Below are 61,478 nucleotides of genomic sequence, written 5' to 3'. Positions count from 1 at the left end.
TCACCTGCACTCACCCACGACTCCTCAGGGCCTCCTCCCGCTTGTCAGTACCCTACCCCGTGAGGGCAGCCCAGGACACAGTGCTGGAGGCAAACCAGGACAGGTGAGCACAGATGTGGCCCCCTGCCCAGAAGCAGGCTGTGGAGGCCTCAGAGGAACCAGGACTCAGAAGCCATCAGGATGTGGGTGATAAGAACACAGCTATCAGCAGCTCCAGCACCACAACCCGCTCGGCTCCTGCCCAGCATCATCTCAGAGACACCTTCCCTGGTACCCTCCCTCCACCCCAATTTAAAGTAGCAAGCCAGGCCAGGGGCAGTGGCTCACACCTGTAATCCCAGCACTCTGGGAGGCCAAGGTGGGAAGATCACTTGAGGCCAAGAGTTTGAGACCAGCCAGGGCAACATAGCGAGACCCCATCTCTACAAAAAATAAAATGGTAAATCCCCTTTCTGACTTTATTTTTCAATCTGACGTGGAAGACATTTACCCTTCCTTTATGTACTCCCCAAATGTCGGCCCCCCAAGGACACGGATTTCATCTGTCTTGTGCACGGCTACATCCTCAGCACTTAGAACAGCACCTGGCAAACAATAGGTGCTCATTCAATGTTTGTCCAATAAATGAATGAGTGATTTACTGAGCATTTACTCTGTGCCAGTCGTGGCAAGTACCATACTTCACACGTGTATCTACTTAATCCTTACAACAGCCCTGTGATATGAGTACTATTGTTTTCCCCATTTTACAAATAAGGAAACTGAGGCCTGGCAGATTCCATAAATTGCCCAGGGTCCTGGAGGTAGGAAACAGTGGAACTATGTCCAGAGCCTATACTTTTTTTTGATGGAGTTTCACTCTTTTGCCCAGAGTTCAAGCGATTCTCCTGCCTCAGCCTCCCAAGTAGCTGGGATTACAGGTGCTCACCACCACACCCAGCTAATTTTTATATTTTTAGTAGAGACAGGGTTTCACCATGTTGGCCAGGCTGGTCTCGAACTCACGCCCAGCCAGAGCCTATACTTTTAATAACAGTTACACCAATCAGATCCACGTCCACCAGGTCCTGGCTTAAATCCCTGACTTGTAGCATCTCACTAACTGCTGTCAACAACCCTGAAGTAACGTCCATATCATCTCTATTTTTTTGTTTGCTTTTGAAATGGAATCTTGCTCTGTCGACCAGTCTGGAGGGCAGTGGTACGATCTTGGCTCACGGCAACCTCTGCCTCCTGGATTCAAGTGATTCTCCTACCTTAGCCTCCCTAGTAGCTGGGATTACAGGCATGTGCCACCAAGACCAGTTAACTTTTATTTTTTTGTTTTTGTTTTTGTTTTTTGAGATGGAGTCTCACTCTGTTGCCTAGGCTGGAGTGCAGTGGCGAGATCTCAGCTCACTGCAACCTCTGCCTCCCAGGTTCAAGAGATTCTCCTGTCTCAGCCTCCCGAGTAGCTGGGACTACAGGCGCATACCACCACGCCCAGCTAATTTTTTATATTTTTAGTAGAGACAAGGTTTCACCATATTGGCCAGGCTGATCTCAAACTTCCAACCTCGTGATCCTCCTGCCTCTGCCACCCAAAGTGCTGGGATTATAGGCATGGGCCACCACACCCTGCTAACTTTTGTATTTTTAATAGATACGGGGTTTCGCCATGTTGGTCAGGCTGGTTGCGAACTCCTCACCTCAGGTGATCTGCCCGTCTCGGCCTCGCAAAGTGCTGGGACTACAGGCACCTGCCACCACACCTTGCTATTTTTTTTTTTTTTTTGAGACGGAGTCTCGCTCTGTCGCCCAGGCTGGAGTGCGGTGGCCGGATCTCAGCTCACTGCAAGCTCCGCCTCCCGGGTTTACGCCATTCTCCTGCCTCAGCCTCCCGAGTAGCTGGGACTACAGGCGCCCGCCACCTCGCCCGGCTAGTTTTTTGTATTTTTAGTAGAGACGGGGTTTCACCATGTTAGCCAAGATGGTCTCGATCTCCTGACCTTGTGATCCGCCCGTCTCGGCATCCCAAAGTGCTGGGATTACAGGCTTGAGCCACCGCGCCCGGCCGCTATTTTTATTATTATTATTTTTAGTAGAGACAGGGTTTCGCCATGTTGGCCAGGCTGGTCTCGAACTCCTGACCTCAAATGATCCGCCCGCCTCAGCCTCCCAAAGTGCTGGGATGACAGGCGTGAGCCACCACACCCGGCCATCATCTCTATTTTTCAGAATAATAAATGGAGTCTCAACAAGGGACTGTCCCCAGCCCCACTTTGGGTAAGTGCAGAGCCGGTGTCAAAACTCAGCTCTCCGTGGCCCCAAAGCCTCCGAATATGCCCATTTGACAGAGAGGGGAAAACAAGGCCTCCGAAGAGGGAGACAGAGAATGTGAATTTCTGAGCACTTTGCAGGAAGCCAAGGAGAGCCCCAAAGAAAACATGTAGCCATACAGCCTCCTGCCCTTCTATCTGGGTTTGCACACAGAACAGGGCTCAAATCCCCTCTCCCTGCGGGAACCTGGACAAGTGGGAGTCCCCACTTGGCACATCTCAGTCTGCAAAGGGGGAGTCCGAAAAGTGCCCACTTTACAGGGTTGCTTCGCCATCCACTGATATAACACCTATAGGTCCCCTGCACCAAGTGGGGCTGGGAAAGGTGCAGTGACTTTTTACTGATTTTATTCCTTGGTGACTCCCAAGCTCTCTGAGGAGGCCATGGGCCTGGGTGGTCGGTAAGCACTACCCGAAAATCTTCCCCTACTTTTCCTTTCTTCTCGGCGACCTGGTTCCTCTCCCAGTACCAAATCCGGGCCCTCGGCACAAAGAGGGTTAGGCGGCTGCCCCAGGAGGCCTGCCCAGGTCACGGCCTCTGGCCGGTGCCCGCCACACCCACCCTGGTACCCAAACTGGGCCCCAGATCCTTGGTGACTCGATCCCTCCAAATTCAGGTGATCTCCCCTGGCTCCAAATCACCAAACCCTCCCAGGTCCTGCGGCAGACGGAGCCGAGCCCCAACCAGGAAGGGGAGTCCGAGCACTGGGACTTCAACGCCACCATCTCCAAGACTCGGTTTGGGGTGAAAGATGGCGCTGACTGGGTACAGCTGGCTGCTCCTCAGTGGTGAGCGGGAATGGCACCCCCCAGCACCTCAGTCCCTTGAGGACCCCAGGGAGGGGAGGGGACCCCCCGTCTGAAAGAGGGAAGGTGTGAGCAGAAGTCCAGCGTGATAGGGAGGGAGGGCAGCCCTGCTTCACACCAGCACAGTTCACCCCTCCAAGAGGCACCTGCACTGGGCAGGCTGGGGACAGCCACCCAGAGAGGTTTTCAGGATGGGCTTTGGAGATTTCTAAGCCCAGGGCATGAGCCAGGACAAGGGAGCCGCTGTTGCTCCTTCATTCCTGCGGGTTTCTGTTTTATCAGCTATGGAAGCCTTGACGAGGCTAAACTCTTCCTAGAAGCTGTTTCTCCTGGAAGATGCAGCTTGGGGCAGTGGCCTTTCCCTTCTCAGCCTCTGTGTGCCTGTGAAATAGGCCTCACTGACAGAGTCATGTAAAGACCATTATAAGCAGCACAATATCTGCTGTGTGCCCGGAGCTGTTCTGAGAGCTTCTCATGTGTTTAAAAGCACCTATGAGGGGCCGGGCACGGTGGCTCACGCCAGTAATCTCAGCACTTTGGGAGGCCGAGGCGGGTGGATCACCTGAGGTCAGGAGTTCAAGACCAGCCTGGGTAACATAGTAAAACCCCATCTCTCCTAAAATACAAAAAATTAGCCAGGTGTGGTGGCACATGCCTGTAGTCCCAGCTGCTCGGGAAGCTGAGGCAGGAGAATTACTTGAACCCGGGAGGTGGAGATTGCAGTCAGCCAAGATTGCACCACCGCACTCCAGCCTGGGCAACAGAACAAGACTCCATTTCTAAAAAATACCCCAAACCATCTATGAGGGAGGCCCACACATGAACCCCCACTTCATAGGGAGAAAACGAGGCTCAGAAAGGTGAAATCATTGGCTGCTGTCACACAGCCAAAAAGTGGCAGGACTGAGGGCTAGCCCCTCACTCCTAGCCACACTCTAACAGCCTGGAAAGTACCAGAAAACTGGCCAGGCATGTAAGTCCTTTTTACGTGAGCACTGTCACAGCCGCCCGTTCCAGGCAACCACACGTCATTCAAACCCAAGCAGCCCCAACCATCTCATCAGGCTTGAGGCTGATCTGCTTGGTTGAGAAGGAAAGGGATGGAGTGTGTTCATCTTACCCCTGCTTTCCACTGTAGGCGAGCTTGGAGAGGCAGAGGAAGAGCCCCCGACTGGGAGTCAGGACCCAGGGGGCAGGCCCTGACGTCCTACGTGGGGCCATACAATTAGCTGGGCTGGATACGCAGCCGAATCTCGTGAGACTTGGTTTGGTGACTGTCACGATGGGAAAACCCTTTGGGTCCTGCTTAAATCCACAGGTCCTGTGGGCTGAGCACTTGCTTTGCACTTGCTGTATGCAAGATGTGATGCTAGATCCTCGACACAGTCCGTCAAACCCAATCCTCACAACACATCCCTCCCTCCCTGGGACTGAGTCCCTCCCTGGGACTGAGCTCCTGCATCTGACTAACATGTATTGGGCATTTACTGTATACCAGGCATTCTAAATGTGTTATGTGTACAGGATCCTTACAACCTTAAAGGCAGGTAGACCTGTCATCCCTACGTGACAGTTGGAAGAACAGAAACACAGAGAGAGTGTACTCAAAGCCACTCTATAGATAAACTCCCAGAAAGATTAGGTGGCTGAGATGTTGAGAGTCAGAGAGTCGCAGGTTCAAATCCTGGTTTTGCCTGTCCTCGTTTATACAGAAGGACATTGGGCTGGGGACGTGCCCCGAGCCTGAGTCTCTTCTTCTGTCAAATGGGGCAATTGATCAAACCTGCCTCATCCAACCCCTCTGACTCCTCTTCCTCAGCCACGTTCCTGAATGTGGGGGCTGAGATCTCTATCACCCTGGAGCCTGCCCAGCCAACCGAAGGGGACAACATCACGCTGGTCGTCCACGGGCTTTCGGGGGAACTGCTCGCCTACAACTGGTACGCGGGGCCCACGCTCAGCGTATCGTACCTGGTGGCCAGCTACATTGTGAGCACAGGCGATGAGACTCCTGGCCCGGCCCACACGGGGCGGGAGGCTGTGCGCCCCGATGGCAGCCTGGACATCCAGGGCGTCCTGCCCCGGCACTCAGGCACCTACATCCTGCAGACGTACAACAGGCAGTTTCAGACTGAGGTGGGCTACGGACACATGCAGGTCTATGGTGAGACACCCCCCAACACCCGCCTCTGCCCCAGCCGGGCCTTCCAACCTCCTTCTCAATCCTTCTTAAAAAAAAAAAAAAAAAAAAAAAAAAATCCAACAATGTTTAAACCATCAGGGAAAAAGTTTCTAAAATAACCTCAAAATGCTCATCTCCTTCAGGATGGCCTCCAGGATTAGACCTGCCTCCTAAACCCATTCTTTGTCCCTCCGGCTGAGGGTGTAGGGGCACAGCCACAATCCGGCCATGCCCCTTGTCTGGGGAAGGGAAGACCCTCGGAGCAGGCGGTGCCTGGCCCCCTCCCCCTCTGTCTCTTGCCTCCACAGAGATCCTGGCCCAGCCCACAGTCTTGGCCAACAGCACGGCACTGGTGGAGCGTCGAGACACCCTACGCCTTATGTGCGGCAGCCCCAGCACCACAGCTGAGGTCCGCTGGTTCTTCAACGGTGGGGCCCTGCCCGTCGCTCTCCGCCTGGGCCTGTCCCCTGACGGCCGGGTGCTGGCCAGGCATGGCATCCGCCGGGAGGAGGCCGGTGCCTATCAATGTGAGGTGTGGAACCCGGTCAGTGTCAGCCGCAGTGAGCCCATCAACCTGACCGTGTACTGTGAGTCCTCCTGGCCCTACCAGAGATACCCAGTGTCCAAACCTCATGGATGGGGAAACCGAGGCCAGGAGAGGGGGCCCAAGGGCACACAGCGAGTCAGCAGGCAAGCTGGGGTTGGGGAACAGGGGCCCCTCTTAAAGTGCACTTGCCCTGGCCAGGCACAGTGGCTCATGCCTATAATCCCAGCACTCTGGGAGGCCTAGGTAGGAGGATCACTTGAACCCAGAAGTTTGAGACCACCCTGGGCAATATAGCAAGACCCCGTCTCTACCAAAAACATAAAAATTAGCCAGGCATGGTGGCACATGCCTGTAGTCCTAGCCACTCAGGAGGCTTGAGCCCCAGAGGCCAAAGTTGCAGGTGCAGTGAGCTATGATTACACCACTGCACTCCAGCCTGGGCGACAGAGCAAGATGCTGTCTCAAAAAAAAAAAAAAAAAAAAAAAGAAAGAAAGAAAGAAAAAAACATACACTTGCCCCATATCCTAAAGGACTTCTACAGACCACCTTTACTATTGAATAATCCTTCAGTTAGGAGCAATATCTGCAGAGAAAGCAAACAGGGCCAGTTGCTTTGAAAAGGGAGTGGAGGAGGAAATAGTGTAATGGGAGGGGACACAAAATTTAACAACATAACCAAAGCACACAGTCATTCCCAGGGGCAGCAGATGTGCAGTGTGGAATCCTGGGAAAATAAATCACCGAGGTACATGAGAACCCGTGATGTAGAAAAACTTAGTGCCTAGAATCCTAGAATCCTACAACCAGAGAATTCTGGACTTCAGAAGCACTGAATTCCAGACTTGAGAATCTTAGAACCTCTAGATGCAGAGTTTCTTAGAATCTTAGAATCTAATCCTGAAATCTTAGAGTCTAGAATCTTGGAAACAGATTTCTAGAACCTTAGAACCTTACAACCTAGAAGCACCAACTCTTAAAGCCCTAGAATTCTACACTCTTAGAATGGCTTTGTCAGAAAAAAACAAAAAATCATTTAGGCTTTTTTTATTTGTCAATGGAGCCATAGATTTCAAAAATACCTTGAAATGTTATCTGGCCCAACACATTCTTTTTACAGAACAGAAAGCTGAGATCCTCTGAGAGGGAGTGATTCTCAAGATCCCAGAACAAGTTAGAGTTAAGGCCAGAACTTTTTCTTCCCCTCCACGAGGCCAAGATATTCCCAGGGACCTAGCCTGGTGGAGAGAAAACCAGGGGTTCCCACTTCCACTCCTCCTTCCCTATACTGCCCCATCTCTCCCTCCTGCCCTCACAGTTGGCCCAGAACGTGTGGCCATCCTCCAGGATTCCACCACCCGCACAGGCTGCACCATCAAAGTTGACTTCAACACGTCCCTCACCCTGTGGTGCGTGTCCAGGTCCTGCCCAGAGCCCGAGTATGTGTGGGCCTTCAATGGGCAGGCCCTAAAGAACGGTCAAGACCACGTCAACATCAGCAGCATGACAGCTGCCCAGGAGGGGACGTACACATGTATTGCGAAGAACACCAAGACCCTGCTATCTGGATCTGCCTCAGTCGTGGTCAAGCTCTCTGGTGAGTCACCCCCAGCCTGACCACCCCCAATCCCCATGGAGGCCTCATCAGGCTGTGAGGGTTAAGCCACCATTTGCCCAAAAGAGAATCGGAACATGGTAGATTCACAGTTCATTGATGAGCTGTGACAAAGTGGCATATCAAGTGGATCCCTTTGCATCTGGGTCTAAAGGGAGACAGCCCATGTCCTGTGCACCTGGAGAACAAATGGCAAACCATTGTGAGTTGACAGAGTGGAAAATCACTCAGATGTCACTTCAGGTGGGTGCCACTGTTCTAAATTCAGTCACCAGCTGCTTAGGGGCTTGACCTACCCCCCCACCACACAGACAGCTGAAATTCTGTGCAGCCAACTAGACTACCCAGTTATCTGACCCAGATGACAGGCATACACACACACACACACACACATACACACACACACACACACACAATTGGAGAATCACAGCCAATTGCTGGCAAATGGAGAAACAGCTGGGGAGGCATTGTCATCTTGCTTCTATCCTAAAATGACCTGAGGGCTGGGGCAGTGCAGGTGGTTGTCATTTCAGAGCCATTGCGATCCTCAGGCAACATTTTCTCATCTTCCGGGGATGGCGGCTTTGAATATTAAGGCCTCATTAATTCCACCTTGGTTCCTTCCCAAGTGGCCATCATCCCCGGGGAACAGTGGGAAATGGTCCTTCCCTCCCTCCCACTAACAGGCTGGGTCTCATCCAAGGGGTGGATTTTCACCCAAAGCTGAAATGGCATCCCCAGAGGTAAGTGTGCCTCCCGCTCCACTCACCTGGGGCTTTGGCAGCTGGTCTTGATGGGGGACAGGGGGATGCACCAGAAGACCTCAGGCACTACCCCAAGCCCTGCCTGTGCAGGCCAAGATGGGGGGTGTCCAAGGTATGCAGGTATGCTTAGGGAGTGGATACACTGCTCCCAAGGGCTTCTAGTACTGTCAGCAACTCTGTGGCAGGTGCTGGGAGAGAGACAGAAGAAAAGGAGACTAATCCGATGGAGGAGACATGACCTCTGTCCTTGGAGAGACGGTCCTGGGACAGGGAAACATGGCTCCCTTATTCAAGGAATTGCTGCTCAAAGAGAACAGGCAATGCCTCATCCTCCATGAGCTTCCAACCAGTAATGAGGGAGATATGACAACTCACCCTCAGTGGGCTCCTAGTCAGATGGAGGAGACACAGTCTGCACTTGGGGAGAATTTTCCTTCTGATGGGGAGACGTGGTCTCCAGGAGACATGGCCCTGTTTTTTTAGCGTTCCTAGTCTGATGGGGTATCCACCTTTGGGGTACTCCTAATCTGATGGAGGAGTACAGGTCCCCACTTTCTAGGAATTTCCAGTCTGATAGAATAGATATTTTCCTCTAATTTCTAAGGTCCCCAACTTGATTGGAAAAACCCAGCAACAATTTAGAATTTCTCAATCTGATGGAGGAAACAGGGCTGCCACCTTGTAGGAATTTTCAATCTGATGGAGGAGACATGGCCTCCCACCCTCTAGAATCTTTCAATCTGATGGAGGAGCTATGGTTTACACATTCTGGGGTCTCTCGGTCTGACAGACGCAAGTCCCAACCATCTCATGGGGAAGACATGGTCCCCATTTTCTGGGATTTCCACTCTGATAGGGGAGACATGGCCCCTATATTTTGGGAATTTCCATTCTGATGGAGGAGACATGACCTAACCTTCCAGGGTCTTCCAGTTTGATGGGAGAGACACCTCTCAAAGGCTGGGAATTTGTAGTCTGATAGGGGAGACACAGCCCCCTAGCAGACACTATTGGGACCCAGAATCCACCTCCGCCACGACACAAGTCACCTCCTTCCTCAGTCTCCTTCCCAGCACCCTACAAGGGGAGTGCCAGCCAGCTGGGGGGAGGCCAGCAGGGGATGGGAGGGGGACACGATGCCAGATGCAGGCCAAGCTGACCCAGCCCCTTCGCTCTCTCCCCAGCTGCAGCAGTTGCCATGATGATCGTGCCCGTGCCCACCAAGCCAATGGAGGGCCAGGACGTGACGCTGACCGTGCAGGGCTACCCCAAGGACCTGCTGGTCTACGCCTGGTACCGCGGGCCTGCCTCCGAGCCCAACCGGCTGCTCAGCCAGCTGCCGTCAGGAACCTGGATTGCAGGCCCCGCACACACAGGCCGGGAGGTGGGCTTCCCCAACTGCTCACTGTTGGTGCAAAAGCTGAACCTCACAGACACTGGCCGCTACACACTCAAGACCGTCACACTGCAGGGCAAGACCGAGACACTGGAAGTGGAGCTGCAGGTGGCCCGTGAGTGTGTGGGAAAGGGCAAGGCATGCCCCTTTTTAGACAAGGGCTCCCAAAAGGAGCCTTTGCTTCCTCCATCAGGCTGGGGGACATAGACCAAAGATGGATATCCCTCCCCCATCAGACTGAAGGAAGAGACCTTGTCTCCTCCGTCTAACTTGGGAGTCCCCAAATAGGGCTCCGCCTCTTCTATCAAACTAATGACCTACACTGTGGGTAGACTGGCCTCCTCCATCAGACTGAGGGTTGATAAAGGGGACCCCCATGGCTTCTCTCTCAAATAAGAGGTACAGCAGACTGAAGGTTTTAAAAGAGTCTGACGGTGGAGCATCCTTTTTCCCGCAGACAGGTGGACCCTAAAACATAGGGTCCATATTGGGGAAATGGGTTAATGATGGGAGTTTACCTCTCCTATTAGACTGCAGGCATAGAGTAAGGATGAATCAGACTGGGAGATCCTATGCAATGGGGATCATGTCTCCTCCTTTCTATTATCGTGAAGGCAAAGTTTCTATCATCAGATGGTGGAGTTTCTCTTTCAAACTGAAATAAGGATGATCGACTCCATTAGGATGGAGGCTTCTACGTGTGGAAGTTGCGTCTCCTCCATCAGAACGGAAGTTCCCAGATGTTGGGCACCATGTCTCCCCATTGAACTGGGAGCTCTTAGAAGTCAGGAGCAATATCTCCTCCATCAGACTGGGAGCTCTTAGAAGTCAGGAGCAATGTCTCCTCCATCAGACTGGGAGCTCTTAGAAGTCAGGAACAATGTTTCCTCCACTGGATTGGGAATTCCCAAATGTTGAAGACCATGTCACCTCCCTCAGACTGGGAGCTCTCAGATGTTGGGAACCGTGTCTCCCCATCAACTGGGAGCTTCTAAAGTCAGAAACTATGTCTCCTCCATCAGACTAGGAGCTCCCAGAGTCAAGATCCATGTCTCCTCCATCAGACTGGGAGCTCCCAGAGTCAGGATCTATGTCTCCTCCATCAGACTGGGAGCTCCCGGAGTGACGATCCATGTCTCCTCCATCAGACCGGGAGCTCCCAGAGTCAGGGACCATGTCTCCTCCATCAGACTGGGAGCTCCCAGAGCCAGGGACCATGTCTCCTCCATCAGACTGGGAGCTCCCAGAGGCAGGGACCATGTCTCCTCCATCAGACTGGGAGCGCCCAGAGTCAGGGACCATGTCTCCTCCATGAGACTGGGAGCAGGAGCTCTCAGAGTCAGGGACCATGTCTTCTTCATCAGACTGGGAGCTTTCAGAGTCAGGGACCATATCTCCTCCATCAGACTGGGAGCTCCCAGAGGCACAGTCCATGTCTCCTCCATCAGACTGGGAGCTCCCGGAGGCAAGAACTATGTCTCCTCCATCAGACTGGGAGCTCCCAGAGTCAGGGACCATGTCTCCTCCATCAGACTGGGAGCTCCCAGAGTCAGGGATCTATGTCTCCTCCATCAGACTGGGAGCTCCTAGAGGCAAGAACTATGTCTCCTCCATCAGACTGGGAGCATCCCCAGAGGTCTATGGGACCATGTCTCCTCCATCAGACTGGGAGCTCCCAGAGTTTCCAGGGACCATGTCTCCTCCATCAGACACTGGGGATGAGATCATTCCCCAGAGTCAGGGACCATGTCTCCTCCATCAGACCGGGAGCACTCCCAGAGCCAGGGACCATGTCTCCTCCAGTTCAGGACCGGTGAGCTCCCAGAGCCACGGGACCATGTCTCCTCCATCAGACCGGGAGCTCAACCAGAGGCAGGGACCCACTGTCTCCTCCATTCACTGATCAAACCCTGGTTTTCTGGGTCAGTGTTAGGGGAGAATGCTGTTCAGTGGCAGCAGGCCACCCCAACAAAGCCTCGGGATTCCTTTTCACCCATTCTCTCTTCTCACAGTCAACCTCCCTCCCTCGCACAAGGACCAACGCTACCTTCCTGAACCTGAACCTGGCACAGGCTGAGCGTGGGGTGGATTGGGTCACTGGGTGGCCCGGGGTGGGCAGGGGAGCAGAAGGGGTGGGGGCACTGGGGACCTGGTCCTCCATCTCTCTGACAGCCTCCTTCGTCCCCTCGCCCCATCTGCCCCCACAGCCCTGGGGTAGCAGCGTGACCCTGGAGACGTCCAGAGAGAAGAGCTCTTCGCACCATCCTCTGGTCCTCGCCCTCTGAGTGGGAACCGCTCCCCCCACAGCAAGGATGCCAGGCTGTGGTCCTGCTGTTCTCCTGCCTCCACCCTAGAGCTAGAGCCACAGGGCCCCACTCCCTCGCTGAGCTGTTGGGGAGCCACCGAAGCCATAAAAGTCCTGGTTAATGCACATGTGTGTCAGCCTCTCCTTCCACCACCGCTAGCCCCGCCATTTCCTGGCGGCCACACTCATTTCCTTTCCCGCCCAAGACTTTTCTCAGTCTGGGTGTGCACATGCAGGAGGATGGGCCCAGATCACTGTGCTCCACACCCCACTGCTGGATGCCAGGGCCTTGTGCCCCTCCCGCAGTGCCCCAGGTTATATGTGAGAGTCCTGCTCCCCAGCTGGCCAAGGACTGCCCCTCTTGAGGCACCAGCATTCTGTGGGACATGGCTCTCCCCTACACTGCACCTCACTTTGTCACCTGGGCCCCAAAACAGGGCTGCTTGTGCTTAGGAAATGACCATATTTCACAAGAAGACTTCCATCACCTTCTGGTAGTCCTCACCCATTTAATCAAAGACACAACTTTGTCCTGGGATTCCCCACACGTCTCTCAAACATTACCTGCACAACCCTGAAAATATCTCCATCCTTCTCTAGCCACAGAAAAGGCCCTTTGGGTGGATGAATGCAAGCAGGGAAGAGGTAGAGGCCAGGAGTGGAGAGCTGGGAAGTGGGGGCCGGAATGAGTGTGTTTTCTAACTCTTCTCATTAATGGGAGCCACAGGCCCCACCCAACCGCAATGCCCCACTGGAAAGAGGCTCTTGGCATTGGTCAGAGTGGTGATGGCCGAGTCCAGGCTTAGAATAGAAAGACAGGTTTGGGCAGGGACGAGAAAGGCCCTTTTGGGGATGATTGTGTTGAGTTGGGGTGATGGGTGGTGAAAGACCTCCAGAATGTGGGTTACAAAATCTGGATCATAATCCTGAATTTGCCACGGATTCACTGGAGCCTCAGTTTGCCCATCAGTAAAAAGGTGTGGACTTGAGGTAGACCAGACTTTTCCAAACCATTTTTAAAAGACTCAGAGCCCTTTCTTCAAATGCAAGTTTACACAGCAGGTCAATTTATTATTAATATTTAAAATAGCAATGCAACAAATATAGCCGCAGCACAGTGGCCCATGCCTGTAATCCTAACACTTTAGGAGACTAAGGTGAGAGAATCGCTTGAGCCCGGAAAGTTGAGACCAGCCTGGGCAATATGGCAAAATCCCATCTCTATTTTTAAAAATAAATAAATAAATGAAACCACCTATAGATACCAATTCAATAGCTACACTCGTCTCCTCCAAAGTTTCTACAGAGTTGAAAAAGAATTCCTTAAATTTAAATAACATTGGGATTAGCCAGACATGGTGGTGCGTGCCTATAGATCACTGGAGCACAGGAATCCAAGGCTGCAGTGAGCCATGACCGCACCACTGCACTCCAGCCTGAGCAACAGAGTGAGACTACATCTCATAAAAAATGTTACATTTTACGAATAAAAGATAACACTTGGGGCCAGGCACAGTGGCTCAACCCTGTAATCCCAGCACTTTGGGAGGCCGAGGCGGGTAGATCACGAGGTCAGGAGTACAAGACCAGCCTGACCAACATGGTGAAACCCCGTTTCTACTAAAAAGACAAAAATAATCCAGGCATGGTGGTGTGCACCTGTAATCCCAGCTACTCAGGAGGCTGAGGCAGAATTGCTTGAATCTGGGAGGCGGAGGTCGTAGTGAGCTGAGATCACACCACTGCACTCCAGCCTGGGCGACAGAAAAAAACTCTATCTCAAAAAAAAAAAAAAAAAAGTGACACTTGGACTACAGAAGCAACTAAAATACAAAATATCAACCAGAATCAAATGACAGTAAAAGCATCATATACATCAAACCTGTGGGATATGGCCACAGCCATCCTTGAAGAGAAAAATGATAGCTTATCAGCACTGAGAGTACTAAAGGAAAAAGACTTGAAAATGAACAAAACAAGCTTTCTACTCAAGACACTAGAAAAAGTCCACAAAATGAGCCAAAGAAAAAAGCTAAGGAATGAAGAAAGGTAAAAGCAGAAATAGATGAAATATAAAACAAAACATGACCAATAAAACCTAAAGCTGATTCTTTGAAAATGTAAATGAAATAGACAGACTTTTTGCAGGTGTGATCAAGAAAAAAAAAAAAAAGAGAAGTATAAATAAGGAACACAAATAATAAAGAGCTAAGGAGATTAATATGTAAGATAAAAGGCCCTGGGGTGGGTGCTGTGCTCACACCTGTAATCCCAGCACTTTGGGAGGCTGAGCCAGGAGGATCACTTGAGCCCAGGAGTTCCAGACCAGCCTGAGCAATGTAGCAAGACCTCATGTCTACAAAAATTTTTCAAAAATTATCCAGGAATAGTGGTGCATGCCTGTAGTCCCAGATACATGGGAGGCTAAGACAGGAGGATTGCTTGAACTCAGGAGGCCAAGGCTGCAGTGAGCTATACTCACCCTACTGCACTCCATCCTGGGCAACAGAGCAAGACTTTGTCTCTAAAATGAGAGAGAGAGAGAGAGAGACAAAAGAGAAACTGATCTGGTTGAAGCAAAGGTTGCTCAATAAATATACATTGACTGAAGAGGGATCTGTTGGCTGCTCCCCATACCACTGCCCACCCTGCTTCCATGACACAGACACTGCCTCCCTCTCTAGAAGCTGAAAACGTCAGGTACTCACTTTCCCAAACTGCCTTGCAGCTACAAGCAGCCATGTGACCAATTCAAGCCAATGAGGAAGCAGAGAGTCTAAAGTTCCACCCACTGACTCCACCTCACCTGAGGGGACCCTGAGGGAGCTCTATGGAGTTTTAAAGCTATTATCTAAATTAGTGGTCTCCATTGTGGGGCTTCTAGCTGGGACATGAGGATGGACTTGAGCCCATGCTGCTAACCCCAACACTATCCAGCCCAGAAAGAAGAAGTAGCATCCATATTCCCACCCTCACCCCACCCCTATCCACCCAAGTTCACATAAAAACTTGACATAGATGGGGCTAGAGTCTAGATATAACAGAAATTCTTGGCCAGGCACGGTGGCTCACGCCTGTAATCCCAGCACTTTGGGAGACCGAGGCATGCAGATCACGAAGTCAGGAGATCGAGACCATCCTGGCTAACACGATGAAACCCCGTCTCTACTAAAAATACAAAAAATTAGCCGGGCGTGGTGGCAGGCACCTATAGTCCCAGCTACTCGGGAGGCTGAGGCAGGAGAATGGCGTGAACTCAGGAGGCAGAACTTGCAGTGAGCCAAGATCACACCACTGCACTCCAGCCTGGGCGACACAGAAAGACTCCGTCTCAAAAAAAAAAAATTATCTTCAGTGGCTAGGCTGGGCGCTGTGGCTCATACCTATAATCCCAGCACTTTGGGAGGTTGAAGTGGGCTGATCATCTGAGGTCAGGAGTTCGAGACCAGCCTGGCCAGTATGGTGAAGCCCCATCTCTACTAAAAATACAAAGAAATTAGCCAGGCGTGGTGTGATCAAGAAAAACAAAAACAAAAACAAAACAGAAGTATAAATAAGGAACACAAATAATAAAGAGCCAAGGAGATTAATATATAAGATAAAGGGTGGCCTGTAATCCCAGCTACTTGGGAGGCTGAGGCAGGAGAATTGCTTGAACCCAGGGGGCAGTGAGCCGAGATCACACCATTGCACTCCAGCCTGGTAACAAGAGTGAAACTCCATCTCAAAAAGAAAAGAAAAAAGAAAAGAAAAGAAAGGAAAAGAAATTATCTTCAGTGGCTAGTAAGAGATATTGGAACTAACATAAACAAATAGATGAAATAGATATACAGGGATTCATTTATATGGCTAGAAGATTATTTTTCTCACACGTAAAAAATCTCCAGAAGCAGATTGTTCAGAGCTGGAATGGAGGCCCTGTAGTGTCATCAGGGACACAGCTCTATTTTTCTGTTCCATTTTCCTTTCCTTGGGGCTTCCCTCCTCTCCATCACCTCATGGCCCAAGATGGCTGCTGGAGTCACAGCTGCCTCATCCATATTCCAGGCAAGAAGCAGAAAGAAGGGGACAAAGGGAAACAACAACAAAAAAATTCCTCCTAGCCAGTTTATGAACTGTGCTCCTTTTAAGGGAACTTTACCTAAGGCCCATCCAACAACCCCTGCTTAGATCTGTTTGGCCAGCTCATAGTACCATGGCCACCCTAGCTGCAAGGGAGGCAAGGAATTTCAGTCATTGCCTTGGGTATGTTGCTGCCCCAATTAACATCAAGGTTCTTGTATTAAGAAAGACTGAAAGAATGTCCCAGGTGGGCAGCTGGCAGGCTTGGCCACTCCAAGCCTTGGAACTTCTACCTCCTCAGCTAGGCAAAATGGCCTTCCTCACCTGAGCCCAAGGAGTAAGAGTCACAGCCCCAGTAGCAGGGGTTTGGGAAAGATGGGAGCTGCTGCTCTGAGCTGTAATTGTGTGCAGTTGATGCAGAATGAGGCCAGCAGGAGGGGTAGAGGGAGGGAAAGAGAAGCAGCTCAGGTTTCTAGGTCAAGTCAGATCCCATAGCCTCAGGGTGTGGTGGAGGCTCAGATGTCCCCAAGACCAGGTCCTCCGTCCCTCTGGGCATCTCTGTGCTCTTTTACTGAATTATCCCAAGTAGTACAATCCCCTTCATTAAGAGTCTAGGAAAGAATAATAACAATAACCACAAAATAATAATCACTTCTATATCTCGAGCATCAGTGTATTACTCCATTCTCACATTGCTATAAAGACATACCTGAGACTGGGTAATTTATAAAGAAAATAGGTTTAATCAACTCATGATTCTGTGGGTTATACAGGCTTCTGCTTCTGGGGAGACCTCAGGAAACTTACAATCATGGCAGAGGATGAAAGGGAAGCAAGCACATCTTCACATGGCCAGCAGGAGAAGAAGGTGGGGTGCTACACACTTTTAAACAAGCAGCACGAGGGGAATGGTGCTAAAACATTAGAAACTATCCCCATGGTCCAATCACTTCCCATGAGGTCCCTCCTCCTACACTGAGGATCATAACTGGACCTGAGATTTGGGTGGGAACGAAGAGCTAAACCATATCAACTGGTTTTGTCCTTTTTCATGCAAGATCTCAATTCCTACAGCAGCTCTTAAGAGAAGTTACTATCATTCCCCCAACTTACAGGTGAGGAAACTAAGGCACAGAGACTTGAAAACTTTGCTCCAAGTCTCACAGTTCCCATGGGTCCTAGGTGGTGGTGCTGGTGGGGGAGTCCTCTCCATTGTTCAGCAGAGCAGAGGGTTTCAGGGCACAGCTCTGAGGTCAGACAGAACTCTTTTTAGCTGTGGGATCTTGGGTACATTGCTTGCTTTTCCTCCTTGTAAAATGGAGATGATAATACTGCCCCTGCCTCCTAGGATTGTTGAAAAGATTACATTAGTTAATACAAGTAAAGAGCCTGGAACATGGATGCTCAATAAGTGCGTATGACCCAGACTAAGGTGTTAGCTTTTTTTTTTTTTTTTTTTTTTTTTTGAGACAGAGTCTTGCTCTGTAGCCCAGGCTGGAGTGCAGTGGCCGGATTCCCAGCTCACTGCAAGCCCGGCCCCGGATTCACGCATTCTCCTGCCTCAGCCTCCCAGAAGGCTGGGACTACAGGCGCCCGCCACCGCCTCGCTAGTTTTTGTATTTTTAGTAGAGACGGGGTTTCATTGTGTTAGCCAGATGGTCTCGACCTCCTGACCTCGCGTGATCCACCCATCTCGCCTCCCAGTGCTGGGATTACAGGCTTGAGCCACCGCTACCGCCAGGTGTGTTAGCTTTAACAACAGGCAGATGGAAAAAGCAGAAGATAACATTTTTCTTTTTCTTTTTTTTTTTTTTTTTTTAGATGGAGTTTCACTCTTGTTGCCCAGGCTGGAGTATTGCGCACAATCCGGCTCACCGCAACCTCTGTTCCGGGTTCAAGCAATTCTCCTGCCCTCCCGGTAGCTGGGACTACAGACATACCACCACCAGCCACATTTTAGTAGAGACGGGTTTCTCCATTTTGGTCAGGCTGGTCTAGAACCCTGATCCTCAGGTGATCCTCCTGCCTTGGCCTCCCAGTGTTGATTACCAATGCATGCCTACCTCTTTCAGACAGGGTCTCAGTATTATCCAGACTGGAGTGATGGATCATGGCTCACTGCAGCCTCTCAAGCAGCTGGGACTACAGGCATGAGCCACCATGCCTGGCAATTTTTGTATTTTTTGTGGAGTCAGGGTCTTGCTATGTTGTCCAGTCTGGTCTCAAACTCCTGGGCTCAAGCAATCCTTTCACCTCAGCCTCCTAAAGTGCTGGGATTACAGGTGTGAGCCACCACACCCCGCCTCAAAGATAACATTTGTCCTGGCAAATTTAATCCTACTAAGCAGGTTTGCCTCGATTTATGTAATATATGATGTTCTTTACATTGTAATCACTGAGATTTGCTTACAAAAAGTAATAATAGGCCGGAAGCGGTGCCTCATACCTGTAATCCCAGCTACTTGGGAGGATGAGGCATGAAAATCACTTGAACCCAGGAGACAGAATTTGCTGTGAGTGGAGATCGCACCGCTGCACTCCAGCCTGGACAACAAAGTGAGACTCCATCTCAAAAAAAAAAAAAAGTAGGTGGATCACGAGGTCAAGAGATTGAGACAATCCTGGCCAACATGGTGAAACCCCATCTCTACTAAAAAATACAAAAATTAGTTGGCTGTGGTGGCGCACACCTGTAGTCCCAGCTACTTGGGAGGCTGAGGCAGGAGAATTCACTCGAACCCAGGAGGCAGAGGTTGCAGTGAGCCAAGATTGTGCCACTGCACTCCAGCCAACTTGGAGACAGAGTGAGACTCTGTCTCAAAAAAAAAAAAAAAAAGTAATAAAAGTAATAATAATAAATGCATATGAAGTTTTAGAAACACAATGCTCATCATCACAGGTTCCAGGGTTAGGTGCTGTCAGCACAAATTCTCTGACTTGCTCCTCAAAGCTTCCCTTTGAAATGGAACTATCAATACATTTCCCAAATCTCCTAGATGTTTATTAACATAAACGTCCTTACGAGGAACACTGGCTAACGCCTATTATCCCAGCACTTTGGGAAGCTGAGGCAGAAGGATCACTTGAGGCCAGGAGTTCAAGAACAGCCTGGGAAACATTGCAAGATCCTGTCTCTACAAAAACAAAAAACAAACAACAGAATGAGCTGGGCATGGCAGCACTTGTCTGTTGTCCCAGCTACCTGGGAGGCTGAGATGGGAGCATTGCTTTCACCTAGGATTTTGAGGCTGTAGTGAGCTGCGATGGTGCCATTGCACTCCAGCCTATTAGACAGAACAAGACCCGGTCTCAAAAAATACAATACAATACAATACAATAAAAAATTATATATCCATGGGCCTAGAAAACCTGTCTCTCCAGGGCGGGGACTTAAAAGCAGAATTTGTTTTGTTTTATTTTGTTTTGTTTTGAGACGGAGTCTTGCTCTGTCGCCCAGGCTGGATGGAGTGCAGTGGCGCAGTCTCAGCTCACTTCAACTTCTGCCATCCGGGTTCAAGCTATTCTTGTGCCTTAGCCTCCCGAGTAGCTGAGATTACAGGTGCTGGCCACCACGCCCAGAAAGCAGAATTTTTAACAAAGGGTCTAGGGAATTTTTGTCAGCTGGAAAGTTGGGGGACTCAGATGCAGAGACTGTTTGACAGAAAAAAAAAAAAAAAGGAAAGTGAGACACCACAAAGAAGAGGAGGTGACTTGCCCATAGTTACGCAACCAGAAAGGAGCGGGGGCCAGGATTTCGCCCAGAGAGGAGCAGGAACTAGTCCAGGGTCACACAGCAGGTTTCAGACAAGGGCTGAGACTGGCGCCCTTTGCTGTCCTGAGCAGGTCCACAGTGGCTCCTCGCCTCCATAAAGCCACGAAGCTCTGATGGCACCAGGGACCCTCAGATTCCACCAGCCATGGGCGGGGAGGCAGACACACCCCTCTCAGCCCCAATCCCTTCCCCCTTACCCAAGCTGCCTTTTCTCAAATAACCGCACTGGGGAGGGCAGGGAGTCGGGGTGACCTTGAGGCCAGAATACACAATGGCCCAGTCCCTCTCTGGAGCCCTGCCAGGGAGAGGAAGGAAGCCTGCCCTGTTTTTTTCCACGGACTGGAATGTTGATTCAGGATGGAGAGCAGGGAGGAGGGAAGGGGGAGGAGGGAGAGAGAGAAAAAAAAGAGGAAAGAGAAGGGAGTAGGAAGAGGGTGGAGGAGGGAAAAAAGGGGAACAGGGAAAAAGGGAGAAGAAGGAGGTGGAGGAGGTGGAGGAGGAGGAGGGATGGGGGAAGAAGAGGAGAAGAAAGAGGAAGGAGACAGACGAGGAGGACAGAGGAGGGGGTGCCAAGGCAGGCCAGACTTTGGGAACCAAGGAGTGAACCCCATCAGCTTCAGCCCATCCTGACACACAGTGTGGAGAATGCCGAGTCCAGAGAGGGCACCCCAAATCTGCAAGGTTGCACAGGACCAGTGCAGCCAAAGGGCCTCACCTGTGCGTCTGTCTCCTGCCCGTGGAGGCAGGAGCTCCCTGAGTCCCCACTCGACCTTCAGACGCAGGTGTCATGTTGCACGTTTCTCAGAAGAGAAGACTGAGGCGCCGAGAGGTAGAGTCACATTTCCTGGAGCATCTCCCCTTTGGATCGGACTCCAGGGCCCTTACAACGGTCTGCAGGCCTGCCCTCCCCTCATTCCCTTCATCCTCTCCTCTCCTTCACTCACTACAGCCACCCTGGCCTCCTGGCTACTGTTTGAACAAATCAAGCAACTCCTTCCTCAGGGCCTTTGCACTGGCTGTTCCCGCTGCCAGGAATGTCCTTCCCTCAGACACCTGCATCACCCCAGTCAGGTCTCTGCTCAAATGTCACCTCCTCAGAGGGGTCCCCTGTACACCCAAAGTTGTCTGGCTTTATTCTTCACAGCGTTTATCGCTTACACAACTAACCCAACTTTACATTTTATATTTCTTCTTTTTTTTCTTTTTTGAGACAGAGTCTTGCTCTGTTGCCCAGGCTGGAGTACCACGGCACAATCACAGCTCACTGCAGCCTGGAACTCCTGGGCTCAAGTAATCCTCCTGCCTCAGTCTCCTAAGTAGCTGGGACTACAAGTGCTCACCACCATGACCATGATCTGCTAATTATGTGTGTGTGTGTGTGTGTGTATATATGCGTGTGTGTGTGTGTATGTATGCATGTGTGTGTGCGTGTGTGTGTGCGTGTGTGTGTGTGTGTGTGTGTGTGTATATATATATATAATTTTTTTTTTTCCTTCCTGAGATGGAGTCTCACACTCTCGTCCAGGCTACTAGAGTGCAGTGGTGCAATCTTGGCTCACTGCAACCTCCACCTCCCAGGTCCAAGCGATTCTCCAGCCTCACCCTCCTGAGTAACCGGGATTACAGGCGCCTGTCACCACGCCCAACTAATGTTTGTATTTGTGTAGAGACGGGTTTCACCATGTTGGCCAAGCTGGTCTTGAACTCTATCTAGAATACACAATATATCAAACATTTCAACAGAAAAAAAAAATCTGACTTTTTTTTGGGTGGGTTGTGGGGAGATGGAATCTCAATCCGTCACCCAGGCTAGAGTGCAGTGGCATGATCTCAGGTCACTCCAACCTCTGCCTTCCAGGTTCAAGTGATTCTTCTGCCTCAGCCTCCTGAGAAGTTGGAACTACAGGCTTGCACTGCCTTGCCTAGCTAATTTTTGTATTTTTAGTGGAGTCGGGGTTTCACCGTGTTGGCCAGGCTGGTTTCGATTCCTGACCTCAAGTGATCAGCCCGCATCGGTCTCCCAAAGTGCTGGGATTATAGGATTGAGCCATCACGACTGGCCATTTTTTTGTCTTTTTGATGACAGCATCTTGCTCTGTCATCCAGGCTGGAGTGCAGTGGCACAACTACAGCTCACTGCAGCCTCCAATTCCCGGGTTCAAGCAATCCTCCCACATCAGCCTCCCAAGTGAGTAGCTGGGACCACCCTGTGCACCATCACACCTGGCTATTTTTAAATTTTTGTGCAGACAAGGTCTCACTGTGTTGCTCAGGCTGGTCTCGAACTCCCAGCTTCAAGCCGCCCTCCTACCTCTGCCTCCTAAAGTGCTAGGATTATAGGCGTAAGCCGCCATGGCTGGTCAACAATATAATTTTTTAAACGGGCAAATTATCTTAACAGACATTTCTCAAAAGAAGACATACAATGGCCAACAAATACATGAAAACATACTTAACATCATGAACTCATCAGTGAAACGCAAATCAAAACCACAATGAGGTATTATTTCACCTGAGTTAGGATGGCTGTCATCAAAAAGACAAAAAATGGCCTGTTGTGATGGCTCACGCCTGTAATCCCAGCACTTCAGGAAGCCGCTGTGGGCGGATCACTTGAGGTCAGGAATTCGAAACCAGCCTGGCCAATATGGTGAAACCGCGACTCTATTTTTGTAAAAATACAAAAATTAGCCAGGTGTAGTGTTGCAAACCTGTAATCCCAGCTACTTGGGAGCCTGAGGCAGGAGAACCACTTGAACCCAGGAGGCAGAGGATGCAGTGAGCTGAGATGGCGCCATTGCACTCCAGCCTGGGCAACAGAGAGAGGTTGGTTCCCTCTCAAAAAAAAAAGGAACAAGGATTCAACAGCTTTGAGGGCCATGGTGAGGATTTTGGCCATCATCCCGAGTGAGGTAGGAGCCACAGAGGCTGGATGGGTTCAGATTCAGATTCTTTGGATTCAGGTTCTTTTTTTTTTTTTTTTAAGATGGAGCCTTGCTCTGTCACCCAGGCTGCAGTGCAGTGGCTCACTACAACGCCCTGCCTCCGGGGTTTAAGTGATTCTCCTGCCTCAGCCTCCCCAGTAGCTGGGATTATAGGCATGTGCCAACACACCCAGCTAATTTTGTTGTTGTTTTGTTTTGTTTTTTGAGACAGAGTTTCACTCTTGTCTCCCAGACTGGAGTGCAATGGCACCATCTTAGCTCGCTGCAACCTCTGCCTCCTGGGTTCAAGTGATTCTCCTGCCTCAGGCTCCTGAGTAGCTGGGATTATAGGTGCACACTATCACGCCAAGCTAATTTTTGTATTTTTAGTAGAGACGGGGTTTTGCCATGTTGGCCAGGCTGGTCTCGAACTCCTGACCTCAGGTGATCTACCCGCCTCGGCCTCCCAAAGTGCTAGGATTACAGGTGTGAGCCATCATACCTGGCCCTGATTCAGATTCTAACAGGATCCCTCTGGCCATCAGGTAGAAAGAGACTGTTGGGGGCAGAATTGTGCTGCAAGGGATGAGAAGAGTTAGGGGTCTCCAAGCTTTGAGCCTGAGCCACTGCAAAGATGAAGCTGCCATTTCTGAGGCCAGAGCCTGCAGGTGGAGCTGGGTTGGAGGTCGGAATGAAGATATGCCTTGTTTAAGGCCAATGAGCAGGGAGCCTCACCCGAGGCACACAGGCTCCAGGCGGGAAGTTGGCGACGAGTTGCGGACTGTGGTTTTCACCCGCCTCGTGGGGCCCCCCATCCTCTCCCCGAACTTCCCCTCACGACCTGGTGGAGCCAGCTTTGTTTGTTTCCCTCCCATCATCCGTTTCATGATGGGGAAGGCTGGTTTTCCCCTAACCCAGCAGACACCTCTTCCCTCAGCCTGTCCCTGACCCTCCCACCTCGGGAAGCCCCAGGCGGGCCTCCCAGAATGTCCCGGCAGGATGGGGCTACTGCTACCATTCATCCAGCCAGATGAACCCCAAAAGGGGAAGTGGGTCACCCATAGTCACCCGGCCCATGGTCAGCTGGGGACTTCAGGATCTCATCTCTTCACTGCCCCACCGCAGCGCTGGGAGGCTTTCCATGTACGCTTCTCATCCTCCCCACATTTCACACGAGAAAGCAGGGGCTCCAAGAGAAGCCCACACTCACCTAAGGATCTCCAAAGATGGGGGTGTCTGGATTTGAACTTAGGTCCTGGCAGATGTTGTAAGCTCAGAGGAGAAGGCAGAGAGGGTGAACAGAACCCAGCCCTGCCCTCCCAGATCCAGTGGGAAGGCAGACTTGTCCCTAGGTAATAATGACTCAGTAGAATTCACGGCCTGGGATGGAGGAGTCCAGGAGGCTGCAGGAGCTCAGAGCGGGTGCCTGACCCACACTGGGGTCAAGGAGGGCTTCCTGGAGGAAGGGACAGCTCATCTGATACCTAGAGGATGAATGGGGGTTACTAGGTATAAATAGTGCAGGGAGAGGGAAGAGTATGTGCAAAAGCCCAGGGTTGAGAGGGAACCTAGGGGCTTCCAGCAAGGTGCAGCGGCTCACGCCTATAATCCCAGCACTCTGGGAGGCTGAGGTGGGCGAATCATCTGAGGTCAAGAGTTCAAGACCAGCCTGGCCAACATGGTGAAACCCTGTCTCTACTAAAATACAAAAATTAGCCAGGCGTGGTGGCCTGCACCCACAATCCCAGCTACTCGGGAGGCTGAGGCACAAGAATTGCCTGAACTTGGGAGGTGGAGGTTGCAGTGACCTGAGATCACACCACTGCACTCCAGCCTGGGCAACGAAGTGAGATGCCATCTTTCTCTCAAAAAAAAAAAAAAAAAGTGGGAACCCAGGGGCTTCTAAATCCAACCATGTCCTGGCCCTGATTAAAATCTCCTACGACTGCCCTGGCAAACTCTTTAGTTTGGCATTCATTCAATAAACGTTCCCTGGAGTGCATTGTCAGCGTCAGGCCCCAGGGGAACACAGCAGTGACCACGACAGCCCCACCAGACCGTGACCCTGACCAGGGAGCTCACGAGTGCAGAGACATCTACTCCAAGACCTGAAGGAGGAGTAGGAGAGATGCTGGGGAAGAGGCAGGGAAGGGTGTTCCTGGCAGAGGGAACAGCCTGTGCGAAGGCCTGAAGGTAAGTTTTGCATATGACACCTTTGAGAAACCACTCATTGTTCAACTGAAGCAGAGGCTTGTTCAGAAGAAGTCAGCCTTGTGGCCGGGTGTAGACTTCCTCCTAGGGCACCAGGGAGCCACCGTGGAGTTGTGAGCAAGGGAGAGACAGGGGTAGGCTTGTACTTCCCAGAGACTCCCCCAGCTGCCATGTGCAGGGTGAATGGAGTGACGCATAGAACCCAGTTTCAGGGGGTAGTTTGGGACTTGGACCCAGGTCCCAGGGAGAGAGTCCATAGAGCCCTTCTCTGGTCTTCCAAGGCGCCACTCTCCCCAAGTTCCAGATGGAAGGCGTGCCCATGGCAACCGCTAGGTGGTGCCCGTACACCACCAACCAGGTCTTTGTTTGCCAAAAGTAGATCAGGCCCAGAGCTGGACAGAACTGCCCCGGGGTCAGGAGAGCAAATCCTCTCTGTCTTTAGGTCCTGGCTCCCTGGCCAGGCATCCTGGGCCCATTTGACTCCCGGGCTCAGGAAGGAGCTGGCTGAGCTGCAGCGAGTATGTTCTTTGTCTCTTTCCATACCTTGGAATCTCAGACTGAAGCCACGTCTCTTTCCTCACTTTGGAATCTCAGACTGGAGCACCCTGGCTCCCACTTCAGACAGGGGGATTCTTACCTCCCTCATCAGACTAGCAGGCTCCTTGTCTCCCCACCAGTTTGAGGAGTTCCCCATTTCTATCATTCATTTGGAAGCTCATCAGCTCTCCCATCAGACTAGGACTACCCGTCTCCCCCATCAGATTAGAAATGCATTGTCTCACACATCATAATGTTGCTCCTTACCTTCCCTGACAGACTGGAAATACAGACTGGACACTCGTTCTTGCTGCAGGGGGCTGGAGCTTCTTATCTGCTTCACTGGGTTTGGACAATCCTGTCTCCCTCATGGGATTTGGTGAGAGCTCCTTAGTTTCCTTATTTTTCTCACTGTGCTGGGCCACCTTGTCCCCCACCATCAGATTGGGGAACACCTTGTCTCCCAGTCAGACCAGAGGGTTGGACTCCTCCGCCCTTGCAAAGGTTCCTGAGTCCTTCTTACATCCATAGAAGGAACCATGCCTATTTTACCAAGAGGGAAACTGAGGCACAGAGAAGCAAATACCACTTCTCTGTCGAGCTGCAGATGCCTCCCCCTCCTCCTCCGCCGGCTGCTCTGCCCCCACCCTCTCCCGCCCCCGCCCCTGCCCTGGGTAACTCCCCTGGCACCAGGAGTAGGGGAATTTTGCCCTGCTGGCCTCTGCACCAACCACCTCCCCTTATCGGCAGCGTCACCAGCCACCGGTGGCAGCCCAGGGTTAAAGTCCGGAGACAGCTCGGGCGCAAAGCGGATAGGGAGGGAGGAGTGGCGCCCAACCCAGAACGGGGACTCCCCGGAGGTCGAGCTCCCACGCTGCTGGGAGCAGAGGGGATGGGCAGGGCCGTGTCCCATGGTAAGGTGTGGGTTCAATTCTTCTTTTCTAGTGTGGTCTTGAACCTGGAACTTCACCCCCACTGGGAGCCTCAGCTTCTCCAGCTTTAAGGAGTCAGGTGTGTGAAAACGCCCCAGCTCTGGAGTCAGACTCCAGGCGTTTGAATGCTGGCTCCTATAACCTGCTGTGTGAGATCTGGGGCCATCGAGCGCATCTCTCTCAGCCTCAGTTTCCCCAGTTGTGCAATGAGGATCCCTACTGGGTGGTGGTGAAGGCTCCATGAGTTCACGCACAAGAAAACCTTGGGAGAGTGGCTGATAGTGGCGTCAGCAAGCCAGCATGCACCCCACCCTTTCCTTCCAAGAAAATTGCCTCCTAAATCTATGGTTGGTAACCTTCACCCCTCCCTCTTTGACCCACCTCCTAACCCAGGCCACCTGGTGTCTTGCTACACAGCTGGTCTCCCTGCCCGCACCACAGTCAGAGGCGTCTTTGGAAACCCAATCCTGACCCCTGCTCAGAATCTGCCATGGCTCTCCAGTGCCCCCAGGAGAAAACCAAGTGCTGTACCACAGCCACAGCCTGACCACTCGCTGCCTGTATTTTCTTTCTCTTTCTTGCTTTCTCTTTTTTTTTTTTTTTTTTAAAGACAGGGTCTTGCTCTGGCCCCAGGCTGGGGTGCAGTGGCGCCGTCATAGCTCACTGCAGCCTCAACCTCCTGGGTAGCTGAGACTACGGGCACATGCCACCACACCTGGGTAAATTTTTTAATTTTTTTTTTAGAGATAGGGTCTCACTCATTGCCCAGGCTGGTCTTAAACTCCTGGGCTCAAGCCATCCTCTCACCTCAGCTTCCCAAAATGCTGGGACTACAGGTATGCACCACCGCGCCCAGCCTCCTTTCTGGTTTCCTAATAAAGCCTTTTGTTCACCTCCTTCAAACACTTCCCCACACTCTTCAGGTCTCAGCTCAAACAGGGCAGGCCCGGTCCCCTTGGTCCTCTCTGTCCTCCCTCTCCTGGTTCCCTGTACCTCTCCAAAAGCCCCCATCACCGAAAGAAGTAAAGATGTGGGGCCGGGCGTGGTGGCCCACACCTGTAATTCCCAGCACTCTGGTCACAAGAATTGATTGAACCCCAGAGGCAGACGTTGCAGTAAGCTGAGATTGCGCCACTGTACTCCAGCCTGGGCGACGGACAGACTCCATCTCAAAAAAAAAAAAAAAATTGGCCGGGCAAGGTGGCTTATGCCTGTAATCCCAGCACTCTGGGAGGCCAAGGCAGGCAGATCACTTGAGCCCAGGAGTTCGACACAGCCTGGGCAACATGGTGAAAACCCCATCTCTGCAAAAAATACAAAAATTAGCTGGGCATGGTGGTGTCTCTACTAAAGAATACAAAAATTAGCTGGGTGTGGTGGAATGCACCTGTAATCCCAGCTACTCAGGAGGCTAGGGCATGAGAATCACTTGAATCCAGGAGGTGGAGACTGCAGTGAGTCAAGATCATGCAACTGCACTCCAGCCTGTGTGACAATGCAAGATTCTCTCTTAAAAAAAAAAAAAAGTCCCCACTCTGGTCCAGCCACCATCACGGATGGCCTGGACCATGCAGTCACCTCCTCACGGGTCCCCCTGCCTGGGTCCTTGCCGCGTGCCCGAAGGGACCTGTCTTTCCCCTACATGCAGCCACAGGGATCCTGTTAACACCTAAGTCATCAGGAGGCTGAGGTGGGAGGATTGCTTGAGTCCAGGCGGTCGAGGCTGCAGTAAGCCAAGATGGCACCACTATACTCCAGGCTGGGCAACAGAGTAAGACCCTGTCTCTAAACAATAATAATAACAACAAATTAAATTAAATTGAAACCTGGCCTGGGCGTGGTGGCTCATGCCTGTAATTCCAGCACTTTGGGAGGCCGACGCAGGTAGATCACCTGAGGTCAGGAGTTGGCCAACATGGTGAAACCCTGTCTCTACTTTAAAAATATAAAAATTAGCTGGGCGTGGTGGAGCATGCCTGTAATTCCAGCTACTCAGGAGGCTGAGGCAGGAGAATCGCTTGAACCTGGGAGGCGGAGGTTGCAGTGAGCCGAGATGGCGTCACTGCACTCCAGTCTGGGCAACAGAGTGAGACTCCATCTTAAAAAAAAAAAAAAGTCAGATTATCCCTCCCCTGCCCAGAACCCTCCATGGCTCCCATCTCCCTCTGAGTAAAAGCCTACGTCCCTACAGTGGCTCATAAGATCCTGATCCATCTCCTTGCCACCATCCCCCCCGCCATCCTCCCTTCCACTCTCCCCCAGCTCATTCTGCTCCAGCTACACTGGCCTCAAAGAGCCGTTCCGATCCACCTCTGGGCCTTGGCACTTGCTGTTCCCTCTGCCTAGAACACGCTTCCCCCAGATGTCCACATGGTTCATTCCCTCCCCTCCCTCAAGTCTTAGCCCCAAACGTCATTCCTTGGAGGGCCTCCCTTGGCCGCTGGATTTAAATAACAGCTTCGACTTCCTACCCTCCATCTCCCTCATTCCCTCACCAGCTTTATTTTTCTCCATAGCAGATACCTGCCATTGGCTGTATTTTCCTTGTCTTGTTGACTGTCTCCTGGATGGATGGAAGAGTCTGTGACTCCCCAAGGGCAGGAATCTTATTTTGTCAACACCGGGGCATGGCCTGAAAAACCTGTTAGCAGAGTGAATGAATCGGATGTGTTTGTTTTGAAAAGGTAAGGCGTTCACAAGTTCCAAAATTCAAAAAGGACCAAATGGCAGTGAGCAGTCGCTTCCCTGCCATGACTCTGCCAGTCCCCTCCCCAGTCCCGTTCTCACCTCCCAGTTTCCATTCTTTTTCTTGTTCTTTTTTTTTTTTTTTTTTTGAGACAGGGTCTCACTCTGTCACCCAGGCTGGAGTGCAGTGGTGCCAGCATAGCTCACTGCAGCCTCAACCTTCTGGACTCAAATGACCCTCCCACCTCAGCGGCCCTAGTAGCTGGGACCACAAGCACGCACCACCATGCCCAACTAATTTTTGTATTTTTGGTAGAGACGGGGTTTCACCATGTTGCCCTGGCTGATCTCGAACTCCTGGGCTCAAGGGATCCATCCATCTTGCCCTCGCAAAGTGCTGGGATTACAGGTGGGAGCCACTTCGCCTGTAATCCATGTGTCCTTCCCTCTTTATGCAAATTGTGCACGGTTTTGCTGTAGCCTGCATCTTCCCCTAGCAATACAGCAATACATCTAGAAGATTACACCGCATCAGCACCAGAAAAGCTTCCTCCTTCTTTTTTTTTTAATAGTTGCACGCACAGTGTCGACTGGTGGACAGAAGAGAGCTCTTGCCGCAATTGTTATTATATTTCAGGACGGGTGTGGCTTGATGCCGAGGAGCTTAGCATCATCTCTCAGACCCGGACTCACGTCGTAGCTCTACAGCCAGAACTCCCACAGGCTGCTGGTGGCATGCAAGCCCCGAGCAGCCACTTTGGAAAATGGTTTGCCAACTTCCCGCAAGATTAAATATACACTTCCCATAGGACCCAACAATTTTATTCCTTGGTATTGACCCGAGATAAATGAAAACTTATTTTCACACACACAAAAAAACTGTATGCACACACTCACAGCAGCTCTGTTCATAATTGCCAACAACTGTAAACAACCCAAATGTCCTTCAGCTTGTACGTGCGTAAGTGAGCTGTGGTCCATCCACAGAGTGGAATATCACTCGGCAATGAAGAGGAACTGCTATCGATATACACAACATGGATGAACCTCAACTGCATTATGCTGAGTAAAAGAAGCTAGGCTCGGCCGGGCGCGGTGGCTCAAGCCTGTAATCCCAGCACTTTGGGAGGCCGAGACGGGCGGATCACGAGGTCAGGAGATCAAGACCATCCGGGCTAACACCGTGAAACCCCGTCTCTACTAAAAATACAAAAAATTAGCCGGGCGTGGTGGCGGGCGCCTGTAGTCCCAGCTACTCGGGAGGCTGAGGCAGGAGAATGGCGTAAACCCGGGAGGCGGAGCTTGCAGTGAGCTGAGATCCGGCCACTGTACTCCAGCCTGGGTGACAGAGCGAGACTCCGTCTCAAAAAAAAAAAAAAAAAAAGCTAGGCTCAAAAATTACAGTATTCAGCCGGCTGCGGTGGCTCACACCTGTAATCCCAGCACTTTGGGAGGCCGAGGTGGGAGAATTGCTTGAGCCCAGGAGTTTGAGACCAGCCTGGGCAACATGGTGAGACCCCATCTTTATAAAAATAATGATGATGATGATGATGACAATGATTATAATGATAATAACTACATTACTCCATTTACAAGACATTCTGGAAAAGGCAAAACTATAGGGACAGAAAACAGACCTGTGGTTGCCAGGGGTGGGGTGGGGGATGGGCATGACCCCAAAAGGGCAGATGAGGGGTTTTAGGAGTGGTTGGACATATCCATATTTTGATTCTGTTGGTGACTACACAACCACATGAGCCTGTCAAAGCTTAAAGAACTGCATGCCCCACAGGCACTTCGGGAGGCCAAAGCAAGAGGCCAGGAGTTGAAGACCAGCCTGGGCAACATAGTGAGACCCCATCTCCACCAAAAATACAAAAATTAGCTGGGCGTGGTGGCATGCACTTGTAGTTCCTCTAATGAGGAAACTGAGGCAGGAGAATCGCTAGAGCCTGAGAGGTTGAGGCTGCAGTGAGTGGTGATAGCACCACTGCACTCCAGCCTGGGTGACAGAGTGAGACCCTTCTTCAAAAAAAAAAAGAAAAAAATGCACACTGAAAAGAGCGAATTTTACTGTAGCTAAATTTGTTAATGATGATTTATTTTTAAAGGACTACGTATTCTGTAATCCCATTTACATGTCATCCTGGAAAAGCAAAGTTATAAGGATAAAAAGCAGCCAGGTGTGGCGGCTCATGCCTGTAATCCCAGTACTTTGGGAGGCTAAGGCAGGTGGATCACTTGAGGTCAGGAGTTCGAGACCAGCCTGGTCAACATGGTGAAACCCCATCTCTACTAAAAATACAAAAATTAGCCGGGTGTGGTGGCCGGCACCTGTAATACCAACTACTCAGGAGGCCGAGGCAGGAGAATCGCTGGAACCCAGGAGGTGGAGGTTGCAGTAAGCCGAGATCATGCCATTGCACTCCAGCCTGGGTGACAGAGCAAGACTCCATCTCAAAAAAAAAAAAAAAAAAAAAAAAAGGCAGATGTAGCTGGGCATGGTGGCTCATGCCTATAATCCCAGAACTTTGGGAGGCTCAGGCAGGTAGATCACTTAAGGTCAGGAATTCGAGACCAGCCTGGCCAACATGGTGAAACCCCGTCTCTACTAAAAATACAAAAATTAACCAGACATGGTGGCGTCCGGCTGTAATCCCAGCTACTAGGGAGGCTGAGGCAGGAAAATCACTTGAACCTGGGAGGCAGAGGCTGCAGCAAGCCAAGATTGCGCCCCTGCACTCCAGCCTGGGTGACAGAGCAAAACTCTGTCTCAAAAAAAAAAAAAAAAAGAAAAAGAAAAAGAAAAAAGAAAAGAGGCCGGGCGCAGTGGCTCATGCCTGTAATCCCAGCACTTTGGGAGGCCGAGGCGGGCAGATCACGAGGTCAAGAGATTGAGACCATTCTGGCTAACACGGTGAAACCCCATCTCTACAAAAAATTCAAAAATTAGCCAGGCATGGTGGCAGGCACCTGTAGTCCCAGCTACTTGGGAGGCTGAGGCAGGAGAATTGCTTGAACCCAGGAGGCAGAGGTTGCAGTGAGCAGAGATCACCCCACTGCCCTCCAGCCTGGCAACAGAGGGAGACTCCATCTCAAAAAAAAAGGGGGGGGGGGAAAGAAAAGAAAAGAAAAGAAAAAGTAGATTGGTGGCTGCCAGGGTCTGAGGACAACGGGAGGAGATGACTGCAGGGACAGCACAGGGGACCTTTTCTGGGTGCTAGAAATGTTCTACATCTTGATCAGCATATGATTAAATGATTGTACATGTTTATCAGAACTCATCTAACATACTTCTTCTTTAATTTAATTTTAATTAATTTAATTGATTTATTTTTGAGAGAGTCTCACTCTGTCACCCAAGCTGGAGTACAGTGGCAAGATCACAGCTCACTACGATCTTCACCTCCTGGGTTCAAGTGATTCTTGTGCCTCAGCCTCCCAAGTAGCTGGGATTATAGGCATGCGCCACTACGCCCAGCTAATTTTTTTATTTTTTGTAGAGATGGGGTCTCGCCATGTTGCCCAGGCTGGTCTCAAACTCCTGGGCTCAAGTGATCTGCCTGCCTTGGCCTCCAAAGTGCTGGGATTACAGGCATGAGCCACCACGCCCGGCCAAACACACACAGTTGAAACAGGTGTATTTTATTGTATGTTAATTATACCTCAATACAGTTGATTTTCAAAATCTAAATTACTGGCCTGGTGCGGTGGCTCAGGACCGTAATCCCAGCACTTTGGGAGGCTGAGGCAGGAGGATCGCTGGAGCCCAGGAGTTCAAGACCAGTCTGGGCTGCCTGGCAAGACCCTGTCTCTACAAAAAAAAAAAAAAAAAAAGCAAAAACTAGCAGGGCATGGTGGCACATGCCTGTAGTCCCAGCTACTCAGGAGGCTGAGGTGGAAGGATCACCTGATCCCCAGGAGGTGGAGGCTGCAGTGAGTCCTGATTGCACCACTGCACTCCAGCCTGGGTGACAGAGTGAGACCCCGTCTCAAAAAACAAACAAACGCCGGACGCGGTGGCTCATGCCTGCAATCCCAGCACTTTGGGAGGCCGAGGTGCGTGGATCACGAGGTCAGGAGATCGAGACCATCCTGGTTAACATGGTGAAACCCCGTCTCTACTAAAAATATAAAAAATTAGCCGGGCGTGGTGGCAGGCGCCTGTAGTCCCAGCTACTAGGGAGGCTGAGGCAGGAGAATGGCCTGAACCCAGGAGGCAGAGCTTGCAGTGAGCCGAGATCGTGCCACTGCACTCCAGCCTGGGGGACAGAGCCAGACTCTGTCTCAAAAAACACACACACACACTTAGCTCCTCTTCCCCTTATTGGCTGTGTGACCTTAGACAAAGCTCCTAACTTCTCTGTGCCTGGGTAAAGGATGAGGGAGTTGGGGAGGAGGGAATGATCACTGAGGGCAGGTGCTGAGGTCTCAGGTCTCACTGTGGATTCACAATGCAAGAAACGTTTGCAGTTGAAATAGAGGGGCTTTATGAGCTTTTAGAGTGGAACTAGAGACAAAGACCTGAGCAGCTGACAATGGCTTCTGTGTCTCAGGAGGGCGGACGGTGGGCTGAGCACTGTCAGGACCTCACCTGCATCCCTTTGAACCATCGGGCACTCCTTTGCTGATCTGGAAAAGTGAGTAGAGCCATCCTGGGGTCCCAGAGGAATGGCATTGAGGGCACACAATTAACAGTAGCCTTGTGAACAGTCAGACGGGCTTCACAGCCCGTGCCCAGAGGCCTCTGCTGTTTGGGGCAGTGCTGGATACACACAGCAGTGACAGCCCCAGGCCTGCCCTCAGAGACTCACACATGGGGAAGACTGGTCCATCCCTCCACAGACAGTCGTATCCCAGAATGTTGGGGCTGGCAGGGTCAGGGGGCTCCTGACTCAGACTGGAAAGAAAAGTCAGGGAGGGCTTCCTGGAGGAAAGGCTGTCAGAGCTGGAGCCTGATGTGTTTATTGAGCACTTACCATGTGACCTGGTTTGGATCTCCAAGAAAGAGGCATAGTTTTGAGGTTGAAGTGAAAGCGGTATGTATGCAAGGAGGATGGCGGGGGAGAGGCCTTGGCTAAGAGGCAGAAAGGGCTGTGGGTGGGACAGAGCCAGAGGGATAAGGCTGAAGGGACACGGTACCTGGCGTGGGTCCTCTGCAGCAGGATCTTGGACTTTCTCCCAATGATGGGGCTTAGGAAGAAGCAGCTTCCGCAAGTTTCATCCTGTGCAAAGGGAGGACCAGGCAGGAGGAGGTGGGGAGGCCAAGGAAAGGCCATGGAAATGCGAAGGGGCTATAAGAGACACCTGGGGGAGGGGACACAGGGAGGGTGAGAAGACCTGGGCCCCCACTCCTTTGTCTTCTCTGTTCTCACTCTGAGCCAGACGGCATTGGCCGGACAGCTTCCTCGTTTCTAAAAGTTTAAGATAGAGGGCTGGCGAGGTGGTGCATGCCTGTAGTCCCGGTGCTTTGGGAGGCCCAGGCAGGTGGATCACTTGAGCCTCCTGTTTGGAGCTGTAGTGAGCTATGATCACATCACTGCACTCCAGCCTGGGTGACAGAGCAAGACCCCATATCTAAAAATAATAATAATAATGAATAATAAATAAAAATTTAAGATAGTGAATCTGGCCATGCACAGTGGCTCATGCCTGTGATCCCAGCACTTTGGGAGGCTGAGGTGGGCAGATCACCTGAGGTCAGGAGTTCGAGAACAGCCTGGCCAACATGGCAAAACCCTGTCTCTACTAAAAAACACAAAAAAATTAGCTGGGCGTGCTAGCGCGCACCTGTAGTCCCAGCTACTCAGGAGGCTGAGGCATGAGAAGCACTTGAACCTGGGGGACAGAGGTTGGCATGAGCCAAGACCGCACCACTGCACTCCAGCCTGGGTGACAGAGTGAGACTCCATCTCAATAAAAATAAATACATAAATAAATAAATAAATAGTGAATCTTAAGTTTGCCAAGGATGCATTTTTACCTTTCTTTAGTTCTTAAGACTCTGATCATTCTTTTTTTTTTTTTTTTTTTTTTTTTTTTTAAAGTTCCAGGGTATATGTGCAGGATGTGCAGGTTTGTTACACAGGTAAAGGTGTGCCACGGTGGTCTGCTGCACCTATCAACCCATCACCTAGGTATGAAGCCCGGCATGCATTAGCTATTCTTCCTGATATTCTCCCTCCCTCTGCACCCCTCCCCGTCCCAACAGGCCTCAGTGTGTGTTGTTCCCCTCCCTGTGTCCATGTGTTCTCACCATTCAGCTCCCACTTATAAGTGAGAACATGTGGTGTTTGGTTTTCTATTCCTGAATTAGTTTGCTGAGGATAAATGGCTTCCAGCTCCATCTGTATCCCTGCAAAGCACATGATCTCATTCCTTTTTATGGCTGCATAGTATTCCATGGTGTATACGTACCACATTTTTCTTTATCCAATACTCTGATCATTCTTAATTTTTATTTTTATTTTATTTATTTATTTATTTATTTAGAGACAGAATTTCGCTCTTGTTGCCCACGCTGGAGTGCAATGGTGCAATCTCAGCCCACTGCAACCTCCTCCTCCTGGGTTCAAGTGATTCTCCTGCCTCAGCCTCCCGAGTAGCTGGGATCACAGGCATGCACCACCACACCCGGCTAATGTTGTATTTTTAGTAGAGATGGAGTTTCTCCACGTTGGTCAGGCTGGTCTCGAACTCCTGACCTCAGGTGATCTGCCTGCCTCAGCCTCCCAAAGTGCTGGGATTATAGGTGTGAGCCACCATGCCTGGCCTAATTTCTTAAATCCTACCCATTTTTGCTCCTAAAGTTCTGTAACTGCAGGTTTATTTGATCCTTTGATAGTAAGATTCATTCATTCAGTAAATACTTACTGGGCCTCTATTCTGCCCTAGGTCCCAAGGGTTCAAGGGAGAACAAAATGTATAAAATTCTTGCCATGACAGAAATCACATTTACTGAGCACTCACTATGGGCCAAGTTTCATGCCAGGTGTACACATATAGCATTACCTACATGATGAGTTAGAGACTTCTATTATCCCCATTATCCAAATGGGGAAACTGAGGCATAGGGTTCTGGAATCCTTTGTTCCTAAAAGTCTAGGATTCTAGAATTCTTCCTCTTCCTCTTCCTCTTCTTCTTCTTCTTTTTGGGACACGGGCTCACTATGTTGCCCAGGCTAGAGTGCAGTGGCATGATCATAGCTCACTACAGCCTCAATCTCCCAAGCTCAAGAGATTCTCCCCCCTCAGCCTCCTAAGTAGCTGGGACCACAGGTAGGGTCTCACTTTGTTGCCCAGGCTGGTCCCAAACTCCTGGGCTCAAGTGATCCTCCTGTTTCAGCCTCCCAAAGTGCTGGGATTACAGGCATGAGTCACTGTGCCCAGCCTAGAATTCTTTGCACCTAAGATTGTAGGGGTCTAGAATTCTTTGTCCTTAAGATTCACTTATGCTTGAATTCAACTGAACAATGGATATAGGAAAAAGTGCTGAATCTCATTATTGATCCAGGAAATGCAAATTAGAACCACCCTGAGATTCCAATCCACACATACACATACCAGGGTGACTCATATTTTTAAATCTGGTAGATCCAGTACTGGAAAAGATGTGGGGCAAGGATAACTCACAACAGACATTGAAGATAGGAGTGAGAATTGGCATGACCATGTGGGAAAAGCGTCTGGCCGTGTCTTCTACATGGGGAAACCCTGTAGCCTAACAATTCTAGTCCTGGAGAATGCAGAAAACCACACGCTCATGAGCATGAGCAGTATTGGCCAAAACAGTCAGAAAGTGGAAACCAACCTTCTGCCCATCAACAAATTCATAAATTGTGCTATATAGGTGGGCACAGTGGCTCAAGCCTGTAATCCCAAAACTTTGGGAGGCTGAGGCAGGTGGATCACTTGAGGCCAGGAGTTCAGGACCAGCCTGGCCAACATGGAGAAGCCCCTGCCTCTACTAAAAATACAAAATTAGCCTGGCGTGGTGGCGCATGCCTATAGTCCCAGCTACTCAGGAGGCTGAGGCAAGAGAATCGCTTGAACCCAGGAGGCAGAGGTTGCGGTGAGCTGAGATCGTGTCATTGCACTCCAGCCTAGGCAGCAAGAGTAAAACTGTGTCTCAAAAAAAAAAAGTTCCCTTTATTGGCCTGACATGGTGGCTCACACCTGTAATCCCAGCACTGTGAGAAGCCAAGGCAGGAGGATCGCTTGAGGCCAGGAATTAGAGATCAGACCGGGCAACTAGCGAGAATCCATCTCTATAAAAAGTTTCGTTAAAAATTAGCCAAGCAGCCAGGTACGTTGGCTCCTGCCTGTAATCCCAGCACTTTGGGAGGCCGAGGCAGGTGGATCACCTGAAGTCAGGAGTTCAAGACCAGCCTGGCCAACATGGTGAAACTTCGTCTCAACTAAAAATACAAAAAAAAAAAAAAAAAAAAAAAATTAGCTGGGCATAATGGCGGGTACCTGTAATCCCAGCTACTTCAGGAGGCTGAGGCAGGAGAGTCGCTTGAACCCGGGAGGTGGAGGTTGCAGTGAGCCGAGATAGCGCTATTGCACTCCAGTCTGGGCGACAATAGGAAAACTCTGTCTCAAAAAAATAAAAATAAAAAAATAATTAGCCAAGCATGGTGGCATGCACCTGGGGTCCCAGCTACTCAGGAGGCTGAGGCGGGAAGATTGGCTGAGGCCAGGAGTTCGAGTCTCCAGTGAGTTATATCATACCCACTGTACTCTAGCCTGGATGACAAAGTGAGACCCTATCTACAAAAAAGATTTCCTTTATTAAAAATTCAAAACCGTAGTGGTCGTAGGTAGCAAAAATATAAAGAAAAGCAAGGAAATTATACCATAAAAGTCAGAATACAGGTTACCTTTCCAGGAGGGAGGGAGCTGTGGGGCATGAAGAGGCGTGAAGGAACTTCTGAGGAACTAGTGACACTATTTCTGGGTTTTGTTTTTTTGGTTTTTTGTGTTTTTTTTTGTTTTTTTTTGAGACAGAGTCCTACTCTGTCACCCAGGCTCGAGTGCATTGGTGCAATCTCGGCTCACTGCAACCTCCGCCTCCTCAGTTCAAGCGATTCTCCCGCCTCAGCCTCCGGAGTGCCTGGAACCACAAGGCGAGCACCACCACACCCCGCTAATTTTTGTATTTTTAGTAAAGATGGGGTTTTGCCGTGTTGCCCAGGCTCCTCTCGAACTCCTAACCTCAGGTGATCCGCCCACCTCGGCCTCTCAAAGTGCTAGGATTAGAGGCATGAGCCACGGTGCCTGGCCCAGCAACACTATTTCTTAACCTAACTGTTTCCTTTACAAAAGTCTCTGAAACAGAACAGTGTATTTTAATTGTACGCAATTCTCCCCATGTTATATTTCATAATTTTCAGGGATTTTTTTTTTTAATCACACGATTCCAAATCTCTGTTCCTCAAATGACGTGGCTTTCCAGGGGGCAGTGGGCAAAAGTTCTGAGCCCTGGCACGGAGACCCGAGGGTACACCGGGAACCCACGGGAGAATTTGGGATCCAAAACACCAAATACAATCTGATTTTCCCAGAAGTGAGCAAATGTGCTGTGACTCTGTGTGACCACAGTGGGCTGAAGTGGCAAGTTCAGGGGTAGGTGATGTTCAAAGTAAAGGCCACAAGCCAGCGCCTCCCCGCCCCCACCCCACCTCCTGCCGAGCATGACGTCAGTAAGAGTGGTCATCTATTTCTCTTCCCACCAGCCACCACAGAGCCTGGCTGTCCCTGGGAGGAGGTGCAACCTCAACAATCCTGGGCCAGTCCCGATCTTTTTGGATGTGGAAATTGAGCCTGCCCAGGATCGCTTGGCTGACAGGCTGCCGTGTGGGCATTTGTTCCTGGCTTGTGACCACCTGACTCCGCAGGGATGAGGCAGTAGAGACAGCCCTGCCCCATCCTCAGTATCCTGGAAATGTGTTGGAGGGTAGGGTGCCCCAGACCGGGACACTGGATGACGGTTGGGAACAAGGGAGGTGAGCGTGCCATGTCCCCGGCTCAAATGAGGAAGGGCCCAGTGTCACTCGGCTTTCCCAGGAGCCTGAGGGACTTTTGCATCTGTATTTTTAAACCCTGGTGGCCACAGGGCAGGTTGTGGCCTTGAGTAGGGGAGGCACCGACTTCCAGGGAAAAGGCTGGAGTTTCAGGAAAGGGACTGTCCCTTCCTCCTGGATGGGCACCATGCTCCACCCTGCCAGGGTGGGCTTAAGAAGAGGGGCTGCTAATTCAATGGGAGGGCTTGCCCCTACTCAGGGAGTGGCTAGGCTGATAGGGGAGGCATGATTTCCCCCAACTCAAGTCAAGAAGGAACCACAAATCTGATGGAGGAGGCACATACCAACTCCCTCCTGGGGAAATTTATATTTCCTAGTCTAGTTTGAGGGACAAAACTTAATTTTACTCGGACAGTACTCCTAGTCCCAGGAAGGATTCAAGCTTTACAGCATAGTGAGCTCTAGTCTGATGGAGGAGGCAGGACCCAAACCCACCCTCAGGGAGGTTTCCTATGAGGGTGGAGCCATGTCCATTATCTTCAGGAAACTCTAGTCTAGTCTGACATTCATCCAAATGTCCTCGGGGGAGAAGGGGCAAAATTGCTCCCCTCGATTGAGAATCTAGGCAGAGGAGGGAGGCATGCTGCCCCACCTTATTTTATTATATTTTTCCTTTTAGATCTAGTCCTGAACCCAGATGCCCCATGCATCTTCAGGGAACTGATGGGAGAGGCAAAATCCACTTTTAGAGCTATCTAATCTGTGAAGAAGTCACACTTTCATTCTCGGGGAGATTCTGATCTGATGGAGGAGGAACAATGCAATCCAAACCCTCGAGGAACTCTTACACTAACGGGAAACAGGTCCCCACCTTGGGGCCTCCAAGTCTGGTGGCAGAGCTCTTCCTCCCATCCTTGGGAAGCTCTAGTCCAATGGGGGAGGCACTCCCCCACCATGTCAGCGCCTTCTTTCCCTTACCTTCTCCCTGACCTCTGGCTGCCTGAATGAGCACGGCAGGGGGCTTCCCCTCCCCATCCCCCTGGTGAATCCTAGAATCAGGGAACTTCTGCAGGAGGACACCATGGTTCCCCAGCCCTGGGACTTCCCTTTATCCGTCAGCCCAAGCCCAGGGCCTCACTGGGGGGCCAGACATGCCTGCCCTGCAGATCACGGCTCACCTATCACCCAGCCCCCATGACACCCTGGTTATTGCATGTCCACAGCATCCCAGGCCCCGCTGGGGCTTTCCATGCCTGACCTCGCCAGTACCCTACCCTGAGAAGGAGGAGTCTGTCCTCACTTTACAAACAAAGCTTAGAGGGCATTGCACTTGCCAGAGGCCACACAGCCAGAAACTGGCAGAGTGGGGAACAGACCCAAGTGGGTCTGACTCCAGAGCCCCGGCTCTTTAGGAACAAGGATGAGGATGATGTATGTATACAGTCCTCACTTTCTGCCAGGCAACCCTGCCAAGGGCTGTATTGCTGACTCACTAGATCTTCTCAGCCATGGTGTTGTTATTCTCATTGTCATTATTCTGTGACTCAGACAGGGAAACTGAGGCCCAAAGAGATTAGATGAGTATGTAGCAGAGCCAGTACTCACAGTCAGGTTGTCTGACTCCAGTGCCATTGTCACAGCTCAGCTCCCCCAGAAGACAGATGTTTATAGGGAATTGGGCATGCAAAAGATTTATGGACCAGCCTGGGCAACATAGCAAGATCCCATTTCTGCAGAAATTTTAGAAATTCGCCAGGCGTGGCTGGGCACGGTGGCTCACACCTGTAATCCCAGCACTTTGGGAGGCCAAGGCGGGCAGATCACTTGAGGTCAGGAGTTTGAGACCAGCCTGACCAACATGGAGAAACCTCGTCTCTACTAAAAATACAAAATTAGCCGGGCGTGGTGGCCCATGCCTGTAATCCCAGCTACTCGGGAGGCTGAGGCAGGAGAATCACTTAACCCAGGAGGCAGAGGTTGCAGTGAGCTGAGATCCTGCCATTGCTAGCCTGGGCAATAAGAGAGAAACCCCATCTCAAAAAAAAAAAAGAAAAAGAAATTGGCCAGGCTAATTTCTACTACACACTTGTAGTCCCAGCTACTCAGGAGACTGAGGTGGGAGCACTGCACTTGTGGTCCTAGCTATTCGGGAGACTGAGGTAGGAGAATCGCTTGAGCCAGGAGGTTAAGGCTGCAATGAGCTATGATTGCACCACTGCACCTCAGCCTGGGCAGCAGAGTGAGATCCTGTCTCTTACATACATATATATCTCTTAAATACATATATATATACACACACACATATATATATTAAATATATATATATATGCAGGGCACAGCACCTCAGAAAGGAAAGGGGGAAGCAAGAGGAGTGAGCAAGGGGGACCACCAAGTTGTAATGCTCCCCCACAGAAAGGCTTTTACATTAGAGAAGTCCCACACTGGTCAGAAATGGCTAGCACCTCTGAACCCCACCTGTCATTGGCTGGAGACTGCCCAGGAGACCATGCCCCGGCTGGTAAGCTGAGGCAGAACTCAAAGAAGCCAATTGCCAACGTCAGAGGCTGTCGGCTATCTCTGCATGCGTGGCAGCAAGATCAAAAGTCCGTTTGACTTTTCTAATTTCTGAGACAGGGTCTCACTCTGTTACCCGGGGTGGAGTGCAGTGGCATGATCATAGCTCACTGCAGCCTCAGCCTCCCCAGGCTCAGGCGATCCTCCCACCTCAGCCTCCCAAGTAGCTAGGACCACAGGCACACCACCACCATGCCGGGTTAATTTTTGTATTTTTTTGTAGAGGCCAGGAATGGTGGCTCATGCCTATAATCCCAGCACTTTGGGGGACCGAGGCAGGAGGATCACTTAAGGTCAGGAGTTTGAAACCAGCCTGGCCAATATGGCGAAACCCCATCTCTACCAAAAATACAAAAATTATCCAGGATTGGTGGCACCTGCCTGTAGTCCCAGCTACTTGGGAGGCTGAGGCAGGAGAAATCACTTGAACCCAGGAGTCAGAGGTTGCCACGCCCGCCACTGTACTCCAGCCTGGATGACAAAGTGAAACTTTGTCTCAAAAACAAAAAAAAATTTTTTTCTGGGCATGGTCGTGTGTGCCTGTAGTCCCAGCTGCTTGGAAGGCTGAGCCAGGAGAAACTCTTAAGCCTGGGAGGCGGAGGTTGCAGTGAGCAGAGATCACACCACTGCACTCCAGCCTGGGCAACAGAGCAAGACTCTGTCTCAAAAAAAAAAAAGTATTTTTTTTTTAGAGATGGGGTCTTGCTCTGTTGCCCAGGCTGGTCTCGAACTCCTGGGCCCTGGAGATTCTCCCATCCTGGCCTCCCAAAGAACTGGGATTAGAGGGATGCGCCGCCACACCCAGCCAACAGGTTTTTTCTTGAAGGGGGATGTGAGCTGCCTGTCTCTGTGGCTGCCACTCCCATCCTATATGAATAATAGCAATCATTTTAAAATAATATCTTCCATTTACTGAGACTTTCCTCTGTGCCAAGACTGTGCTGACGTGTGTGAATTCATTTGACTCTCACAACACTGCCGGAAGGCATGCACTGTTTTTACCCTCATTTTATAGATGAGGAAACTGGGGCTCCGAGAGGGTAAATAAATCATTTGCCCAGGATCACACAGCTGGTAAGTGACAGAACTGGGATTCGAACCCAAACAATTAGACAGGGCCCCATTCACAGACGAGGACACTAGCCCACTAATACCCGATTGTCTACTGTTACCTCGTTGGGACCACTGGGACCTTCCTTCCTACACCCCACCTTCCCAGACCCCCATCCACCCACCCAGGGCAGATACTGATCTCCACACTCCCCCCACCGAATCACCCCGCTGTGATCAAGGCAGCTGGCAGGGGCGGCGGAGGGGTGGGCAAGAGCGCCTAGTCTCCCTGGCCTGCCAAGAGAGGATGTCGCAATCCTCTGACTCAGCGTCGTGCGTGCAGACCCAGCAAGAGGCAGAAAGGGGAAGATTAAGTCTTGGCTTAGGCCCCAGATGGGCTGATTCTGCTCAATGCCAGGAGCTCCCACAGCTGCCAAGGCTCCAGGGTGGGGAGGAACCAGGAGGTGCCGGCCATGCTCCAGGAAGCTGGCCCGCATTCACCCGTGGGGGTGGGGCAGAGCAGCCTCAGGGAGCCGTGTAGACTTCCAGCCCAGGGCCCAGACTGGAGGCAGCCTGACCTTGGGCATGTCCCTCCCCATCTGGGCCTAGAGTCTCTGTATCCCTCTGTCTGCAGAACTCACTTGCTCTCCCTGAACCTCCCTAGAGACTCTAGTGGTTGTTCCTCCTCAAGGGACCCCTAAGTCTATCTCTAGTTTTTTTTTTTCTTTTTTGTTTGAGGCAGGGTCTTGCTCTGTTGCCCAGGCTGGAGTACAGTGGCACGATCTCAGCTCACTGCAACCTCCACCTCCCAGGTTCAAGCGATTCTCCTGCCTCAGCCTCCCGTGTAGCTGGGATTACACGCGCCCGCCACCACACCTGGCTAAGTTTTGTATTTTTAGTAGAGACAGGGTTTCGCCATGTTGGCCAGGCTGGTCTTGAACTCCTGATCTCAGGTGGATCCTCCGGTCTCGGCCTCTCAGAGTGCTGGGATTACAGGCATGAGTCACCATGCCCGGCCCCTTAAGTCTAACTCTATTCCCTCCTGCTGCAATGCCATCCTCTCTCCACCCACGGACCCTCCCCATAGCAGGAGGCAGCAGAGAAGAGCTCCAGGGTGTGGATCTCCATGGGTGTCCTCGGGCACGTGACTTTCCCTCTCCATGCCTCAGTTTCCCCATCCAAACCATTTCTTCCCAGGGAGAAGGGGTCTAGAATCAAACTGGAAGGGTGCACCTGCAGTCTCCGAGACTCATGACCACTTCTCCCAGGTCAGAAGCGTGCTGGGGTCACAGGGACCTGGCTTGAAATCTCAGCTCTCCCCAGTTCCTCACCATGTGACCCGGGCCGTGAGTTCACTTCTCTGTGCCTGTTTCCTCCTCTATAAAATGGGGTTTTTAGCTGAATTTTCTTACAAGGTGTTGAGAGGATTAAGTGGGCCAGTTCTTAGTTGCAGCTCAGGCCAGAGTGAATGTTTCTGTCTTGTGTCCTCTGTGTGTAGAAAAGGGTGAGAAGGAGGCCCTGGTCTGCTGGATAGGGTAAGGGTTAAGGCCAGCAGTGTGGAGACAGAAATAAACATTACATTCATTCATTTATTCCACACACTTTTCTTATTTAATCTGCTCAATAAGCCTGTGAAACAGGATCTGTTATCATCCTGTTATTATTACTATTACCATTATTTTGAGACAGAGTCTCACTCTGTAGACCAGGCTGGAGTTCAGTGGCATGATCATAGCTCACTGCGGCCTTACACCTCAAGCAATCCTTCCGTCTCACCCTCCCAAGTAGCTAGGACTGCAGGTGCCCCCTGAGCCCAGCTAATTTTTAAAAACTTTTTGTAAGTCTGGCGTGGTGGCTCACGCCTGTAATCCCAGCACTTTGGGAGACCGAGGTGGGTGGATCATAAAGTCAGGAGTTCAAGCCCAGCCCAGCCAATATGGTAAAACCTCATCTCTACTAAAAATACAAAAATTATCTGGGTGTGGTGGCATGAGCCTGTAGTCCCAGCTACTCAGGAGGCTAAGGCAGAAGAATCGCTTGAACCCGAGAGGTGGAGGTTGCAGTGAGCCAAGATTGCACCATTGCACTCCAGCCTGGTCAAGAAGAGCAAAACTCCATCTCAAAAAAAAAAAAAAAAAAAAAATTGTAGAGACAGGGTGTCACCTTGTTGCCCAGACTGATCTTGAACTCCTGGTTTCAAGGGATTCTTCCTTCTACCTTGGCCTCCCAAAGTACTGGGACTACAGGAGCACACCCCATGCCCAGCCCCATTCCCCATTATTAAAGTCACAAGGGGCTGGGCACGGTGGCTCACACCTGTAATCCCAGCTACTCAGGAAGCTGAGGCAGAATTGCTTGAACCAGGGAGGCGGAGATCGCAGTGAGCCAAGATCATGCCACTGCACTCCAGCCTGGGTGACAGAGCGAGACTCTATCTCAAAAAATAAAAATTAAAAAATAATAAAGTCACAAGGAAGGCACATGGAGGGAAAGCCACTTGCCTAAGGTCACACAACTGGCACATGAAAGAGCCAGGGCTCAAAACTATGTCTCTAAGCCCAGCATGTTGAATCCTATTTTCCCCAATGAAGCAGGTCCTGCTATTGAAAACATAGGGCATTACAGGTGGCTCAAGCCTGTAATCCCAGCACTTTGGGAGGGCGAGACGGGCGGATCACGAGGTCAGGAGATCGAGACCATCCTGGCGAACACAGTGAAACCCTGTCTCTACTAAAAACTACAAAAAACTAGCTGGGCGAGGTGGTGGTCGCCTGTAGTCCCAGCTACTCTGGAGGCTGAGGCAGGAGAATGGCGTGAACCCAGGAGGCGGAGCTTGCAGTGAGCCGAGATCCGGCCACTGCACTCCAGCCTGGGCGACAGAGCGAGACTCCGTCTCAAAAAAAAAAAAAAGAAAAGAAAACATAGGATATTTGATGAGGACAATAATAATACATAATGTTATATTATTATTATTATTATTATTATTATTATAAAACTAATAGCAGCTAAATTGCATTGAGAGCTTTCTATACATCAGGCTCCATAGGACAGAGTCATATTTTCTTGATGTGATCCACTCTGCAGATGAGGAAGCTGAGGCTCCACGAGGTTAAGTAACCACCCGGAAGTCACAAAGCTAAGGATCAGGAGACAGGACTTGCACCCAGGCCTCAATTCAAAACAAAGGAGGCCAGATGTGGTGGTCACGCCTGTAATCCCAGCACTTTGGGAGACTGAGGCGGGAGGATCGCTTGAGCCCAGGAGTTCGAGACCAGCCTGGGCAACACAGTGAGATCCCTGACTCTACAATTTTTTTTTTTAATTAGCCAGTCATTGTGGCACATGCCTATAGTCCCAGCTACTTGGGAGGTTGAGGCAGGAGGATCACTTGAGTTCAGGAGTTCAAGGCTACAGTGAGCTATGATCCCACCACTGCACTTCAGCCTGGGAGACAGAGCCAGATCTTGTCTCAAAAAAAAAAGCAGGACAAGACCCAATAATTGAGCCAGATGGGAACTTAGGCCCTGACCAGCCCTACTCTCTCCTCTTAGAAAGAGAAATTGAGGCCCCTAAGAGCAAGAAAGCTGCCTCAAACCTACAGACTTCCAGATGGAATTTCGTTTCCCTCTCAGGACTTTGAGCAGGTAAATTCCTGGCCTTTCCTCTCCCAGGATGGGCTGGGGAAAAAGAAGCAGCAGCTGGGCAGGAGATCTGAACAGGTACAAAGCGCGGCCTGCATGAGGGGAAAGTGGTTAGACACCAAGCAGAACTTCCGGGCCTCCTCTGGGAAGTTTCTGAGACTCATCCAGGGGCTGCCCCTGCGGGTGGGGGCCCTCCAGAGGCCAAGGCCCAGAGAAAGGAGACCCTAGTCCTTTCCGTCTGGGGTGCAAGGAGCAGGGGGAACAGTGGGGGCGGCCATCCTGGTTCCGCATCCTCCATTCCCGACATTGGAGGGAGGCTGCTATGGGAGCTGGGACTTTCCTGAGAGCAGAAGATTCTGGGAAATTAGAGACAGCTGCAGGGCGGGGCTGCCTCCCAGCCTCCCTTCCCTTCCCTCCCCTTGGTCCCCGCTAGCTCCGGAGGCACGCCTCTCTACCCCTCCACCCCATGAGCTCCTCCTCCCCTAGTCCATGCCTTCCACCCTCAGATCTTTTCCCCCAACCTCTTTCTCCTCCCTCAGATCTGGCCTCTACCCTCAGACTCTCTCCAAATCTTCTTCCCTCAGACTCCTCTTTCCCCTCCAATTCTCTCCTCCTCCCTCAGAGCTGCGTCTCCTCACTTAGAGCTTCTCAGACTCCTCAGACTGTGTGCTCTCCCTCAGATACTCTCCCCTTCCCTCACCTCCTCCCCCAGACCCTTACCTCCTCCTTCAGACCCTCACCTCCTCTCTCAAACCCTCGCCCCCTTCCTCAGATGCTTATCTCCTCCTTCAGACCCTCACCTCCTCCCTCAGACCCCCGCCTCCTCCTTCAGACCCTCACCTCCTCTCTCAAACCCTCGCCTCCTTCCTCAGACTCTTATCTCCTCCTTCAGATCCTCTCCCCCTGCTCCCACTAACCCATCTATTTCTCTCTCAGACCTGTCTTCCTTCTTCAGATCCTCCTCCTTCAGACCCTATTATCCCTCATCCAACCTCAGAGAACTTTCAGTACCCTCTCTCCCAGCAGCACCCTCTCTCCCAGCAGCACCCTCTCTCCCAGCAGCACCCTCTCTCCCAGTCCTGCTAGATTGGAACCACTGCACCACCTGCCCCGGGATGCCAGGAGTGGGACAGGCTTGGGTGTCCTTCCGACCCTACCTCTGAGGGTCCCCACCCTAAAGCTCACCCCTCCAAACTTCAGCTTTCCTTTCTGTGCCGTGGGGTAGTGCTCCACACCCCTCTCCTGTGTCTGAGGGTCCCCAGGGGTGGGGTTGGGTGGGCAGGGAACACAAAACTCAGCCTATCCAACCCAATTCCTCCTCTCCCTTTGCTGTGGCCCTCGCAACACCAGCAGGCAGGGGTTGCCATTGGTCCCATTTTCCAGAAGAACAAACTGAGTCTCAGGATGAAATGGCTTGTCTAAGGTCCCACGGGGAGCAAGGGGTAGAGGCAGAATTTGAACACAGGTCTGTGCTCGGGATGTTTCACCATGAAGCGGGGTAGGCAGAAAAGATCAGGGAGGGAAGGGATGAGGCCTCTCCCCACAGCCACTTCTCACATCCTGGGTTAACGATCCACTCGGGTGGGGCCTGAGTCCGGCCAAAGTCCCTTCCCTGGGCCCCAACACCCACTTTCAAGGTCCCAGGGGACAGAGACAGCAACAGAGACGGGGAGACAGAGACAGAGGGCGGGGCGGGAGACAACCAGAGGGAGGTCAGGCAAGTTGCGAAGACAGAAGGAGACCGGGGGAGAGAACCCGAGAGACGCCGCAAGCCCCCTGGGCAGGTCTGGGGTGCAGCCACCATGCCCCGCCCTCTGTGTGCCCAAAGCCTCCCTCTCCGCCTCCTGTGACTCAGTGACCCGGACTCAACCCCAGCGGCTGCCCCGCCCCCAGGGAAATCCGGGAAAGCCCCGGACCTTCGGGGCCCCACCCCGGGGCGGGGAGAGGCAGAGAAGGGGAGGAGACCGGGAAGAGTCCCGCCTCCCCCCTCCTTCCCTCCCATCTCCTGCCTGAGTCATGCCCCCAACCCGCCTGGCTTGTTCCCCACCCATCAACCCCTCTTCGCGGTGGGAGGGGAAGTAGGGGGGAAGCCAAACTGCTCCCCTCTCCTGCAGCACCGGCCTCGGTCGCGCTGACTCTGGCCTGGCGTCTGTGTCTCTTGCTATCTCTCTTTCTCTCAAGATCTCTGCGCCTGTCTCCATGTCTCTTTCTCTCTGTGCACCTAGGATTTTCCGAGCACCCACCCCGGTGCCCTGGGGGCCCTGGCTGGGTGCAGGGCCCCCAACGCGGGCAGAGACACAATCAGTGGAGCGCTCCCCACCCTCACCCTACCCCCAGCCCCTTTAGACCCACAGCCGAAGAGGCACGTGGAGTGGCAGAAATGGAAGAGAGGAGGGAGAGGAATCGTTCCTGGCCGCCTGCCGAGTGCCAGTCCTTGCCCCGGGTGCGTCTCTTCACTCCCACTAAGGAGGAAACGGCTCAGAGAGGGGAAGTGTTTGACCAAGGTCACCCAGCGAGGAAGTGGGAACCGAGATTCGAACCTGCGTCCCAGAGATGCCAAGGCCTCCTGAGAGGCAGAGAAGCAGACAGCAACTGAGAGACAGACAGATGGTGACAGACACAAAGAGACAAAAGAGAGACAGAGACCGAACAGAGCACACAGAGACAAACGCGGGGGTGCGAAAAGAAACACCTACTCAGACAGGAGAACCAGAGAGACAGTTACACACTCAGCGATAGAGAGGCTGAGAGATAGAGCCAGAAAGACAAAAACAGAGGCAGAGAGACTGAGAGCGGCCCTTGGCAGCAGGGGTAGGGACACCCCCCCACCCTCCGACCCCGCCTCCTCTCTCCCCACCCCTCCTTTCCTCCCACTCCCCCGCCAAGGCCTGGCTGCCCCGGGCGCCGCGGGCCGGGAGGGGGCAAGCGGGGCGCGGCGCGGGCGGGGCGCACAGCAGGCTGCACCGCAGAGCGGCGGGAGCAGCGGCGGGTCCAGGAAACCCCTGGGGCGTACGGGTGGCCCCGGGGGGGGGCCGGGGGCGGGGAGGCGGGCGGCCGGCACCGCCCCGGCCGACAAAAGTCCCTTCAGTTCAGCCGGCTGCAGGGGAAGTCCCGGCGCCCGGCGAAACCACCCTCCCGTGCAGCCGAGCCCAGCAGCTCTCCGGCCGCCGTCCCCGGCGGCCCCATGCCCCGATGCCCCGCGGGGGCCATGGACGAGGGGCCCGTGGACCTGCGCACCCGACCCAAGGCCGCCGGACTCCCGGGCGCCGCACTGCCGCTCCGCAAGCGCCCGCTGCGCGCGCCCTCCCCGGAGCCCGCCGCTCCCCGCGGCGCTGCGGGCCTTGTTGTCCCTCTGGACCCCCTGCGCGGCGGCTGCGACCTGCCGGCGGTCCCCGGGCCCCCCCCACGGACTGGCCAGGCCGGAGGCGCTGTACTACCCGGGTGAGTGGCCCCCCGAGGGTCTGGGCCTGGTAGGAGCCACACGGAGCATAGGGTCACCAGAGCCAGGAGACACAGCTGGAGGCACAAACCCGTGTATCTCCAGGAACCTGGGGGACAAGAGGATATAACCCCAGGTTCCAGGGATACAGATAGGAGATCATCAGGGAGCCAGTAAGCTGTGCCTTGGGACACAGGCATCTGGGGGTTTGGGGACCCTGTGGGGCAGAGCCCAGGGGCTGAGTGACATGGGGGGGGGTCAGGGACAATGCCCACTGGTACAAATATGGGGGTGTCAGGGAATCAGGACACAGAGCCTGGTGTCCTGGGGACAAAAAAGTACAAGCTCTTAAACCAGATGTGTAGGGTTATGAGGAAGCTGAGCTGGGCTGGAGAAACTGGGGTTCCTTGTATCCTGCTATTAGAATCAAAGGAAGTCAGGGTAACAGAGACTGGGGTTCTAAGGAGACAGATACTGAGGATCTCAGGATGTCACAATATCAGGAACCCAAGATATCTGGAGACATGGGCATTATGAAAACAGAGATGGGGTTCTGAGCACCCCAATACCTGGGATCACAAGGATCCAAGGGAATGAAACAGAGCTCCAGGGACCCAGATACCAGGGGGTCTTGAGGACCCAGGGGAACAGAGACCCAGGGTTCTGGGTACTCAGTTATGTGGGACCACAAGCGATCAGGGTCCTATTTGAGGTCAAGATCAGGTGGGCCGGAGGGGATCGGGGGACTGAGGATCCTAAGATTGGGTAATTCTGAGACTCTGGGTAATTTAGAGGCAGGATGAAAGATTCAGGGGTCTCCAGACAGAAAGCCTCAGGGCCCCAAGGCCTCGTATTGGAGATACGGGGACCTGGAAACTTGGGAGTTCAAGAACAGAGGACCCACAAGGATCAGCAGAGGACAAAGACCACACACTTTTCTCTCCAACCCATCTCCATCCCTGATCTCAAGAAGGGGTGTCCCCTAGCACAGCTGTAGCCGTGTCACCATCCCCAATTGACCCCCAAAGCTGCAGAGAGCCCTTCTCCAGAGCCCCAAGACTTTAGGTAGTTTCTGCACCTTCCACCCCATCAGTGTGACAGCTGGAGAGCCTCAAGCTATATGCGTCAGGAGTTCTGCCACGGCCTCCCAGCTTTCCCATTCCAAGAGTAAGAACGCAGGCCTCAGTTTTCCCCGTCTGTGTGATGGGTTGGTATAGATTTGCCTGCTGCTGTGGTCCTCCGCCTTTTGTTTTTGTTTTGCTTTGTTTTGTTTTTTTGAGACAGAGTTTTGCTCTGTCACCCAGGCTGGAGTGCATTGGCGTGATCTCAGCTCATTGCAACCTCCGCCTCCCAAGTTCAAGCAATTCTTGTGCCTCGGGCTCCCAAGTAGCTGGGATTACAGGCATGCACCACCACACCTGGCTAATTTTCGTATTTTTAGTGGAGACAGGGTTTCACCATGTTGCACAGACTAGTATTGAACTCCTGAGCTCAGGTGATCCACCCGCCTCGGCCTCCCAAAGTATTGGTGTTAGAGGCACGAGCCACAGCCCCCAGCCTGCCATGGCCCCTTTTTTAACAGTTTGATCTAAAATTACCCACACGTGGTGGTGAGCATCTGTAATTCCAGCTACCTGGGAGGCTGAGGCAGGAGAATCGCTTGAACCCGGGAGGCGGAGGTTGCAGTGAGGCAAGATCGTGCCACTGTACTCCAGTCTGGGCAACAGAGCAAGACTCCATCTCAAAAACAGTTTGAACAGGCTTCTGGTGACACCTCCTCTCTCCCTCCATTCTCTCCAAACCTACTCTACATTTATCCCACACCCTGCACCCAGCTCTTCATCAGCCACACAATCACTCCGCAGACAGTCCCTCGGGTTCCCTGCTAGGTGATGATGGGTGCGCCCTCTGTTCTTAAGGGACCCTTTGTCTGATTGGAGATTGGGGTCACAAGGTAAGTGACAATAAGGGTGACCAGCCCTGGAGGGAGAGGAAGCTGCCGGAGCCCAGAGGAGGGATGTGGAAGGGGGTTTGTTTTAGGCCCTGAGGACCCAGTATAGGATGCAAAAGGGACCTGGGAGAAAAGGTAGGTGACACTGCAGGAGCAAAGATCTAGAAGTAGGGAGCGATCTAGAAGTGGGGAGCAGGTTGAGGGTCTGTGAGTGTGGCCTCACCCATGTCCCTCCTCTGTCCTCCATTGCCTAGGAGCCTTACTGCCTTTGTACCCCACTCGGACCATGGGCTCCCCGTTTCCTCTGGTGAACCTGCCTACACCCCTGTACCCCATGATGTGCCCCATGGAACACCCCCTTTCTGCTGACATCGCCATGGCCACCCGAGCAGATGAGGACGGAGACACGTGAGTGATAGTCGCCTATTAAGGGGAGGGGTGGTTGGGAAGACCAGCTGTCCATAACACAGGGCCACTCAGCTCCCGTGGACCTGAGTCAGAACTCGGTCTCCACCACAGGCTGTGTGACCTTGAATAAGGCCCTTCCCCTCTCTGAGCCTCAGTTTCCTCCTCTGAATAATGGGCACGCGGAGAGCATTTACTTCCTAGGACACTATTTTTGTTTGGTTTTTGTTTTTGATTTTTGAGACAGGGTCTCACTCTGTCGCCCAGGCTGGAGTGCAGTGGCACGATCTCGGCATACTGCAACCTCCACCTCCCAGGTTCAAGCAAGTCTCGCGCCTCAACCTCCCCAGTAGCTGAGACTACAGGTGCCCACTGCTAAGTTTTGTATTTTTTGATAGAGACAGGGTTTCACCATGTTGGCCAGACTAGTCTCCAACTCCTGACCTCCAGTGATCCACTCACCTTGACCTCCCAAAGTGCTGGGATTACAGGCATGAGCCCCAAGCCCACCCCTAGAACACTATTTTTGGAACAGTGGTCTTCAGATTTTTTATCACAACTTAAAAACAAGAAAGACAGTTCATTTATTAACTTACTATATGAATTATACATGTAAAACTCCTATCAGTGGACCTGGCATAAATGTTGAGTGTTTGTTAATATTACTATTACTTTATCTCAAACCCAGCACACACACACACACACACACACACACACACACACAAACCTGAAATTAAAATTGCACAAAATGAAACAATACTCACCCTTACTATGTGGGTTCTACTTTGACATTTTCTTATTTTCTTTTTTTTTTTTTCTATTTTTTTTTCTGAGACAGGGTCTCCATCTGTCACCCAGGCTGGAGTGCAGTGGTGCAATCATAGCTCACTGTAGCCTTGATCTCTTGGGCTCAAGTGATCCTCCCGCCTCAGCCTCCTGAGTAACTGGGACCACAGGCACTCCTCCCACACCTGTCTAATTTTTGTTTTTGTTTTTGTTTTTGTTTTTTTTTGTAGAGACATGGTGGTCTTGCTATGTTGTCCAGACTGGTCTCAAACTCCTGGGCTCAAGTCATGTTCCCACCTCAGCCTCCCAAAGTGCTGAGATTACAGGTGCGAGCCACTGAGCCCAGCTTTACAGCTTTACTTTGCCATTTTCTATTCTAGTTGACTTCATTGTTTTGTGGTCACAGCCCACTACATTAATTTGAAGATCCCCTAAATTGATTTCATAACCCCCACGGTTTATCACCTGCAGTTTGAAGAACATGTTTGTGAGGCTGCTGAGAAGTGTTGCACGGAAGGGTTTAGTCTGTGCCTAGCACATAGTAAGCACTCACTACAATTGATCATCATGATTCTTATTATTCTATAGACCTGGGTTTGAATCTCAGCATGGCCACTTTCTCCTCACTCTATGCCTCAGTTTCCCTCTCTATAAAAACAGGAACCATCACGTGTGAGGGTCTCTGGGAGGAAGAAATGACATGATTTATACAAAGCGCTTATGTGAGAATTAGTCTGGGGCCTAGAAACCACAGGTAGAGATGAACAGGCCTACTTCTGCAGAGAAGTAGCAGGGGGGCTGCTCCGCCACTGGCCCACTGAGTGATTTCATGTCACTGAGTCTCAGTTTCCCTATTTGGAAACTGGATCTCATAATAGCACCTATCACAGTTAGGATTCAGTGAGATCTTGTATACATGTTTTAATACAGTGCACAGAACAGGGCTGGGCAAAGAGTAAGTGCTCAATGCATGGAAATGGGTAGTGTTTGAGCAGAGCTCCCAGGGTAGTTGCAGGCCATCTTGAGAGCCCTAGCAGGAGAAAGTGGCTGAGATTATAAAGAGCTAATGAAACCTAGTTCCCTCCCCTTCTAGGTACCTCTGGGGGGTCATCTATGAAGTGGACTTAATTAGTCTCTGCCCCCAGGGGTGAACTCTCCATGCCGTTGAAAAGCAGTGTGCTTGCTAGAGGCCGCTCGGCCCACCAGTCTCCAGTCCCGGGCCCTCCCCCCACCTTCCCTCCCCGACTCTCCCCCAAGGCAAACACTTCTGCCTCAGCTGCCTGCTGGGGGAAATCCCTTCCCGCAGAACTTGACCGCAACCCAGCTGCTCTGCCTCCCCCACGTCAGCACCCGTCACTCACTCGCAGCCTCCCCCCTCCTGGCGCTTCCTCCAACCTTAACCCCTTCCGCTGGGGCTGAGACTTTACCGGAACGGGCAGCGGCCCGGCCCCAGCCTGCGCCACCGGCTCCACTTCACACCCGCGGGGGCGGGCAGTGGGGGCGAGGAGGGCGGGGGACGCTAAGTCTGGGTCCCCGCAGAAGCCAAAAGGTTGGGAGGCTGGGCTTGCATCTTCTCACAGGCGGGTACGAGCCTTGGGGCATTTGGACCCCCAAGAGGTTAGGGACTGGGCAGCTAGAAACCTGGGGAGGGGGCGGGATGAAGGGGGGCGGGGTGGGGGGGATGTTCTGAGTCTCAGAAGGCAGAAGTTGGGAAACTGTATTCCTTAATCTCCGAGGGGATGAGGAGCAGCTTGGCAGCTTGGGGACCTGGCACTCAGAGGGACTTTAGGGGCAGGACCAGATACAGAAATTTGCAGAGTCCCTTGCTCAAAACTTAAGAATTTCACGACAGCGGCGGCAGGACATTCTAAGCGCTGGGCGGGTGAAACTGCTCACGCCGAGGGGCCTGAAAGTCAGTGTCCCCAAAAGGGCAGGGATTGAGGCGTTGTATTTCTGGGTCTCTGAGGGGACAAGGACAGGCAAGGTAGTTTGGGATCCTGGAGCTCCGAAGGACGGGGGACGTCCTTATTCTTAAAGAAGAGTTAGGGCTATTTCTGGCTCCCAGAGAGACGTTGGGAGTGGATGCCGGGATAAGGAGGACTTGCAGCCAGCTGGAGTCTGAACCCTAAGGGGTGGAGTTCCAGAGGGTCCCCCAGGCTGGAGGACTCGGGATTATATGCCCCCCCACAACACACACACCTCAAGGGAGCTAGGTCTTCTTTGGCTGGGCTCCCCTTTCCCCCGCCCCATTCGAGGATGGAAGTTGGGGTGCCGGGGGTGGCCAGGGTAGATCCCCGGCGGGACAGGCTTCCCTCCCCCGGGAGCAGGAAGCGGAGCCCCGCCCAGCAGACCTGTTACTGGAAGTCCGAGGGCTGGGTCGCCCCTCCCGTCCCCACTTCCTCCAGCCCCGCCCCACCCCCTGCGGCCCGCGCGTTTATGGGAACTCAGGCCTGGACGGTTTCTCTGAAATCATTCGCTCCGTCTGCCCTCACTTAACCCTGGCCGCCCCGAGAGGGACCTAGGCCAGGGGTCCTGGGAGATGCAGAGAAGCGAGGAGCCTTACCAGGGACACCGGCCACTCCCTCAACATTTTATTTTTAAATTTGGTTTTTCACGAATTAGGAGTCAGGTTCAGCAATTCACCTGCGTGATCGCACCCTGGCATGTGGGCGCTGTACTTCACCTAGCAGAAAACTGAGGCTCCAAAAGGCCGCCATGGCTTTGCCCTAGCACACGGCTAGGCTAGGAGGGGTTGTGGCCCAATTTGCAACTCTGGCCCCAGGATTTCTTCATTTCCATCAGAACCACCTGGGAGGCTGGTTTAAACTGGATTCTACAGACACATTCCACAAGAGAGACGAGTGGTGGTGAGAAAGGAATTACTCAGTAAACAGACTTTAAATAAAGATCCTGCCGCCCACTGTGTACACACAGGCCTCCTTGGGTCCTCCACTCTGTCCCCCATCCCAAGCAAACATGCACAGGTGTGCACACGCACGCGCGCGCGCACACACACACATCAGTCTCCAAATAGCTGTTCCAGGTTGGGGTCTCTGGAAACTGAGCAGGAAGTTCCTTGGAAATGCTCTCCATCAACACCTGTGGGATGAAGGAAGCCCATCTGGGCAGAAGGAGAAGTTGAGCTGCAGTGTCGCTTCTGCGCGGCCTCAGCCATCCCACAGAGAATATTGAAGCTGGAATGGCCTTCAGCATTGGGGTCAGGAGGCTAGGCCTTCTACGCTGGCATTAACCAGTGACTGGATGCCATTGAAGGGCAACTGCTCTTGATTCACATGGGGCGTGACCTTGGGCAAGCAGCTCTCTTCAGCTGAGGGTAATTCCCAAATGGTCTGAAAGCTGATGATCTTCCCAGAAGCTGAGGGAGTAAGTCCTTCAGTCTGGAAGGGGGTTCTGGGCTGTATAGCCTCCAGAACAATGGCCCCATCCCAGTTTGTCCTTATCTCCCTTTTAGTCAAAACTTTTGTTCCAGACTGGGCATGGTGGCTCATGCCTGTAATCCCAGCACTTCGGGAGGCTGAAACAGGAGGATCACTTGAACCCAGCAGTTAGAGGCCAGCCTGGCCAACATGGTGAAACCCTGTCTCTACTAAAAATACAAAAATTAGCTGGGCGTGATGGCACACGCCTGTAATCCCAGCTACTCGGGAGGCTGAGGTTGGATGATCGCTTGAACCCGGGAGGCAGAGATTGCAGTGGTGTTGTCTCGAGCGTGAGACAGCACCACTGCACTCCAGCCTAGGCGACAGAGCAAGACTCCATCTCAAACAAATAAAATAAAACAAAAGGGTCCCTCTGGCTGTTGTGTGGGGGACAGACAGTAGAACATAGGTGGAATCAGGAAAACCATGAGGATGGAACTGTGCTAGACCAGCAGGGAGCCAGTGGTGGCTAAAGCAGGATGGAAGGAGTGGGTGGTAAATCAGGATGGAAGGAGTGGGTGGGGAGAAGTGTTTGGATACTGGGGACATTTCCAAAGCACTCAACACATTGGAGTTATCATTGCCAACCCTCATTGGAGGGTGAGAGGTGAACAGCTCCTAATGCCTGTGATTCTTTCATTCCCCTACCCCCAGGCCTCTCCATATTGCTGTGGTGCAGGGTAACCTGCCAGCTGTGCACCGGCTGGTCAACCTCTTCCAGCAGGGGGGCCGGGAGCTCGACATCTACAACAACCTACGGCAGGTGAGGCTGGGTCTGAGGGAGGAGGGGCTGGGGGCCTGGGCTCCTGGGTCTGAGGGAGGAGGGGCTGGGGGCCTGGGCTCCTGGGTCTGAGGGAGGAGGGCTGGGGGCTTGGGCTCCTGGGTCTGAAGGAGGAGGGCTGGGGGCCTGGGCTCCTGGGTCTGAGGGAGGAGGGCCTGGGGGCCTGGGCTCCTGGGTCTGAGGGAGGAGGGGCTGGGGGCCTGGGCTCCTGGGTCTGAGGGAGGAGGGCTGGGGTCTGGACTCTAAGTAGCGAGGTGCTCCAGGCTCCCGGTTCCTGGGGAAGAAGGGCTCTGGGGTCTTGGACTCCTTGTTCCTGAGAGGGAGGGAGCCTAAAGACCTCCTAGATGAGGACGGAGGGGGCTGGGGACCCAGAATCCCGGTACTAGGGAAAGAGGAGGTTGGAGGCCCAGTCTTCTGGGTCCTGGGGAAGGAGGAGCATGGGTCCCCCACTCTTGAATCTGAGACAGGAGGTGTCTCAGGTTTCTGTTCCTGGGGAAGACTGCAGGATGAGGAATAAGGGTTCAGAAAACCTGAGGGAGGCAGGACTAGAGAGCAGGGCTGGACACAGGTCCCTCACAGTCACTGTTCCCCAGACACCGCTCCACCTGGCTGTGATCACCACATTACCGTCTGTGGTCCGGCTCCTGGTGACAGCTGGTGCCAGCCCCATGGCGCTGGACCGCCATGGCCAGACGGCCGCCCACCTGGCGTGCGAGCACCGCAGCCCAACCTGCCTGCGAGCCCTGCTGGACAGCGCAGCTCCTGGCACGTTGGACCTGGAGGCCCGCAATTACGACGGTAAGTATCTACCGCGGGGCACGGCTGGGCTATCCAGCGGACCTGGAGTCCATTAGCGTCCGCAAAGCCCCAGGCCTAGGTTTCACCAAGCCTTCCCCTCCCTCAGGGCTCACCGCCCTGCACGTGGCAGTGAACACCGAGTGCCAAGAAACCGTGCAGCTCTTACTGGAGCGCGGTGCCGACATCGACGCCGTGGTGAGCGCGCACTAGGAGCTGGGAGGGAGCCGGGCCTTAGCAGGGGCGGGGTCTTGTCGGGGGCGGGGCCAGTGTGGGGCTGGCGTGGGAGAGCGCCCGCGTGGGGCGGGGCTTGGAGTATCCGACCCAAGAGAGAGGCTGGACCCCACGAATGGGATGCGGTCGGGATGCGGGTCGCCAGCTGCTGGAGCAGAGCTTGGAGAAACTCAAAGACCTTCCCTCCCCGCCGCAGGACATTAAGAGCGGCCGCTCCCCGCTCATCCACGCCGTGGAAAACAACAGCCTTAGCATGGTGCAGCTGCTGCTGCAGGTGCGTACAGCGCCCCCTGAGCCTCGCGCCCACCCTGTCCTCTGACCCCAACCCGGCTCTGGCCCCAGCCTCTACCTCTGACCCCACCTTCCAGTTCTGGCTCTTGCTCCTGCTCCGCGTCCAGCTCTCACCCTTCCTTTAAGGCCTAGTTCTCTCAACCCTCGGACTCCACGCCCCTGGCTACGAACATGTCCCATTCCTCCCCTGCCCCCTCAACGGCCTAGGCCCCGCCCTGCGTTGGCCTGGCCGACCCCACCTTCCAGCTAGGCCCTGTCCACGCATTGTCCTTCCCCCCTCCAGCCCCCCCAACTCCTTGGGGCGCGGGCCTCGGTGTCCAGCTCCGGTTCATTCAGCGCCGCCAGCGCAGTCCCGCTTGGCCCGCCCTTGGCTGTCGCTCCTACCTTCCTGTGACCCCACCCCATCCGCTGCCGCCCAACGTGCCGGCCACCTACCCGGGCCTCCAGCCTCTGTTCCCTTGCCCCGGGTGACCCGCGCGCGCTCTCCTGACCCGGCCCTCCCGCCCCGCAGCACGGCGCCAACGTGAATGCACAAATGTACTCCGGCAGCTCCGCGCTGCACTCAGCGTCCGGCCGCGGGCTCCTCCCGCTGGTGCGCACACTGGTCCGCAGCGGCGCTGACAGCAGCCTCAAGAACTGCCACAACGACACGCCGCTGATGGTGGCGCGCAGCCGCAGGGTGAGCCGGGGCGGCTGTGGGCATGCCCCTTGCACACGTGTGTCCGCGGGCTGGTGGCAGGAGAGTGTGCCAGAGCGCAGAGGTGTGAGGGTGTCTGTGCCGCTGCGTGGTGGGGGGTGGGTGAGTCTCTGAGAGCGAGAGTGTGAGTTCCAGAAATGAAGAGAGACTGGCACCAAGAAAAGAAGTGCCTTGCCCATCTTTTCCTACTGAGAGATGGAGAGGCCACAATCTGGATCCCGTGAGCTAGGAGGGATAGAAGGAGAGAGGGCTGTGAGGCAGGGGTGGCTCTATGGTGACGCCCATCTTCCTATAGGTCATCGACATCCTGAGGGGGAAGGCCGCCCGGCCTGCTTCCACCTCCCAGCCAGACCCCTCCCCTGACCGGAGCGCCAACACCTCCCCGGAGAGCAGCAGCCGCCTCAGCTCCAATGGTGAGAAACCGCTCCCAACCTCCAGCCCTGGCGCCTCCTCCCTCAGACCCAGGAATCCCAACCCACGGCCCCTCCTCCCTCAGATCCAGGAGTCCAGGCCCCTAGCCGCCTCTCTCAGACACAGGAATCCCAAACCGTACCCCCTCCTTCCTCAGCCCCAGGATTCCAGGCCCCTAGCCTCCTCCCTCAGACCCAGGAGTCCAGACCCCTGGCCCCTCCTCCTTCAGACCGCAGCCCCTCCTCCACCAGACCCCCCCCCCAGCCCCTCCTCCCTCAGACTTCAGCCCCTCCTCCCTCACACCCCCAGTCCCTCTTCTCTCAAACCTCAGCCCCTCCTCCCTCAAACCCAGGAATCCAGATTCCCAGCCCCTCCTCCCTCAGACCCCCAGCCCCTCCTCCCTCAGACCCAGGAGTCCACACCCCTGGCCTCTTCTCCTTCAGACCCCAGTCCCTCCTCCTTCAGACCCCCAGCCCCTCTTCCTTCAGACCCAGGAGTCTAGGTCCCCAATGCCTCTTTCCTCAGACCCAGGACTTTAGACCCCTAGCCCCTTCTCCCTCAGACCTCCTGCACCTCCTTCCTCAGATCCAAGAGTCCAGACCCCCAGCCCCTCCTCCTTCAGACCCCCAGTCCCTCCTCCCTTAGACCCAGATCTCAGGCCCCAGCCCCTGCTCTCTGGGTCTAGCCTCTCACCACCCTCCCCCTCTGTCTCTCTTCCTTCCTCAGGTCTTCTCTCTGCATCACCGTCCTCCTCACCCTCCCAGTCTCCCCCCAAGGACCCCCCTGGATTCCCCATGGCTCCTCCCAATTTCTTCCTTCCTTCCCCATCTCCACCTGCCTTCCTGCCCTTTGCCGGGGTCCTCCGAGGCCCTGGCCGGCCGGTGCCCTCCTCCCCAGCTCCAGGAGGCAGCTGAGGGGGATGGGGGGGCAGATCTTGGACTCATGAGGAGGGGCCCCCTGCCCTGTGGGGTCAACCCTTCTGGAAACTGTGAAGATCTCACTCTGCCCCCCCCCCCATCTTCGGGACCAGGATTTGCACAGAAGCACATGCACCTACCCATACAGCCCCTCTTCTGAGCACAGTTCCCCCATCTCGCTCCCTGCCCAGAACTCTGACCCCAGTATTCTCAGGCACCAGTCCCTGTCCGGAATGCCACCCACATCTTCCATTTCCGTGTCCCCTCCCAGAGCTGGTGGACCCAGGGAACAGCCACTCCCCTCCACACTCTACCAGACAACTGAGGAGGGGAGAGGTGGGCTGTAACGGACACGGATCACGATGTAAATTATTAAGCATTTTGGTTGGATTTCTTGTGTAATAAACTATTTTTGTACCATATCCCTTGGGTGCATGGGCCTCTTTCATGAGACGGACCTGGCGGAAGTGCCTTCGTGTGTGTGCACACCCGTGCACTGAATCCAGTTGACTCCCAGAGTGATGTTGTGAGTCTCAGACAGACAATCTCCTGTGTATCACTCTGGGACTTCTGGTGTGTTTGATTGTGAATGTTGCCATCATTGTCACTGTGCCATTGTTTCTAAGGAGAACATGGTGTGTGGTATCTTTTTTTTATTTCCCCAAGACAGAGTCTTGCTCTGTCACCCAAGCTGGAGCGCAGTGGCACGATCTCGGCTCACTGCAACCTCCGCCTCCCAAGTTCAAGCGATTCTCCTGCCTCAGCCTCCCGAGTAGCTGGGATTACAGGCGTGCACCACCACGCCCGGCTAATTTTTGTATTTTTAGTAGAGATGGGGTTTCACCATGTTGGTCAGGCTGGTCTCGAACTCCTGACCTCATGATCCTCCCATGTCAGCCTCCCAAAGTGCTGGGATTACAGGCATGAACCACCGCACCTGGCCAGTGTGTGATATCTTTCCAGGGCACCCTGTTGGATTCCGTAGT

General features: G+C 52.8%; 2 protein-coding genes and 1 long non-coding RNA gene across 3 annotated transcripts in view; all 3 read left to right on the top strand.

Annotated features, from left to right (window-relative positions):
- Positions 1 to 9,910, top strand: part of CEACAM16 (CEA cell adhesion molecule 16, tectorial membrane component) — a 9,982-nt gene extending 72 nt beyond the window's left edge. Inside the window, exons 2-9 of the mRNA XM_031660365.1 lie at positions 29 to 103; positions 2,786 to 2,884; positions 2,974 to 3,084; positions 4,264 to 4,336; positions 4,945 to 5,289; positions 5,616 to 5,894; positions 7,171 to 7,449; positions 9,416 to 9,910. Of these exons, the coding sequence (XP_031516225.1) occupies positions 29 to 103; positions 2,786 to 2,884; positions 2,974 to 3,084; positions 4,264 to 4,336; positions 4,945 to 5,289; positions 5,616 to 5,894; positions 7,171 to 7,449; positions 9,416 to 9,834 (1,680 nt within the window). The 3' untranslated portion in view covers positions 9,835 to 9,910. The remainder of the gene's footprint in view (positions 1 to 28; positions 104 to 2,785; positions 2,885 to 2,973; positions 3,085 to 4,263; positions 4,337 to 4,944; positions 5,290 to 5,615; positions 5,895 to 7,170; positions 7,450 to 9,415) is intronic.
- A 15,647-nt stretch (positions 9,911 to 25,557) lies between these two features.
- LOC116271620 lies at positions 25,558 to 30,185 on the top strand. Its single transcript, XR_004180223.1, has 3 exons — positions 25,558 to 25,817; positions 28,890 to 29,054; positions 29,628 to 30,185. It is a non-coding gene; the product is annotated as an uncharacterized LOC116271620 (long non-coding RNA).
- Positions 30,186 to 49,529: 19,344 nt separating this feature from the next.
- BCL3 (BCL3 transcription coactivator) lies at positions 49,530 to 60,914 on the top strand. Its single transcript, XM_017952509.3, is given in 10 exon segments — positions 49,530 to 49,736; positions 49,738 to 49,786; positions 51,990 to 52,143; positions 57,021 to 57,129; positions 57,741 to 57,945; positions 58,052 to 58,140; positions 58,373 to 58,450; positions 58,979 to 59,146; positions 59,460 to 59,577; positions 60,302 to 60,914. Coding segments are annotated over 10 exon segments (1,365 nt in total). The 3' UTR covers positions 60,490 to 60,914.
- Positions 60,915 to 61,478: the final 564 nt, after the last annotated feature.

Source organism: Papio anubis, chromosome 20 (assembly GCF_008728515.1).
Source record: "Papio anubis isolate 15944 chromosome 20, Panubis1.0, whole genome shotgun sequence".
NCBI lineage: Eukaryota > Metazoa > Chordata > Mammalia > Primates > Cercopithecidae > Papio > Papio anubis.
The sequence above is the reverse complement of the archived record's forward strand: the minus strand, read 5'-3'. Positions and strand labels throughout refer to the sequence as shown.